General features: G+C 38.8%; 1 protein-coding gene and 1 non-coding gene across 2 annotated transcripts; both read right to left on the reverse strand.

The window, feature by feature from the left end:
- Positions 1–18348: 18348 nt before the first annotated feature.
- Positions 18349–22362, reverse strand: LOC145030861 (polyadenylation and cleavage factor homolog 4-like). Its single transcript, XM_078979296.1, has 6 exons — positions 21557–22362; positions 20805–20906; positions 20201–20485; positions 19947–20042; positions 18642–19868; positions 18349–18554 (listed from the first exon to the last, which is right to left on the reverse strand). Exons 1-6 carry the CDS (start codon positions 21980–21982, stop codon positions 18543–18545), a joined length of 2148 nt encoding a protein of 715 aa, XP_078835422.1. The 5' UTR covers positions 21983–22362; the 3' UTR covers positions 18349–18542.
- Positions 22363–27855: 5493 nt separating this feature from the next.
- LOC145033103 (U6 spliceosomal RNA) lies at positions 27856–27958 on the reverse strand. Its single transcript, XR_013677345.1, has one exon. It is a non-coding gene; the product is annotated as a U6 spliceosomal RNA (small nuclear RNA).
- Positions 27959–72089: the final 44131 nt, after the last annotated feature.

Consider the following 72089-nt stretch of genomic DNA (forward strand, 5'->3'; position numbering starts at 1 on the left):
AGTTTACCCTAATTGTAACACTATATATAGATATTATTCTTGACCAAAATCGGCCACTAGAGAGAATAAGAAAGGGCTAGCCGATTTCATGAAGTGTAGAATTCTCTCTAAGTTATTCTAAGTGTTTTGATGATTGTGAACCATTTGAGGTGTCACACTTGGGGCATTAGGCACTCAAGCTTCATGAAGACAAGCACCATCAAAGAGGTATGTATTCTATCTTGTTATATTGATAGTTTTGTATGCTAGATTAGGATAATACCTTGGATGTTCATATTTGCATGTATAATAGAGAAAACATAGATCCAAGGTATTTAGGGTTGCATGTACACTTAGGAGTGTTAGAATGCTCATAACCCAACATATATAACTTGTACCCACTTAGTACGCATAGAAAGGCTTGTAGTGTCATTTTACTTAACTTCCATTAAAGTAGGAAATATAGGATTTTTTAGAGGAACAGGCAAACTTTTCAAAACAGAACTTACAGCTTACATCACTTGTGCATATACATTTTCAACCACATTTTACAGCTTACTCACATCACTAAAATCTTATGAACTCACCAGCTTAATTGCTGATCAACTCTTTCAAATAACTTGTATTCTCAGGAGACTATTAGATAGGTGCTCGTGCTGGGACTTCAGAAGATGGAGCATTACAGCTTCAAGTCTTGTTTTGTTATTTGTTTATGACTTCTATGTTTTGTGAACACACACATTGTAAACACTTTCTTTCTAATTGAAATGGTTGTTCATTACTTGCTTACCATATACATATCTCGTGATACTTGACATGACGTCCTCCACCCCTGAACGTTTCCACCGTTCCGGTTTTGGGGTGTGACAATCTTTACATGAGAACAGAATTTCATAGCTAAAAAGGCTAGTTGTGAAAAACTTATCTCTTTTTTTCGTTTAAAATTATTTTAAGACATTTTTTATCAAAAAAAAAAAAACAAATTTGTTCATGATTTTTCATCATCTTTCCATAAAAATTCATGTTAATATATAAGAAAACAAAACTTTTTTTTCGAAAAAAAAAATCACTTCGTTTTTTTTTTTCAATATTTAGGTTTATTTTTATCCAAAAGAAAACTAATTATACCAAAAATCTCAATTTTTTGTCCATTATTATTAAACATCATCATGGATTAAAAAAACGATCAATTCAGATTTACATTGTGAATATATAAACTGTAAATATTTCAATTTTAACATTTACATTGTGAATCTGACTTACTATTACAACTCTTTGATCAATCACAAATTAAGTAAAATTTAAATATGAATTGAGATATATCTCTGTGTAGTTTATAATACTTTTAATTATTCATCAATTGGTTTTGTAAAATCAACAAATGGATTTATTCACATTGTGAATATGAACTGTATATAATTTACTTTTCAGAATTCACAATATAATTTTGACTTACTATTATTCATAATGTGAATCTGAACAGATTCACAATGTGAATCTTAACTGAAATTTCAAATTTTTTTTAGTATCAATATGAATCTTTTTTTAAAGAATACAAAAGTATATATATGAATTTTGATATATTTGTTAATTTTTTTGATAAAAATAGATCTTAACTTTTCAAAAAAAAACAAAGAAAATGAAGTGCGTTTTTTTGAAAAAAAAAATCATTCTAATATATCAATATTGATCTTTATCGAAAGAAGACGAATTAAGCTAAAAAAACGTAAAAGAAAAAAAAAATGTTTTATTATAATCTGGTGCATATGTGTTCATAGTAAATGTCTACAACCATTTATTTTGCCGTTGATCGCTTTAAATTTCGACGTTTTGGATTGGTTCATTGGTTTTATGATTAATAATGGTTTTTTATTGAACTTTTCTATATATATATATATATATATATATATATATATATATATATATATATATATATATATATTATCTAATAAAAATAATTTACACCACATGTCATTTTTCTAGAACGTTCAAAAATTTATCATTTATTCTGATGATACATTGTCATGGCAATCTCACATATTTTTTTCTATTAATTTAGTTTTTAAAATTCAAATGAATTATGTACTAGATTTGACTTAAATTTAAAATAAGTTATTTGAATTCCCTACATATACACTTTCATGTCATTCAATAAGGAAGCTAAAATTTAGGGATTTTTAACCGATTTAAATATGTTAGAAATTTTAATTTAAAAGGATATGTTAGGATTAAATCTCTTCGTTAAAGAAAAAATACCTACAGATCATGATAATTGATTTGAAATAGATTATATATTTTTCTATTAATTTTGTTTTTTTTAATCTAAATAAATCAAGATACATATTAAATTTAAAATTTGAAATAAATTATTTGAAACTTAAAATTTCCTTAATGAACACTTTCATTGTGTGTAATCTCCATTAAATAAGGAAACAAAATATTTGGATTTTGTAACCAATTTAAATTTGTTATGAGTTTAAGTTTAAAATGAGTTTTTAGAATTAAATCTCATTCATTACGAAAATTAACTATAAATCATGTTAATAGATTTGAAATAAATTATTTTTCTCTGTTGATTTGGTTTTGGAATTTAAATAAATTTGTATTAAACTTGGAATTTGAAATAAGTTATTTGAAACATCAAGTTGTTATTTGTTTTTTTGAAGCAAAAATACATGAAGTCTGCGGATCATCTGCAACCCTCTGCAGTAGAAAATGTGGACCAAATGGCCGTTGATATCTGCACGGAATTTTTTTATTCTTCCACTACCATTGATATTTATTGACACTTTTACCCTCTCTTCTAGTTATTTAAGAAAGAAAAAACTCCATTTTTTTTGTTTTAACTACGTCTACTCCTATCTCTCACACACACACACATATCTCTTCTCCATAATTCAGCGTAAAAATAATTCTATCATTCTCGTGTTCGTTCAAACAGCAACTAGAAAGACTCTTAAATCAATCAACTCTCCCTTTCATAATTTACCTCTCCCTTCACGATTTGAATATGTTCTGTTTTTTTCCTTTAACCCACAGAAAACCCAAATTAATTTTTCTACAAACTCCATCTTTGATCAAACCACCACCACCATGGAGCATCGGCTCCATCTATAATTTTGATATTGATCGGAAAAAGCAAACAAGGTCAAAAGCATCTTTAACTAAAATCTTCACATGAGGGAACCAGATAACAATATGAGAAGACTCTTTATTGATTAGAGCATCAACAATTTGCAGAAAAGATTGTCAGTGAACAAACCAGAACAAATATTTCCATCTCCCAATAACCACTTGATGTTGAATGATTTGAGGTTTGCAATTAGGATAAAGAAACAATCCACAACCATTATTATAGAGAAGACATGCTAACTCTTAAATAGCTCAAGAAAAATGAGCACTCCACCACTCAGCATCTAATTATTCCTACTTTTTGGTGAAACCAGATGATTTAGTGAAACTTAAGAAATGATACTTATAAATGGTTGGCTATAGATAAGTTGGGTTCTTAAAATGAAATTATAGATTTTGTTCGCTATGTGCGTGTGTGAATATGTGTGTATATGAGAGAGCGGTCGAGGCGGACGCATGTTTGGTAATAAAAAAAGACATAATTAAAATAGACTATAAGGGTATTGTGACATCCCCAAAATCACGGCCAGAAAAGACCGGTTTCATTTATGCTTTTAGAATAATTTCAAAGTAAATCATTTTGATTTAAAAGAGTTGCGGAATTTGTTTCCAAAAACAAAACGTGATAAAATAATATTTACCAAAGCATTTCATAAAGAAATGTATTTTCATTATTTAATCAAAACTCGGGATGTCATATTCCGATACAGACCATAAAGCATAGACGATAACATTACAAGTCATTCAACAAATATATACATATACAAACTTGTAAACAAAACAACTTGATGATTCATCCATCTTATGCCCTTGCGCCACTTCCTGTAATACAAATAAACTGAGTGGGTCAGGCTTGGGAGCCTGGTGAGCATATAGGGTTTTCAACCCACAATAAATAATTAAATTAATTTTCATCAACTAACAATAACCCAATTACTCATTCCCGTTATTCTCACTTTATGTCCCTAAAATAACTAACACAAGGGACCTAGTCTAAGAATATTTCATCGGGGCGACAACACATGCTTCGGGGGTTTCCCAACAATATATATCAAATAAGGCAACCATGAGGGGGATGGAGTACAGCGAATGAACACCCAAGTTCATTAACACCTACAGGTGGCGAGCCTGATAGCGTTCCACGGGACTGTCTAGAAAAGTTTGTGGTCGTCATCTAAACTCCGCTAAATGACTGAATAAAAAACAACATTGAGGCCTCTCATCTGTTTATCACACATCAACTATCTACCCATGTTCTATCCAACATATTAGTAGATAAAAATATATATTTTTATACATAGTTTAAAACATGTATAGCATTCTCATTTAATACATATTTCAAACAACAGATGAGACACATACACATAACACGTATTTCATAGAGAATAAATCATATCTATGAGATTGAAGAAAGTGAATATACATTCACACATATAACAACAAATTATACACATAACACGTATTTCGTATAAAATACTTCATAATTATGTGTTAGAAGAAAGTAACTACACACTCACTTGATCAGAAGATGATCGGACAGCACTAGGACTTGTAGAAGTAGTATTCTTCGGTAGATATGGAAGATCTTTAAACAAACCGGGCTCCTCGTGGGCAGAGCTTCGGCTCGGAAACTCTTTTCTTCTCGGGATCTTCGGGCTTTGGGACTCGCTTCGGGTCGCGGGATGATACTGGGGCTTCGGGATATGTCTTGCACGTAAATCGAGGTAAAATATGAGAGAGAGAGAGAGAGGAGAGAAAATAGCAACCCTAAATGGCTGGCCCTTCAAATCTATTTATAGGGAAAATTTTGCCCTTGCCAAGTCGTGGCACCTTTGTCCACGTCGTGGGCTTGGTCGTCACTGCATGCGTCATCGCAAGTTGTGTCTGGGGGACTCCAGGAGGTGTCAGAAGACTTGCCACGTCGTGGCACTGCTTGCCACATCGTGGTCTCTGACACAGCTTTGGGGTTCGCGCCCCGAACTTCAGAAATTCATAAATTTCGCATACGAACTCCGTTTTCGACATTCTTTATATCGACGTGTAGGTGAGATTATGATCTACAACTCTTGTTTAGACTCCGTTGGTTAATTTTGACTTTATTTTTAATATATTATAAATATATTACTTATATATTATTTTTAGTATGCCGGGACAGGAAAACTCCGTTATAAATTCATAACTTCTTCATCCGACGTCCGTTTTCGCCTATCTTTTTATCGTTTCACTACTATTAACGAGATCTTTGATTCTCGTTTAGATTGTTTCGGCTAAAAACCGGTCGATCTCAAATCGAGTATTCGGGTTGCATACTGCTAAGTCGAAACTTCAGAAAATCATAACTTTCTAGAAAATCATAACTTTCTCATACGAAGTCAGATTTGGGCGTTCTTTTTATGCACACTCTCGGTTTAACAAACTCTTCAACTTTCGTTTAGATTACTAAGGCTAGATATCTCTCTATCTTAAATTTGTATTTTACGTCATTCGGCGTCGTGTCGGTTCTATCGCGAAATTTAGACAGATCATAACTTCTTCGTTATAACTCGGATTTCGACATTCTTTATATATTCGGAAACCTCGTTTCAACTACTACAACATTATCCAAATATATCGGCTTTATCTACTATTTTATTTGTACGCTTTTTATTATTAATTCATTTAAGCCACACAACTAAGCACAAAACATATAATACTCAAACAATACATTCTTATTATTTCAAAATAGTTTACAAAGGTTAACATAGACTAATATATTGCTATTAATGACAAGCCCATAAAAACATGCGTTACAGGTATAATTGTCACAAAATTTAGATATCAGTGGATGGATAAATAAATCACTGTGGAAGAATCACGACCCGGACCAAATGGCTGCAGACTGTAATAAGAAGCGTTTTTGTTTTTTTAAATCTGCATGTTACTGCAGATATTAAAAAAATAATAATAAACTGGTTTTATAATCTAAAATAGTTTTTTATTACCGAAAAATTAATAATGTATTGTAACGTCTGTGTTTTGAGGCTAAGCATTGATGCGATGATTTAATAGTTAGGATCGACAAATGTAACTCATTTTGAAGTAATAAAAATGAATTATTTGAGTATTATATGAATTATGTGAATTTATGTGTTTTATACATGTTTATAATGATATAATAAATTAAGAATGAAAATAAGCATCAAAAATAAAATGTTAGATAAACCTGATATCTATGAAGAAAACTGTAGTGATTGTTACAAGGATTCCGGAGATATAAAAAACGCTGAAATCCGAGTTAAAACGAAGAAGTTATGACATGTCGACGTTTCGTAACAAAACTAGCACAACGCTATGTGACGTAGGAAGTGAGTTTACGATAAAGTGTTTTTTAGCCTTAGTAATCTAAACGAAAGTCGTAGTATACGTTAAACTGAGAGTGTGCATAAAAAGAGCATCCAAATCTGACTTTGTATGATGAAGTTATTAATTTTCTAAGATTTAGCATAGCAGTGCACAGTCCGGAATTTGAATTTTAGATCGATCGATTTTTAGCCGACACAACCTAAAGGAGAATTGAAGATCTCATTAATACAACTCAACGATAAAAATGTGACAACCCGGAATTTATATTCTTTACAACCCTTTAATTCAATAGAAGTCAGAACAGTTGCTGTTAATTTTCAGACTTTTTAGAATAAGGGTGAGTATTTCAGGATTTACACTTTAAGAGTTATCAGGAGAGAGGATGCCCTAGAGTATTTTGTGCATCTTAAAAGGTTCAAAACTCCACGAGTTTGTAGTTTAAGGCTCGAATAATATTTTTGACCAAAAACTCCATGGACTATATATATATGAGACATTAGCCATTTTTAGTCATATGTTCCATTTTCAACTAAAGAAAAACCCGATTCTCTCCCAAGGATCTTCCATCTTTCATCCCGGATTGTAAGTACTCCTACCCTAGAGTGTTTTAAAGCTTACAACATGTTTAGATATGATAGAAATCACTCATGAATCATAAGAAAAAGGAGTTTACGGCCGAAAATCTTCTTGGATCGTAAACCCTATTTTGGGTGCCAAAGTGCTCCTAACTTTTTCCTTATGCTTAGAAACGAGTATGGAACTTTCCCTTGATGTTTTTAGCACATGAAAATCACCATGTTAACCCATTTATAGGTGTTTACGGTTTAGGGATCTCCCAAAACCGTAAACACCCCAAAGTGTGTCATAATGCACCATATTCCTTCTTATGCCTAAGTAACTAACATAGATCCATTCTTTGATGAGCTAAGGACTTGAAAATCCCCAAAATACCATAAACCTTATGATTTTAAGGTAGTAAACTCAAAGGAAAATGGTTTAGGAACTGTAAACTCCAAATAGGAGTGAAATTGTGCCCTAGTTCCTTGCTTAGTCACATACTTCAAGTAGAAAAGCTTCTAGGGACTTTTAAGGCTTCAAACAACAAATGGTCAAAAGTGTGTGAGCTTACGACCGTAAACTCTTTTGGTTGTGACCACAAAATCGTAAACTCCCTAATGTAGTTTTCCTTGAACCCCAAACACATTAGCCTTTCCCTACAACACTTAGATGTAATCCTTGGGACTTATAACACTTGTATAAGGTGTTTAGCATGTCCTAGGGTGTCTTAACTTTGTTTATTAGTTGTTTAAAGACTAATTGGATACATATATGTGATATTATATGTAATCTAGGATCATAGAGTGTGTTCAAGACTTCACTTGACACCTAGCAATCCTACGTCTTCAGTTCATTCGTACCACTCACTACAGGTGAGTTCATACCCCTTAATCTATCTTTTAAATGTTTTTAAATGCTTTTACGGGGGGGGGGGGGGGGGGATACAAGTTGAATCACGCTAGTTATTATAACAATCACATGTGATTGATAACTAGCATACAAATAGAATTACTACACTTTTAGCAGTTTTACCAAACAGATTACTTCAAATGGCTTTCCAAAACATTTTTACTAGTTTATAACTCTTTATCAAACTGTCTTACATATTGAATGTTTCTTTTCAAAACTTTGTTACAATTGTGTTTCCAAAACAAAGGTTTCATTATACTTTAAACTGTTCTTATCAAATAAATTGTTTTCAAATCGTTTTACAAACTGACATCAAGTCATCTTTTCCTAGTTATAAAACTTTTAAAAGGTTTTACAAAACTTCTTTTATACTTTTATATTGTCAATTGCATGCCTAGATATGTATAGTTATATAAGTAATGTTTGAAGGACTTAGGATGGCTAACCTGCTTTATTTCCTTTTCCCCGTTGGGATGTGGTCTGGTAGGATATCGGGTATTCGTCTGAAGGTCGTTTAACTATTAGTTATATATCATGTGTACATATATAGTCATAAAGGTTCTTCCATTCAATTCAATACCCTTGGGTAGCAAGGGTATACTCCCATGTTCATACGTACAAGTCATAATTAGTAGTAAGATACAATAGGTGTAGTTTCGGGTTTTACTAATACTAATACTAGAACAATGAATCTTACAAAGAGTCAGTTCATGCATGAGTCAATACTTGCTACATAGAGAGAACACACAATACAACTAGTACACACAGAACATTAAAATACTTGCTAGATAGAGAGAACACACAATACAGCTAGTACACACAATACATTACAATACTATACAGAGAGAACATACAGGCTAAACAGAGGGAGAACATACAATACAGCTAGCATACATTACATATACATTACATTCAGTTATGTGAGCCATTAAATGGGACATGGCACTACCTGCCATGACCATTTTTGTATCCAAAATTTCGTTAATTGGGGAGCGTATGAGTTTGCGTATAGATCTATACTGGATTGACTATCCTACACCTTGTTGCTCGCTACAGTGGGACTTGCAAGTCTACGGGTGCCAAATGTCATTTTTTACGGCGTCTTACATCGTCGTTTTACTATTGAGTCGGTAGCAGGATACAAGCCGATCACATGTTACTTTAAATTTCATTTGGTTTAAGGTAGTTAGTACAACAGTAGTCACTTATTATAAAACTACAGTACATTATTATTTCCCCATTACATTCACTTTGTGAACATTCACACGATGCACGGTAATGTAAATACTATATTTTTGGTTAATGATAGTTAGATTTGGGAAAAATACACACTCTTACAAGAGACACAGTCAGATACTAGATGCCTTGGTAGAAGGCTACTTTCAGTAGGAAGCATAGGGTTTTCTAGGTTATTCAAAACTTTTACATACTCATACTTACAAATACAGTCTTACAAATACTCTATTACAAATACAGACACTAAAATACTTATGATCTCACCAGCTTTAAAGCTGATACTCTCTTTCAAAATAACTTGTATCCTCAGGTCAACAGTAGACAGGTACCGATGCAAGGTTTAGAGAAGATGGAGCTCATTCAAGACTCATCTTTCATTTTGATTTATACTTTAGTGTCTATTAAAACATGTCAGAACACTTGTATTAAAATTATATTATTAATGCAATGTATGATGTTGTTGCTTGTTTACTACTTTTCATTGTTGTGATACTGTACATGACGTCCTCCACCCCAAAACGTTTCCGTCGTTCCTGGTTTTGGGGTGTGACAAAAAAGACAGTCGAAAACGGAGTCTGTATGTAGAAGATATGAATTTTATATGGTCTTTTAATAGTGTAATCTTCTCATACTATTAAATTTAAAATTGGTCAAGAGTTATCCAATGGAGTCAAAAGGAAAGTTGTAGATCTTGTCAATACATACGCATGGATATAAAGAACGTCAAAAGCGGAGCTCGTATGCGAAAGTTGTGATTTTTTTTAAAATTGGTTGTTTTGTCTGCATCCAGCACCACGTGTCAGCACCAGGCGAAGCCTTGGTGCCCACGCAAGTCCACGACGTGAATTTAAGTCTCACGGCATGAATCGGCTCTAGACAACCTATAAATAGAGGCGTAGATCACCCCCAAAACTCACATCAAAACCATTCTTTCTTTCCCATTACCCCCAAAAGCTCTCTTACATTCCCTAGTACTTCCTAAGTGCTAGAGGCGAGTCCCAAAACGCCTGAAGGCTCAAAGAAAAAGAGTTTTCGACTCGAAACTCTGCCTCCGTAAAGCCCAGTTTTCAAGCAAACCTCTCGGTTTTGTCGAAGCGAAGCGTTGTCCAAGTTAGAATCACCATCTTATCAAGTGAGTGTATAGTTACTTTCATCTTACACATAGATATGAAGTATTTTATATAAATTACGTTTTATGTGTATATATTATATGTTTACATGAGATCTATGTTGGACAAAAGATCTAAACTTCTTTCTTTTCAAATCTAAACTTTTTCTTTCATATTTGAACTTTTTCTTTCAGATCTGAACTTTTTCCTTTAGATCTAAACTTTTTCTTTTTAGATCTAAATTTTTCTTTTCAGATCTAAAGTATATATATATATATATATATATATATATATATATATATATATATGTGTGTGTGTGTGTGTGTGTGTGTGCGTGTGTGTGTGTGTTATACTTTGAGATCTATACTAAATGAAAGATTTAAACTTTGTTTTTTTCATATCTGAACTGTATATGTATTTTATATCTACAAATATGTTTGGTAAAATATGGGTAGATGAAATAGTTGGTGTGTGATAACATGATGAGAGGTCTCGGTGTTAACAATGATCCAGTCATCTAGCGGAGTATGGATAACGGCCACGAACTTTTCTAGGAAGTCCAGTGGAACACTAGCAGGCTCGCAACCTGTAGGTGTTTATGAACGATGTGTTCACCAGTGTCTTTTCGGACCTACTAGTGTCCATCCTGATGAAATTCCTTAGGATAGGTCCCTTATAATAGATGATTTAGGGGCGTAAAGTGAGGATAACGGGAATGAGTAATCGGGTTGAATGATTGTTGAAAATAATAAACTTATTTATTGTGGGTTGAAAACTCTATGTGCTCACCAGGTTCCCCAGTCTTACCCACTCAGTTTTTTTGTTTCACAGGTAGTGGCACAAGAGCATAGTTGGATAATTTGATGAAAGATTATGGATTATAGGCCAGTAGATATAAATAAATGTTGTAAAGTCTGCCTATGTTGTACTATTTATGTTTTTGATCTCTATTAACAATGACATTCCGAGGTTTTAATACAATGAGATACATTTCTTCATAAATGTTTTGATAAATCTTTATCATATTTTTTTTGGGAACAAATTCCGCAACATTTTTCTTTAAAATGTTACTCTGATTTGAAAATAAAACATAAAAAAATCGGCATTTTCTGGCCGTGAAAAATGGGGATGTCACATGTAAGACATTTCAGTAAGAATTTATGATATTTCAGCAAAACATAATGATATTTCAACAAAAAAAAATAAAGATATTTTAGCAAAAAATAATGATATTTCATCGAGAAATTATCATTGTTCACTATAAAAAATCAAAAGAAAAAAAGAATTCAACAAGAATAAACAAAAAAAAGGAAAAAAATATAAAATAAGATTTCAGCAACATATAATCAAGATTTCAGCAATTAAAAAAATATTGGAAGAGGCAATACATGTGTTGCACCAAAAACATGTGCAGATGATTTTTACTCTGAAGACTTCTAAAAAACAAACAACTGCAAGATTAAAAGTGTTGAGCGGCGCAACAATAAAAGACTTAAAGAGGTTTTTTTACAAAAAAAACACACAACATCAAAATTTCCCTAATATACAATTTCTTTTGTTTAAACGTCTTTAAATAAGGAAATTAAAATTATAGGATTTGTAACCGATTTAAATTTGTTAGGAATTTAAAATTAAATTGATTTATTATGATTAAATCTCATTCATTAAATAAAATAGCCGACGTGGTAACCGATTTGAAATAAGATATTTTTCTCTATTAATTCGCATCAAGATATGTATTAAATTTGAAATTTGAAATAAGTAATATAAAACTCCAAAAAATTCTAATATGAACTTTCTTTCTATTTAAATGCCATTAAATAAGGGAACTAAAATTCTTAGATTTATAAACGATTTAAATTTAAATTTAAATTGATTTCAGATTAAGTCTCATTCATAAGGAAAATACCCAACAAATTATAATAACCGATTTGAATCCCTAATCCTAATAAAAGACTCCTAAATTGCCAAATGGCATCTTCCTAAACCCTCTATTTGCCACCTGTCATCATTCTAAGCCTTCATTTTCTTTCTTCCCGACTAAACAATTGATAAGCCGATTTTATTGCTTTCCAATTTCAATTTCATTTGATTTCCTAATTTTACTCTGAAATTATCTATATGTTCAACCCAATCCCAAAAAACTAGGAATCAAATCTTATTTAAAACTAAATCAGGCCATATGATATCCTCTTGATTCCATATATCAGTCAAAATCTTCCATCAATCCCATAAAATCAGGACTCAGTAATCCATTTGGCTTCAAATCCTTGACTTACTCTCAATAAATCATGATTATAAACCTCATCTCCACCATTATGTTCTTCAACCTTAGGGTTTCTGAATGTGAAGACTTAACGAGGTAAACAATCTTTTCTTTTATTGTGATCACGATGTTTTTTCGCTTTAAGAAACTAGAGATGGGATACCTCTTAATCGATATTTCATCTTTGCAACTGTATTGGTAAGGTTGTCGCAGTTCTTTCCATTTCCTTTCATGTATGTCTCTTCTTTCCCCCTTTCCCATTTCTTTATTTTTGTGATTTGTATCAGTTGTAATTAGTTTTAGTGATGTAAGCTGAATTTTTTTGATTTTTTAGGGGTTTACCCACCAACTATTTGTATATATGTCTACAACCATTGCTTCCTTCAATTGCAGAGTTCTAGGCTTTAAAGAGCTTCATGAAGACAATCACGAAGGTGACATAGGATAATCATCAGTTGTCTGTGAATTTATTTCATTTGTGCTCATTTTTATCTATAAGCTTGAAAAGAAGAATTTTACCCCATCTCAGATTTGTGTTGATGAAGATGATGACACAGGATAATCATCAATAATTAAGTGCAAATGTATGAGAAGATTTAAATTTTAACAAAACTAGACAAATTTAATGTTTTTTGCAATTAAATCTACCATACACTATGGTTCAGGTTGATCAATTGAAATGGTACTCTATCTAAAAATCAGAATAATCAACATTCTTATTGTTTTTTTATTAAAAATTTCACTTTTAGATTTTTATTAAAGATCACACAAAGCTCCACAGATCGCAGGTAAACCTCTTTTTGATTTTAAATTTCACATTAGGCCATTTCAGTTTCTTAATAAATGTGCTTAATTTTTATAAGAGATTGAAAACAATAAAGCTATGAAGAACCCATTAGCCATCAGTTTCGCCCACCAGGTGTTTGTGTTAATTCCTCAAAGATATCGCCTACTTTCATTATTGGTTTATGAGTTTTTTTGTGGCTTTTCTCCCCCACCCCTTTCTCACAATCCATCTGTTATGGGTATGTGTTCATTTTTGAAGTGATCTGATTCCACAATGACTAACATTGCTTAATTTACAGAAATCGACGGACTGGAACATGGCTAGCAGCAATGTCACATCTAATTGCACCAGGTTTAACTTACACACTAATTGCACATGTTGGAGTTTCGGTTGAACATCCACATCTCCATCTTCATGGCCATGGCCATGGCCAAGTTGATGTCATCGCCACCCTTAAACCTGAATATCATGGATCAGAAACAAAGTATATGCAAATCATAAGGTAAATGCATATTTCAGTCACTTGTGGGACACTGTATATATGATTTAAATTTCAGGAGTTGTTAGAAGAGTAACCTTTTTTATTTTAGGACTTCTATTTCCAAAGAGAGGTGGGAGAAGTTAGAGGGTACATTTGTGTTGCCCGAGAAGCCTGACCGAGTTGTGTTATATTTAGAAGGGCCTGCCCCAGGAGTCAACATTCTCATAGAATCGTTGGTGGTCACTTGTGCTACTTCTCATGTAAATTCACCCTTCTTTTAAATCACTTTGAATTTAATAATCGTATATATTTTCAACAAATTAAAGATAAATAAGTCATTTTTACAGGGTATAATTGAAAGATATGTTGTTAAAGATGAAAACATCATATTGAACCTTAACTTTGAACCAGTGGTTGATTTGATGTAGGGTTTTTACCTGGTTTATTTTCATTTCTCCTTTTTGTAGATTTTTTATAGTTAAACAATGAGCCTTTTTTTTTATATTTCTAGGTAAATAGCATCGAGCAATTATGCATTCATTATTCAAATGAGAGATTAAAACAACACCATAATCGTCATTTGTTCAAGATAGAATAAGGGGCAGCTAATCTAATTAATCTTTTCTGGTATAATCTAACTATTATATTCGGTGTCTAAATCATGGTGTTCGTCTATAATGAAACCATTTGGGAAGAATGTTGGACTTTGATATTGGTTGCATCCTAGGCTACTCAACGTCTAGATACTAAAATGAAAATGATTCTTTTGGCCAAGTCCAACCGGTTTCTGTACCTGGAGGTTTTGTCTAAGTCTTTCTTGCAACATTTTTTTAAATATAATGTTGTTTCTTGAAGATGTAATGATAACTTTTTGTTTAAACAGTTGGGTTAAGAAGTTACAAGCCGGATGGTGTCTTTATCTATTATTACTATTAAGAGTTAAGACCTCATTTTTTTTTACATTGCTACCCTTTAACCAATTTATATTGTATTATTTGTTTCTTTTATAAATATTACCTATGCTTCATAAGATCATTTAATATTATAGTTTGGATTTTTTATTGTCTTTATTAAGAAAAATAAAACCATGGATTTTTTTAACTTTTTAATTATGGCCTATCAAACATTTTAAGAAACTTTATATAGTTATTACATTTAGTGAATTCAACTTCGAACGAAAATTCACACTTTAAGAAACTTTCTATAGTTCCCTAATTGTTATATTTAGGAATAAGATTTTTTTTTACATAGAGCAACTTTTTTATAGTTCTCTAAAACAACAAGCTTTATGATTTGAAATATTAATTATCTTCTCTAATTGCTTTTACCCTTATTGTGTGAATTTGCAATTTTTGTAGGATTCAACAAAATGCGTTTTGTAGTTCTAAGATGTGATCCAAGATTTAATCGGGTAACTATTGAGTGAAAGACCGAGGTTTGGAAACCCAAGTTTCTTTCAATTTACTTTTGTGCTCTTTTAATGCATTTAGTTGATTTGTATACCAAAAGATAGAGTAGTTTATTTCCTGTTGGAATATTTTTCTAATTTTACTGTACTATATTTTATGAGAAGAGATAGTGTATTGTTTACAAAGAAGTTGTTAACTATAATGGTAGAAATAGCATGATGCTTTCATTGTTTATATAAAAAAGAGCATGGTTTCATTTCTAAGTTAAAAATAACACATTATTTTTATTTTTTAGGCAAAAATAACATTCCATTTTTATTTTTAAACCAAAAATAGCATGTTATTTTCATTTGTGGAGCAAAAATAGGATGTTACTCTCAATGATGGCTCTTGGTTATGCTTCAATGTTCCTAGATGACTTTAAATTTTATTAACAATATTCCTTTTGTCTATATAATAATTATAAACATACCACCCGTGGTTTCCACGGGTTATAACCTAGTATTCTATTATATATACATATATCTGTCCCATAAAATCAAGGACGAAAAATATTCATCCAAATTTGAAACGATTCCTACATCTTCTATATGAATATATATTCATCTAATTTACTTTTTATATGTTATAAACACGTCCAAGAGGTTTGGTAAATTAGCAATTTATTTCTTATTCTTTGTGGGTTTATTTTTAAAGTCATTTGGATAATCTAAGACCTTGAACTTATTTTCGTGCATTTGTATATGATAACATCATACTTCCATTTTTTGCTAACCATGAGAATTGATTTTTTTTTAAGGTTTCGTTTTGCTAGTTTTTTGTTACAAATAATCAACTAGACAATAAGAACACTACCAGACTAATTGTTATTTGGGGATATATATATATATATATATATATATATATATATATATATATATATATATATATATATATATATATATATATATATATAGAGAGAGAGAGAGAGAGAGTTAGGTTCATTTGAGACCACCTATATTTTGTGAGACCATGAAACACATTTTTTTATTTTTTTTATTTTTTTAGTTAATTCAAGTTCCGAAAATAATATTTAAAAAAAGAATTTTTTGATTTTTCCATTTATTTTGCATTTTAAAATTATTTTTATAATATGTACAGTGTAATATTCTATTTAGAATATTTCATGTGTTTTTCAAAAAAAATAGAATTTTTTTTTTATTTTTTTATATTTTTTTTAGTTAATTCAAGTTCCGAAAATAATATTTAAAAAAAAAATTAGATTTTTCCATTTATTCTGCATTTTAAAATTATTTTTTAGAATATGTCAGTGTAATATTCTATTTAGAATATTTCACGTATTTTTCAAAAAAAAAAACGGAATTTTTTTTATTTTTTTTTAGTTAATTCAAGTTCCGAAAATAATATTTAAAAAAAGATTTTTTGATTTTTTCATTTATTTTACATTTTAAAATTATTTTTAGATTTGGTCTCACAAAATTAGAATGGTCTCAAATGAACCTGAACCTATATATATATATATATATATATATATATATATATATATATATATATATATATATATATATATATATATATATATATATATATATATATATAACTTTCTAGATTATACTACAGATCTACTATGGATAAGCTGTTAAGGAACTTTGTTTGTATATTGACCAAATCCTTACTTTCATAGATTTTACTTGGTTAAAATTTTACCTAAATGATTATCGTTGTATTTTTATTAACTCTTTATTCATACAGTAATATTTTGTTAATTGTTTTTTGTGAAAAATGCACCTTTAATTTATATGTTCGAAGTTATGTATCACTTTGTGTAAGAAACAGATATTTAATGAATATTCTTATATTATTTATTTTATTAATTTCAATATATAAAACAAAATTTAATATTATATTAGTTTATATTCTATATTATTTTGTTTATATTTTATTAAATTAAACTTATATTCATGAAACTATATCTATTGATAAGTATTGACTAATATATCTACTTTTGATGTGTTTACTTCATTTGGATTTTTTTAGATTATATTATAAAACATTGGTCATATGAAAATATCATGTTATCATTGTTTAGTCTTTATTATTAACTATTAAATGTTTATAATACATGGCTTATAGTCCAACGGTATCATATGGTGTCTTTCTTTTTTAAGGTTGAGGGTTCAAATCTTGTTGTGTAGATAAACGAAATTAAATGTTAGTTTAAGAGTATATTATATTTATCACTTCAAAAAAAAATTTATAATACATTACTCTACTTGCAAAAAAAAATAATAATAAATAAAAATAAATAAAAAACTTATTTCAACATTCTACTTCCGAACTTTTCCTTCAACATTTTATTTTTATAGTCATCCTATTTCTACTTGTTTATGTGGCTTTTTGCACGTTACATTTAATTAAAATACAATACTTTGAAAGTAAAAAATTTCAATACAAGCAAACGAAAATTATAAAAGTAATGTCATATATTTTCATCATTGTCCTACCATAATCTTTCATCTTTCTATTTATCATATTTTAGCATTATATTATTATACTTTTTTATATTTTACCTTTGATTTTCTAAGTTTTCAACCCGTGCAATACACGGATCTATTACCTAGTTTCTATAATAACTAAACTTAATTAATCTCTTAATTTTTTATGCATTTCACTAAATACAAAATAACAGTCACTAGTCACCTATATTATTTGCTATCGACAACTATCGTATAATGCCACAGCTGGACACATTTTTAAGAAAAGAAACCAGAGTTTCAATGCTATGATAAATAATTTAAAAAAAAAAAAAAAAAAAAAAAAAAAAAAAAACCTAAAATGCTACAAGAAGAAATCCATAAGATGAAACACTCCATAATTAACCAAAAGCTCACTAATAACATTTGTCCCATCATTCTGTTTTTATTAAAAAGTAACACAAGAAGAAATCCATAAGTAGAAACACAAACCACTAAATTACAACTCTGCCATCTTACGCTACAAGATGCTTTGCTATTTTCACTCGGATTTTGCTTTATAAAGTCGAATTATATTTTAAAAATTAACAAAAAAAAAAAAAAAAAAAAAAAAAAAAAGACAATATAAAGAGAAACAAGCAATAAGCCGATGATACTGGAAAAGAGTAAAAAAAAAAATTCTGGATTCTATTAATTTTCTTTCTATCAATATTTAACCAATAAGAAAGAAAATTTAGAAAACACCAGTTTGAAGGTAAAATATAATTTCACAAAACAAGCTCCCCATAAGGGCATATTTGTAATTAAACACACCAAACCTGGTTTTCCTCTTTTTAGGCTTCATAATTGTAAGCATTTACTCAAACCTCTTCCTGAAAATATGACAACCCAAAAAAGTAAGACAAAAGTTCAAGAGCTTTTCGGGATTTTATTTAAATGACCATTTTACCCTTACTTACACTTTTGACATCATTAGACAGGCCGAGGTCAAAATGGGAATTTTCCGAAATACAATCTTCATGCACAATCGAACCAATATCTTTAACACCAAGGTAAATAGCTCTTCTAAACATCCATTTCTCCATTTCTTCACTATAAAAATCCTCAAACACTTCACCACACAAAACACACACACATTGACTTTCATCAGCCACCACCATCCTCTCACCACCAATCTCCACCACCACCATCCTCTCACCGCCCTTCTCCTTAACCCACTCATCAGAGTTTATAAACCACCTCCTGGATGGAGGGTATTTACGATTATGCCACTCGATATGTTTTTCAAAACGCTCTTCAAGTTTAAATCTTATCCCACATATATGACATTGATATGGAAGATGAAGATCATCAATTAGGTCACTAATCACAGCTGGATTTGATCTCCGGATAATTTCCGGTTTGAAATCAAAACCGATTATACTTTTTATATCCGAGACAGATGGCGGCTCGTTATTTGTGGATAATAATACCGGTGACTGGACAACCGCCGGAGCTGGCGGTGATGGTGGAGCCACCACCGGAGGAGGATCCGGATTTGAAGCTGAAATTATCCCCTTGGCGATAAGTGTACTCAAAAGACTCGAGACAAGTGGTGGCGGCTGTTTTCCGGTGGCAGCGGTGGTGGTGGTGGTGGTATCTGTAACCGGAGATTTTGACGGGGTGGTGACTGGCGGAGGGAGGATCGGGTGGCGGGAAGCGGTGTTTTTTTGCGGTTGAGTTGCTGCCCGACTTTGCACGGGTGATGGGAGTGAAGGTGGTGGAGGACGGTGGTGTGCTGGCGGTTGTACTGGCGGTGATTTGGAGGAAACCGCTAATTGTGAGCGAGGGTCTCTCTTTGAGCCACCACCGCCGCCGCCTCCGCCAGATTTGCCGGGAACCGCCAGTTGTGAGTTTATGCCATCCCACATGTATTCCTCTTCCTCTGAGTTTTTCCAGCTTTTATTTACCAAAACGCCCTTTTTCCTTCCAATGTTGTTTGAAGGCTGTAAATTTGGGGGTGAAACTTTGGGGAATCCATGACCGTTTCTTTGACCGGAAAGAGTGTTGTCGCCACCATTGCCGCCACTACTGCCGCCAGGTGGATACCAAGAGCTGTCGAATCCTGGCTCTGACTCATAATCAAAATCATTGTCGTTCTCACGAATAGAGACTGTATCCACATCTCTTTGTGCTTGTTGAATGTTCTGAAAACATAAGGGCATTTTAGTCATTTTGCACCATAAAGATTAAAAAAGTAACTATTTGCTAGATTTCGTTTTTACCTTAAGCCTAGGATCAGCACGTGGCCTCATGGCTGCTGTTTTCTCTTGTCTCTCAGGTGAGTCAACTCGGTTTGTGTCATTAGCTGGACTTTTTACCTTCATCACATGTTTAATTATAAAATTAAATTCAATTAGGAAATTATAATTAGAAAATCACTTCATATTTTGATATCTTGCTATAAAGGGTACTATATAAATTAGGAAACTATTATAAACCTTATGAATTTATACAAAAATAGGTTGCTATTTCTTACCGAATTCGATTGTTGAAGTCTTTGTCTCTCCAAATACTTTGGATTTACATGAATACTACGTGCAGGGCGTTGACTTTGAGGCTCAGGTCTAGAAGAAGTCAACCCTAAAGAAGGAGAAGAAGAAGAAGAAGAAGTTCCATTTGCATTTGAAGGTTGTTGAAAACCGAGTTCTCTTTCTATAATTTGAAGACATTGAAGAGGGAATACGCCTTTCCATGTTCCAAAAAGATGTCTCATACCCGAATGAACTGTAGAATCAACCTGTCTATATGCCTTGCAGAAGACCTAAAATATGCACCCAAATGGAGCAACTAATTTGTGATAATTAATATCCATATTGAAGAATGAAGAGTGAAGACACTATACATTGTTGAAAACTTGAAATGGGTAATTCAGAAATGGAAGAGAAATGCTACCATTTAATCATAAGTTTGATTTATATTTATATAAGATTATAACCACAAGGCATAAGGATACATCAGAGTTACAAAGTTAAAAGAAAAAGTTCCTAATCTTTATGTATTATTTTTCATGTAGAAGACATAAGTAAATGGAATTGTATAGTTAAAAGGCACATGGGGTGACTAAAGTCTAAAGATCTAACCTCAGGTAGTCTGGAAGCAAAGTATTTGATGTAGTCTCTTCCAATATTCTTCACAATACTATCAAGAAGGTATAATGATGGCAATTTTTGATCACTTGGAACCTAAAAACAAGTTCCCATATCACTATATCAGCAACAGTTTTTAACTTACAGAAGGCTCTTCATGAACCTGATATATTATATATGCATTTTTCTTGATGATAAATATAATCAATGGATGATAAGAAAAACTTGAGATAGTGAAACCATTCAGAACTTCCATTTCCACAAACTATAACTCACCACATCTCTTTTTCTCTATATGTAAACCCCTTTCAGCTTTAGAGGTGTTTTATATAGTATATTATGAGTACTGAGCATCTCAAATGAAAGAATCTAAATGTACAAAAGACACTACATAGGGAAATGAAGATCAAGCATGATGTTGAATGTTCATTTAGAAGTCGAAGAATGGTTAAAGATTCAACAAAAGATTAGCACATCCCATAAAGCTTGTAATAGTGGAGTGTTGTTTTGCAGCAGTAAGTAAAGAATCACATCACATCAACACCAAGAAGAAAACTTGTTCATTCACACTCTGGAATTGATGAGACAAAGCGGTTTGAAATGCGTATAAATCCATTAATCACGATTTCCAAATACAAGTTAACACTTTTGGAGTTAAGGGACGAAATTTAATCAACTGATAGCACTAACAATGATTCTATCGACTATTTCTTTACTCATTCTATTATAGAAACCGAAATCATCACCTCAATAATATTAGTGCAGATAGTGGCGGCTATGGCTTTTGCAGCGTGCAAGTTCTCTCCGGCAATGATAGTCAGGTTAGTAATGATAGGTTTCGAATTGAAAGTCAGCTCAGCCAGTGCTGTTCTATACTGACTCACGAGCTCAAGATGCTGTTGTTGCAGCTGCGATTGCGTTAGCGATTGGGGATGATAACCTCCTCCGCCTCTTGTCAAATCGCTGCTTTCTGAGTCTCTATCTCTTTCTGCTGTCTGCCGGAACCCTAACACCGGTTGCCGTTGAACAACTGGCCTGCTACCACCGTTAGGAGTATTACTACTGCGAAGAAACGTCGTCTCTTCAGTTAGCAACCGAGGTTTTTTCAGGGTAGAAAGATCTCTCGATGATCTATCGAATGGTCTACCTCGAGAAGTGTTGTCCATCTCCATAGTTATAACCCGCCAAATCAAAATTAAATCAAAACAAAAAAAATTAAACAATACAGAACAGGTTCCATGTTTACAATTAGATTATTACACAGCTTAGCTACAGATATAAACTCTATACAAGTCTTCACAAAAAGAAAAAACAAGTCGGAAAACCCTAACCCTAGCTATCGGCGATTACAAATACATACAAGAAAAAAAAAATTAAGAACTACGAAGAATCTTGAAATTCAAATAATTCGGGAAGAGATCGATTGATGAAGAATTTAGATGAACAGAGATCCTTAGCTCATCAACACCATCATCGTGTTCCTGTTTTGAATCTAGTTTTCGCGTGTGCGCTTGTTCTTGTCGGGACAATATGTGGATAAAAAGGTTTGGGGTTTCATAAATAGAAGATGAACAAATGGGTTCTAGTTCTATGCTAAGCCCAATTTCGATGGGTTTTATCCAAAGCCCAATATTAAAATTTTATTGCTAAAAAATAAAATAGACAATAGGTATTGTTGATATGTTTTTTAATACTTTATCTATTTACATGTTCAGAAATGTACATTAAATATTTAAAAATTATTAATATGAAAATGATTTATTGGTCAACAAAAAGTCTGTTTAACTTATTGTATTTGTTAATATCGAATTTTGTTATATATATATATATATATATATATATATATATATATATATATATATATATATATATATATATATACACTTTAATATTTTATTGCATGTGCTAACAATGAATGCTCTCTAGAATGTAAATACCATGTGTATAAGACACTTTCCTAACAAGTCAAAAAAGTAACTAACACATAACAGAAACCTAAAAATGGGTATAAACGTGATTAATAGACATATAAAGTGAAAGTGACTATATTTCACATCATTATGACACATGATGACAAACATGCCTAATGTGTACCAACAATACGATCAAATGTCTTTCACCATCGATATCCATTGCTTTCAAAACCTTCCACCATAAATATCGACTTCAAACCACATAACATGAGTCAGCATGTATTTTGAGTCATCTTAAACCTAAACTTTCTTATCATACATGCCATTTTTGTTTCAAATTCAATAAGACAATGTGTTTCACACATCTAAATTTATAGCATTCCAACTAATACACATGTCAAAAAGATGGAAAATAAGTTTATTATGTACATGAGGCTCATTTGTTACATACGAGAGGAAAAAAAGAGGTCATTACAAACTTTTTATTGTGTTTAGCATGAACTAGATTGGAAGCAATGTCAATAACACAACCGAAAATTTTGTAACACTCAAAAAGGTGGAACAAGATGAGATCGGGACTTGTTCTTGATATGTTAATATACCAAAAATCTTGTTATCCACGTCGTTGAAATTAGGGCTAGAAAAAGTGTCTAATCTTGTTCGATCATGTTGTAATAGGTCTCGCAGTTGAGATGAGTTCGGGTTGGCCGGTTAGAAGACATTGACCCAACCCAACATATATAATATATGGGTTGGTGGATTGGTAAGTTTGAAACATCAACCCAACCCAATCTACATAATTGTTTAAGTATATGCGTTCACGTGTGTACTGGTTGGTGGGTCAATTTCGGATCAAAAAGCCAACACGTCATTTTCGGGTGACTTTTTATATGTTCAATTTATACAAATTACACGCATCTCTCAACTAATTAGTAATTAGCATTTTACATTGACCATAATGAAAACAGCAACCAAATATAAATCTAACACGATAAGTTAATGAGTAAACATTTGAAAATAAAATAAAAGCTTTCAACACATCGTATATCGACTATATTCTATTAATTCATAAATAAAATTTAGATTTATATATATATATATAACATCCCAACAATCATGACAGAATTATCATCATTAAAAACCATATCAAAATCCATAAATCATACAAATCATAGTTTCCAAAAGTAATAATCATAAATCAGAGTATCTTAAAATCATAGATCAAATAAATATGGAGGATGATGTACAATTACGTCTTCGCCTAACCCCTATCCTTATATGTACCTAAAACCATAAAGTCAAACTGTAAGTCAGAGTTTAGTGAATTTTCCCCAAAATACCCCGCAAAGAATAACATATATATATATATATATATATATATATATATATATATATATATATATATATACATGCATGATGGACCCATAGTCATCGGATCGGATTACCCCTAAGCCCACATCATCAGTCTAGATTGCCCTCCCGACCCGCAGCTTATGTCTGGATTATTCCTGAGCCTACAACATAAGTCTATATTGCCCTCTCGACCCTTAGCTTATGTCTAGATTGCTCCCAAATTTGTTGGCGTCCACACAAAGCAGAATCGCCTTAACTCAACCACACCATGTTGATATATGCAATAGATAACCAACAATTGTAGGTAATCATACATATTTACCAATCTAACAATCATTACAGCATAGAAATATCCTATATACCAAGATACATAACACAACATAGTGGGACAACATTGGTGCTTTCGAACCATGAGTACAGTAAGGAAAACTCACCTCACAGATTAAAAGATAGTTGAATTGATCGTTGTTATCACCTATACAATAAACAGGGACCCAACCTCAATTTACTATTTAAAATACCCCATATGACCTAAAGTCAAATTTTGTCAAAGTCAGCAGTCAATAGTCAAAAGTCAACATTCACACCTAGTACGCTTGGCATACCAGCTCTACATCTTGTGTAAAGCCTTAGATGGCAAACACGGGGAAATTTGGCTCTAAGTCTTGTGTAAGGGAAGTTACTCCCTGCGAACTCCTAGGATCTTATCATTAAGTGCTTAATACAGGAAGATACCACGTCCAACTCTTAAAACTAGACTTAATAAATGTCTTAAGTGATAAAGTTCCAAACTTTATGCCTTTGCATGGCTTATCAAGGCTCAATAACAAACCCTAATCTTATAACATCTTTCAAGGATCTAAAACACATGCATGGGTGGTTGGATATGGCCAATATATAATTTTTATGATTTAATACACTCAAATACATATGTAAATGCACTTTATAATGGGTGTTCTGCAAAACATATAAATTTTATGTGTACATGCAACCCTAAAAAATTGATCTATGTTTTCTCTAATTAAACATACAACTTGAAGAACAAAAAAAAACCTAGTGTAACATCCCAGAAATACGAGCCAAAATTTTCATTTTTGAAAACATATACTTAGCAAAACATTAGTAGTAAAACATACACCAACTACATCATTTCATAAAAGTGTGCGTGTCTGGAAAACAGTTTATAAAAAAAACATAACAACGTTAGAGTACAATCCCCAAGAAGATCTCATGGTGCGGAATACAAGCGTGTGTGTGATGGGCCAATACGCGCCAGCTCTTTCCCTTTTGAAGAAGAGGTACCTGAAACCAAAACTGAAAACTGTAAGCACGAAGCTTAGTGAGTTCCCCCATCATACCGCATACCATACAATAGCATATCATACATATTATCAGGCATTTTTTGGGTGCCCGACCTACCCGGTACGGCCATTCTGGGGTGCTGGCCTACCCGTGTCGAGCCATTCTGGGGTGTTGACTACCCATGTCAAGCCATTATGGGGTGTTGACTACCCATGTCAAGCCATTATGGGGTGCTGACTACCTTTCGGTCTTGACGACCGAACCTCGGGGACTATTTCACCCCCTACTGCTACTATCACATATATCGTAACATAACATATTATCAGACATACCTGGGGTGCCTAAGCTACCCTTCGGTCCTAACAACCGAACTCGGGGACTGGTCCCCTCCTACTACCTCTATCCCATATAACATAACTAGCCAGCATGCAAACATATCATCACATACTGTCAGACGTACCTGGGGTGTCTGACTACCCTTCGGTCCTAGCAACCGAACTCTACTACTATCACATACAACATATCATGCTAGCATATAACATATCAGGTAGTAGAAAACCTAAATGATATCACAAAGACAATCATCTATCATACATCTCCTTCTGGTAGGCGGGTATTGTGGCCTTAGACCCACCGCTACTGGAAGGTAACTCACCTCGTAGCAGCTGTTGATCTGTGTGGGAATGGTCTATCTGCTGCTGCTGCTCTGGAAATCCTCCGACTGCAATTCCCACCAAACACTTAGTCAAATACTACTAACCGACCTCAGGGTAAACTGACCATTTACCCTTAACCAAACCATGAGTTAAAGTCAAAGTCATTTTCCAATTGACCCGACTCGCCGAGTTGGCCTGTCAACTCGCCGAGTCCCTATCCTTTTGTCTGACCACTATCCCGTCTCTACTCATCAAGTTTGGCATTGACTCGATGAGTTTTCCTTCTAAGATAAAGGCCAATAGTCCTTCATCCTACTCGCCGAGTTGTATGAACAACTCGCCGAGTTCTTCTTCATCCGATGAACACTCAATGTTGAGACTCGTCGAGCTATATGAACAACTCGCCAAGTCTGTTCTTGAGGAAAGAAGATTGCCCTGAACTCGTCGAGTCAAGGCATTGACTCGCCGAGTTACTACATGAGTGAGTCTGGCTTCCAACCCACTGAGTCACACCCTACGACTCACTACTCCAACCCGCAAACACGAAAAGGGAGAAAACTCGGGGACTCGCGACTCGACTCGTCGAGTCCGAGGGACGACTCACCGAGTCGGCCACATGCAATTACTATACACTTGATTTTTCTTGAATCCAGCTCATGCCATTCACAGATTTGGGTTTCTAGGGCATGAATTACACGTAAAGTTTCCAACTTTACGTGTAAATAATCACCAATGAAAGTTTTGGGGCTCAAAATGCACCAAAAGAGTAGATCTAGGGCTTTCATGCAATATGACTCCATAAAGGCAGTAGATCCAAGCTCGAGGGACTCAATCATGCCTAGATCTAGAGGCTAACAACTTATTACAACCCACAATGCACAAACAAGCTTGGGGAATGGCTCAAGAAGGACTTTCATGTAGCTAATAGAGACTACAAGCATGAAAACAGAGGGGAAACGAGTTATACCTCAAAGAAAACGCTAAGATGACACAAAGATGCCTGGCCTCCTTCTCCTCTTCTTGATCTACTCTTCTTTCTCCTCAAAATCTTCAAGAACACACCAAAACACTTCGATCTCACAAGGAATAGGGGTATAAACGATGTTGGGAGCTCTGAGGGTGAAGGGGGCGAGCTTAGGGGCGGATAAGAGGGTTTAAATAGGGTGCAAACCCTTGAAATTTAGGGTTTCATCAAACAGCAGGGACTCGCCGAGTCCAGAGTATGGACTCGCCGAGTCGCCAACTTAAACGTGTTCCGGATCGCGTCTCTACTCTGCGAGTCGGACCTATGACTCGCCGAGTCCAAGGCTAAAAATGAAAAAAACTAAGATGAATTTTTTCTTACCAGGAACCAGGTGCTACAAGTCTCCCCCACTTATTCTAGAATTCGTCCTCGAAGTCTGCCGCTTGAACCTGAAACAGCTCGGGGTAACGCTCCATCATTTCTTCCACCGGCCCCCAAGTCCATTCCGAACCCTTGCGGTGCTGCCATTGCACCTTCACTAATTCCACCCTCTTGTTCTGTAACATCCCCCTCTGGCACGTATCACAATATTGTCCGCTTTGGGCCACTCGGCACAAGGACTTCCCAGGGGGTCACCCATCCTGGTACTACTCCCCGCCCGAGCACGCTTAACTGCAGAGTTCTTATGGGATCTGCTGCCCTCACGACTTTAAAACGCGTTGTGATAGGGAAGGTATCCACACCCCTTATAAGGAATGCTTAGTTCTCCTTCCCAGCCGATGTGGGATCAGATCTAACCCACTTTCACCCCCCATTATAGGGTTCGACGTCCCCGTCGAACACATCAACCCGTGCCCTGGCTCTGATACCATTTCTCGATTTTTGCGTGTCATCCTTGCGCAGGGGCCATGCTAATCTTCTATGTATCGTTCCAATTTTATCGGATGTCCCCGAAGGGAAGGAGAACTAAGCATTCCTTATAAGGGGTGTGGATACCTTCCCTATCACAACGCGTTTTAAAGTTGTGAGGGCAGCAGATCCCATAAGAACTCTGCAGTTAAGCGTGCTCGGGAGGGAGTAGTACCAGGATGGGTGACCCCCTGGGAAGTCCTCGTGCCGAGTGGCCCAAAGCGGACAATATTGTAATACGTGCCAGAGGGAGATGTTACAAATGGTATCAGAGCCAGGGCACGGGTCGATGTGTTCGACGGGGACGTCGAACCCTATAATGGGGGGTGAAAGTGGGTTAGATCTGATCCCACATCGGCTGGGAAGGAGAACTAAGCATTCCTTATAAGGGGTGTGGATACCTTCGCTATCACAACGCGTTTTAAAGCCGTGAGGGCAACAGATCCCATAAGAACTCTGCAGTTAAGTGTGCTCGGGTGGGAGTAGTACCAGGATGGGTGACCCCCTGGGAAGTCCTCGTGTCGAGTGGCCCAAAGTGGACAATATTGTGATACGTGCCAGAGGGGTGGGTTAGATTTGATCTCACATCGGTTGGGAAGGAGAACTAAGCATTCCTTATAAGGGGTGTGGATACCTTCCCTAACACAACGCGTTTTAAAGCCGTGAGGGCAGCAGATCCCATAAGAACTCTGCAGTTAAGCGTGCTCGGGCGGGAGTAGTACCAGGATGGGTGGCCCCCTGGGAAGTCCTCGTGCCGAGTGGCCCAAAGCGAACAATATTGTGATACGTGCCAGAGGGGGATGTTACAAATGGTATCAAAGCTAGGGCACGGGTCGATGTGTTCGACGGGGACGTCGACCCCTATAATGGGGGGTGAAAGTGGGTTAGATCTGATCCCACATCGGCTGGGAAGGAGAACTAAGCATTCCTTATAAGACAGCGCGTTTTAAAGCCGTGAGGGCAGCAGATCCCATAAGAACTCTGCAGTTAAGCGTGCTCGGGCGGGAGTAGTACCAGGATGGGTGGCCCCCTGGGAAGTCCTCGTGCCGAGTGGCCCAAAGCGAACAATATTGTGATACGTGCCAGAGGGGGATGTTACAAATGGTATCAAAGCTAGGGCACGGGTCGATGTGTTCGATGGGGACGTCGACCCCTATAATGGGGGGTGAAAGTGGGTTAGATCTGATCCCACATCGGCTGGGAAGGAGAACTAAGCATTCCTTATAAGGGGTGTGGATACCTTTCCTAACGTGTTTTAAAGTCGTGAGGGCAGCAGATCCCATAAGAACTCTGCAGTTAAGCGTGCTCGGGTGGGAGTAGTACTAGGATGGGTGACCCCCTGGGAAGTCCTCGTGCCGAGTGGCCTAAAGCGGACAATATTGTGATACGTGCCAGCGGGGGATGTTACATGTTCCTTAGATCCTTCGACTTCCGGTCGAGGATTGTGACTGGGCGATGCCTTTCCAAGGCGACACCTTCAGGAGAACCATATCCCCGACCTGGAACTCCAGGTCTGATCGACTCTTGTCGGCGTAACTTTTCTGCCAACTCTGCGTGGTCTGAAGCCTGCTTCGAACCTGCTGGATCCTCTCGGTCGTCTTGAGCACCACCTCAGTGCTCCCCATGACCCTCTGACCAACTTCACCCCAACATATCGGGGTCCTACACCTCCGTCCGTACAACATCTCGAATGGGGGACGGTCAATACTCGCGTGGTAGTTGTTGTTGTACGAGAACTCAGCCAAGGGAAGATAGGTATCCCAACTACCACCGAAATCTAACACGCATGCCCGCAACATATCCTCCAAAGTCTGGATGATCCGCTCACTCTGACCATCCGTCTGTGGGTGAAAGGTGGTGCTAAAATGCAGACAAGTGCCCAACTCGTCATGAAACCTCTTCCAAAACTTGGAAGTGAACCGCACATGTCGATCTGATATCACTGACACTGTCACCCCGTGCCACGCCACTATCTCCCTGATATAGATATCGGCCAACTTTTCAGCCGAGATACCCTCCTGAATCGGAATAAAATGGGGGCTCTTGGTCAACCAATCCACGATAACCCAAATCGAATCTACTCCTCGCACCGTTCGTGGAAGCTTTGTGATAAAATCCATCATAATATCCTCTTATTTCCACAACGGGATATCCAACGGCTGCATCTTGCCGTGTGGTCTCTGATGCTCGGCCTTGACCTTCATGCAGGTCAAACACCGCTCGACGTACCACGCCACATCCCGCTTCATGCAGGGCCACCAATAGTCTAGGCGAAGATCCTGATACATCTTCGTCGCCCCTGGATGAATAGAGAATCGGGATTTGTGCACCTCCTCCATCAAGATCTGGCGCACGCCTCCGTGATACGGCACCCACACCCTACGGTGTAGTGTCAATAACCCTCGGCTATCATAATCGAAGGAGGTGAGTTGACCCACTATACGCTCACTCTTCCGATGTTCCTCCTTCAGAGTCTCCTGCTGAGCTTCCCGAATCTGTTCTAACAGGGGAGTCACTACAATCATCCTCATGCAAATATCCCTGATCGGCGCCGCCTTGCGGCTAAGCACATCGGCCACCACATTGGCCTTCTCCGGGTGATAAAGGATCTCGCAATCATAATCCTTCACCACGTCCAGCCACCGGCGCTGCCTCATGTTCAGATTCGGATGATCCGTGAGGTACCTCAAACTCTTGTGGTCTGTGAAAATGGTACATCAAACCCCGTAGAGGTAATGCCGCCATATCTTGAGGGCGAAGACCACCGCCCCCAACTCTAAATCATGCATCGGGTAGTTCGCCTCGTGAGGCTTTAGCTGCCTCGAGGCATAAGCAATGACATGACCCATCTGCATCAATACCGCACCTAAACCTGAGATGGACGCATCACAATATACCACAAAATCCTCTACGCCCTCGGGTAGGGCTAAGATTGGCGCCTCGCACAATCTCTGTCTCAGAATCTCGAACGCTGCCTGCTGCTAAGGTCCCCATCGAAAGACCACGGCCTTCTTAGTCAACCGTGTTAGGGGTACGACTATCTTATAGAAATCCTGAATGAATCTCCGATAGTATCCTACTAATCCTAGGAAACTCTGAATCTCGGATGGAGACTTCGGAACCTCCCATCTCATCACGGCCTCCACCTTGGCCGGGTCTACTGAAATCTCGTTCTGGTTGATGAGGTGCCCAAGAAACTGCACCTCGCGCAACCAAAACTCACATTTGGAGAACTTGGCGTATAAGCTCTCCCTCCTTAAGGTTTTCAAAACCTTTCTCAGATGCTCCTCGTGCTCCTCCTGTGTCTTGGAATAAACCAAGATGTCATCAATGAAAACTATCACAAACCGATCCAGCATCGGTCTACACACGCAGTTCATGAGGTCCATGAACGCTGCAGAAGCATTGGTGAGCCCAAACGGCATCACCACGAACTCATAATGGCCATAACGCGTCCGAAACGCGGTCTTCTGTATATCCTCATCTTTAACCCTCATCTAATGATAGCCTGAACGCAAATCGATCTTGGAGAACCAAGATGCTCCCTGCAACTGATCAAAGAGGTCATCAATCCTCGGGAGTGGGTAACGGTTCTTCACCGTCACCTTATTCAGCTCCCGGTAATCTATGCACATCCGATGCGACCCGTCCTTCTTCTTCACAAACAGGATCGGGGATCCCCAAGGTGAACTGCTTGGTCCAATAAATCCCTTGTCTAGCAGCTCCTGAAGCTGCGTAGACAACTCCTGCATCTCGGGAGGAGCCAACCAATACGGTGCCTTGGCTATCGGAGCCACACCAGGAACTAGGTCGATCTTGAACTCTACCTGACGCTCCGGAGATATCCCAGGAAGCTCCTCTGGGAACACATCAGTGTAGTCTCGCACCACTGGAATCTTGCTCACCGTCGCCTTACCCGACTCCTGGGTATCCAAAACATATGCGACATATCCCGTGCAACCCTGCTGAAGGTAGCGCCTAGCTCTCGCTGCTGAACATAATGTAGGTCCACGCTGCGGCCCCTCGCCGTGGATCACCAACTCTCCCCCACTTGGGGTCCTGATCCGTACTAACTGCTGTGCGCAATCTATCACCACCCCATTAGGGCTCAACCAGTCCATGCCTATAATCACCTTGTTCCCCCACAAAGGGATAGGAACTAAATCCACCAAATAGCGCTCCTCAAATAACCTTAGGACACAATCCCTGAATATTGCGGACGCTCGCACCGATCGATCATCGGCAATCTCTACCTCAAAAGGGCAATCCAACATGCCCGAACAACTCAGTAAACCTCTTGCTAAGCGCAAGGGAAACAAATGATCGGGTGGCACCCGAGTCAAACAACACCTGAACAGGAATACCGTTCACATGGAATGATCCTACACAGAGCACATATAAATATTATAACATCACAAAAAAATAAAGTAGAGGGAATGAATCATATCCGTCACCACATCGGGTGCGGCGCGTGCCTCCTCGGTAGTCAGCTGAAATGCTTGGCTCCTCACCATTGGAGCCTCTGCCTTGCCCTGCCGGCCATCAGTGATCCGCACGGTCGATGGATCTGGCGCCTTCACTGGCGCGGGTGCTGCCAACTGAGGGCAATTGGTCTTCTTGTGTCCCCTCTGGTTGCAGTGGAAACATAGCAACTCAGACGTCTGTATCACAGGTGCAGGGGTGGTACAATCCCTGCTGAAATGCCCCGACTTGCCGCACTTATAGCAGCCTGAAGATCCCAATCTACATGCCCCCTCATGAGGCCTGTCGCATTTCCTGCAGCGGCTCAGTCCTGACTGGCCTTTCGGCCTACCATCTGATCCCTTGGGCTTCTTCCCCGAAGCCCCTCCTGTCTGTCCCTCCTTTGTCTTCCTCTTCCAGACGTGCTCCAGATCTATCTCTCTCTCCCTCGCCCTGGCAATCATAGAGTCCAAGGTAGGGCAAGCTGAAAAACTGGCATGCTCTCGAATATCAGCTCGGAGCATGTCATGGTAGCGGGTCATCCTCGTGTCCTCATCACCCGCATACTGGGGCACTAATAATGTCCTCTCCCGGAACTTGGCGGTGATCACCGCCACAGTCTCCGTCATCTGCCTCATATCCAAGAACTCCCTGGCCAGCTGCTGAAGCTCGACAGTCGGCGCAAACTCTGTCCTGAACCTGGTCGCAAAGTCCGACCAGGTCATAGCCTCGACAACCGAGGCTCCCAATGAGTCGCTAACGGGCTCCCACCAATCCCTAGCTCGATCTCGCAAACACCCTGCTGCAAACCTCACCTTCGACCCCTCAGGGCAGAATCTAATCGTCTGTCCAGACTCAATGTCTGCAATCCATCTCCTGGCAGCTATGGGGTCCTTCACCCCGTGAAGATCCAGCGCACCACTGCCCCTGAAGTCCTTGAAGGATAGTGTGCGGGATCCTGACTGGCCAGATGCCATGTCGCTCCTAAATGCCCTGAGGCGATCCTCCATCATCTCCAATATCCCTTCCTTGATCGACCCGAAGATAATGGGGGTCGACTCAAGGATGCCTCTGGTGATCTCTGACACGATGAACTCGCGTATCCCGTCATCTACTGGCTTGGAACCTGATCGCAAACCCGATCCCTCTCCTGTACTGCCAACTGCTGGCCTCGGGCGTAGTACCACCATTCTGAAATACAAAAGAAATAACAACTGTTAGCGATACTGATACTTCTGGATGGATCACACCTACTACAAGTTCCCTGGTCTTATCTTGGCCTTCCTCGGTTTGGGTACGGATCCTCTGCTTTCAGTAGTACGGGCCCATACTACCTTCCACATCTATCTGTACCTTCTCCAAAGACTGCCTTGACTCTAGCAGGTCCCTTCCACTACCGTTGATCACTTCTACTCTTATCCTAGGCTTTCCCTAGGAAACCTCTGACTCCACCCAAGCCAGTCCTCAGCTATTAAAGGTCTCTTTATGATGCCAATTAGCTATTACCTTAATACAATCACATGCGGTGAGGCTCGGATAATCCTTCGAGTAAGGGACTCATCCCTACAACGGTTAGGACTCAAACAAGAGCTACGCAATAGGGTCAAATCCAACACTCTGAGATTATTCAACCCTGATCACATGTGACTTGAACGTATTCACCTAACAGCTAACTCCCATCACTCAAAGCCCACATAGCACAAAGCAAACAACATTTGGACAAAAGGAAACAATCTTAAGCAACTCTATCCTCGTAGAGAAAAACTGAACTAGCATACAATGATAAACTCGTACTATCAAGCATAACCTAAACAGGCTACCCTACTATTGTCTACTCAATTCTAGCTTGCAAATTTTTCATATACTGAAGCACATAAAGCAGGCACATAAGGCATCACTCCTAGATCCTAAGTCCTATTCTAGCATGCTGTTTTACAGGAACTGATATACATATATAAACTTGTATGGGTACATTGGGGAATACTTACTTGAGCTCAGCCGGTCGCGCACATCACACACTTCGTTCCTTCTTAAAACTCTTTACTTAGCTTTTCAGAAAATATTTTCTTCTTTAAAATCTTTTAATCCCTTGATTTGAATTCAGACACCCCGAAGGCGTGTCCGAATCCCTCAAACCAGGGCTCTGATACCAACGTGTAACATCCCAAAAATACGAGCAAAAAATTTCATTTTTGAAAACATATACTTAGCAAAACATTTATAGTAAAACATACACCAACCACATCATTTCATAAAAGTGTGTGTGTCTGGAAAACAGTTTATAAAAAAAACATAACAATGTCAGAGTACAATCCCCAGGAAGATCTCATGGTGCTGAATACAAGCGTGTGTGTGATGGGCCGCTACCGCGCCAGCTCTTTCCCCTTTGAAGAAGAGGTATGATATGTGCATATTTAGTGTGTATTAAGTATAGTTTTTTATTCATATATTAGCTAAATTATTGCATATTATGGACAAAAGGTACTTAAAAGTGTTAAATTATGTTTTTCAGTCCAAAGATGAAGCTCGGAAGCGAGAGGAAGCAAGAGAAGCGGTTAGGAGCTCGAGAGTGGAATGAAGAAGAAAAACAACTAAAAAAGGCTTCTACTCGTCGAGTCGAGCCTGGACTCGACGATTCCGGTCGAGGAATCAGAAGGATAATGATTCGGAAGTCAAGATAGTTATCGCAATACGAAGAATGTGAGAGGGACTCGTCGAGTCACCACCTGACTCGACGAGTCGGAACGCATATTTAAAGATAACTCCACAGATCGAGAGAGGAGAATTCTGGGAAGTTTCAGAAGTGCTTTGCTGCGAATAAGAAGCCAGAAGAACCCTAGAAGTCGACCAAGGAAGCTAGAATTCAATTCCAGGAGTAATTAAGGCACAATTTCATCATTCTACTTATTCTTTTGTTTTGTCAAACATGATTAAGCAACTTGAACTTGTTTGTTTGTTGTTATTTACCTTAGTTATGAACTAAATTCTTTAGACTTCTGTTTGGGGATACAAAGTTGACAATATGGTTTGATTGATTGGTAGGATTAATTCCAAGTTGGTGAATTGTTGTTATTTTAGCTTGCTAAAGTACCTTGTGTATGAATGATAATTGATTTTCTGTTAATAGGAAGATAATTGATTAGCATGAACATCTATTGATTATCAACCTCATATGATATGTGACCACTATACCATATGTCTAGGATTAATGAATATGAAACTAGGATTAATAAGGAAATTAAGTAAATTCATGTGCAAGCTTGTAAGATGACCATCAAACAAGAGGTTAATTAAGAATAATAAATTAATTAGCTATTGCAAGTCTAACTTAACCCGAATAATTAATCTAGTAAATATAATTAAATTAAGCAATTGGCCACTGTTTGAGTTAGTTTATTTGCTAAGGATTAGGGTAGTGAACATGAACCTAATCACTTGAATCGGTAACCAATGAAAGAATTAATCCATTGCACTAATACCTTGAAATCAACCATAAAGTTAATCGAGCTGAACTAAACAGAAGTTCCTTTCCCATTATTGAATCTAGTTAAATTGTCATTTTCTAGTCTTAAATTAGTTATAGTTAGTAAGTTTCTAGTCTTGTAAAACTAGAGAAAAACCCCTATTTCCTTAATCAACTTAGATAGAATTAGTTTTTAATTTAATTTGCCGTTCCCTGTGTTCGATACCCTTCTTATTTAGCTATACCACAATTGATAGGTTCACTGCCTTTTGTGTGTTATTTGATAATTAAGGTAGGATTAAAACTAAGTGAGTTTTACACACATCAAGGTACCTGAAACCAAAACTGAAAACTGTACGCACGAAACTTAGTGAGTTCCCCCATCATACTGCATACCATACAATCGCATATCATACATATTGTCAGGCATTTCTAGGGTGCCCGACCTACCCGGTACGACCATTCTGGGGTGTCGGCCTACCCGTGTCGCGCCATTCTGGGGTGCTGACTACCCTTCGGTCCTGACGACCGAACCTCGGGGACTATTTCACCCTCTACTGCTACTATCACATATATCGTAACATAACATATTATCAGACATACCTGGGGTGCCTAAGCTACCCTTCAGTCCTAACAACCGAACTCGGGGACTGGTCCTCTCCTACTACCTCTATCCCATATAACATAACTAGCCAGCATGCAAACATATCATCACATACTGTCAGACGTACCTGGGGTGTCTGACTACCTTCGGTCCTAGCAACCGAACTCTACTACTATCACATACAACATATCATGCTAGCATATAACATATCAGGTAGTAGAAAACCTAAATGATATCACAAAGACAATCATCTATCATACATCTCCTTCTGGTAGGCGGGTATTGTGGCCTTAGACCCACCGCTACTGGAAGGTAACTCACCTCGTAGCAGCTGTTGATCTGTGTGGGAATGGTCTATCTGCTGCTGTTGCTCTGGAAATCCTCTGACTGCAATTCCCACCAAACACTTAGTCAAATACTACTAACCGACCTCAGGGTAAACTGACCATTTAACCTTAACCAAACCATGAGTTAAAGTCAAAGTCATTTTCCAATTGACCCTACTCGCCGAGTTGGCCTGTCAACTCGCCGAGTCCCTATCCTTTTGTCTGACCACTATCCCGTCTCTACTCATCGAGTTTGGCATTGACTCGACGAGTTTTCCTTCTAAGCTAAAGGCCAATAGTCCTTCATCCCACTCGCCGAGTTGTATGAACAACTCGCCGAGTTCTTCTTCATCTGATGAACACTCAATGTTGAGACTCGTCGAGCTGTATGAACAACTCGCCGAGTCTGTTCTTGAGGAAAGAAGATTGCCCTCAACTCGTCGAGTCATGGCATTGACTCGCCGAGTTACTACATGAGTGAGTCTGGCTTCCAACCCACTGAGTCACACCCTACGACTCACTACTCCAACCCGCAAACACGAAAAGGGAGAAAACTCGGGGACTCGCGACTCGACTCGTCGAGTCCGAGGGACGACTCACCGAGTCGGCCACATGCAATTACTATACACTTGATTTTTCTTGAATCCAGCTCATGCCATTCACAGATTTGGGTTTCTAGGGCATGAATTACACGTAAAGTTTCCAACTTTACGTGTAAATAATCACCAATGAAAGTTTTGGGGCTCAAAATGCACCAAAAGAGTAGATCTAGGGCTTTCATGCAATATGACTCCATAAAGGCAGTAGATCCAAGCTCGAGGGACTCAATCATGCCTAGATCTAGAGGCTAACAACTTATTACAACCCACAATGCACAAACAAGCTTGGGGAATGGCTCAAGAAGGACTTTCATGTAGCTAATAGAGACTACAAGCATGAAAACAAAGGGGAAACGAGTTATACCTCAAAGAAAATGCTGAGATGACACAAAGATGCCTGGCCTCCTTCTCCTCTTTTTGATTTACTCTTCTTTCTCCTCAAAATCTTCAAGAACACACCAAAACACTTCGATCTCACAAGGAATAGGGGTATAAACGATGTTGGGAGCTCTGAGGGTGAAGGGGGTGAGCTTAGGGGTGGATAAGAGGGTTTAAATAGGGTGCAAACTCTTGAAATTTAGGGTTTCATCAAACACCGGGGACTCGCCGAGTCGCCAACTTAAACGTGTTCCGGATCGCGTCTCTACTCGGCGAATCGGACCTACTCGCCGAGTCCAAGGCTAAAAATGAAAAAAACTAAGATGAATTTTTTTGTACCAGGAACCAGGTGCTACACCTAGCATACTAGTATAATTTCGAGATACACAATTAGGGTTATAAGAATCATACATTGATTCTTATATGGTAATAATAATGCAAATCATTGTGTTGATGAAGCCTTGAGAGCAAGCGTCACAAATGTCATGCCTCTAGTGGTTCACACCCAACACTAGCAACGAAAGATGATTGAAAATGAGGAGATAGGCTCAAATTTTCAGCTAAGTCTTCCAAGGAGGGTTTAGGTTGTTTATATAGTGCACACAGGAAACCCTGGATAAACCCTAATCCAAGATTATCTTAAACCGGTAATTATCCACTTTCTTGTTTATCCACCAAATACTATTCTAGAAACCCTAAGGGATATCAAAACTATCCAAGCCTATGAATCGTTCTAAATTGCCACTTGCTCAACTATTGAACAATTACACTTTAGTACCTGCACTTTTAATTAATTCATTTAATCCTAAAATTAATTCCAATTAATATTTGATTAAATATTAATTAAATATTACTATTTCTAATTAACATATTATTTTCATAATATTTAATAAATTATTTATTTCAATTTATTAATCAAATAATAAATCAACCTCTTTCTCCAAAACCATCATGTCTAGTTGCTAGTCTTAAGGGCAACCCAAAATGATTGTGCTACTATCAACTTAAGCATATATCAATTATAGTTATGAGATTAGACACTTAATCCAACAGTCTCCCACTTGGATAAGTATAATAACTATAGTTGCTAGTATAACTTCAAAACCAGTTAGCAAAATGTAGCTCTCAAAAGTTGTTGATGAACTCTGACCTAGTCAGTAACGTGTCCTAAGATAAGTGATCGTATAATCCTCTGTTTTGCAAGATATCATACGAACATGAGACATGGAACAAAATCAATCTCACTATCCAATACTTTGTTTCCCGACTTCTGATTTGTAATGACAAAGAACTACTAATCGAACACATTAATTTAGTCATGGCTAGGCCCGACACTACAAGGCAACACCAAATCATCGAGGGGCCTAAAGATATCACTTTTTACCATTTAGGGAAAAAGGAACAAATAAAGTTTGACTTATATGTTTGTGTTGTTTACTCTTCAAATTTTGCACAATGATACATTTTATAACATCAAGTTACTGATGTGTTTACATATTATTAATGCACAATTGAATTGTAAACAACGACTCGTATATCTTCGTTTAAAGATTATAAGATATTATTGTCTCAAATTTACTCGTGATAAATTCAATGAAGTAATTATTTGAGTATGGGTTAATCCAATACTCAAATTCTATATTTCAAAGTACTCACGAATATTCTAGCAATACCATTGCTATGTCTAAAACCCTTTAGATAATCTACAACTCAATTCATTACAGTCTTGATTCATTACTTACTTCCAAAAGTATGATCGACTGTGGATGTTCGAACAATCAAATTATTCGAGGAGTAAAGCATGCAAAATGAAACACAAATTAAATAATAGAAAAAAGGTAGTAATGTAACTCATAAATAAATATCTATTACTCAATCACCAAAAGTTAATTACATTTATTTCATTACAAGTTTTGAAACTAACATCATCATTCACACCAATGCTTCTAGCATGCCTGAGCCTACTCATACCCTTTGTGAGGGGATCTATAGGATTCTCTTATGACGATACCCACTTCACGACGAGGTGATGTGACATCTCCATTTTCACAGCCAGAAAAGACCGATTTTGTTTATGCTTTATAAAAAGCAGAGTACTTCTTTTCATAAAAATGTTGTGGAATTTGTTCCCAAAAAAACACGATAAATACGTTATCAAAATATTTTCGAAGAAACGTATTTTATTCATTTTAAAACGTTTGGGATGTCATTGTCAATACAGAAACATAAGCATATTCAGAACTTACATTTATTTACACTAGTGATCTACATCTCCTTTATCTCTCAGTGTAATGTGACTTCATAACAACACCTGTGACATAAATAAACTGAGTGGGTCAGGTTGGGAAACCTGATGAGTACATAGGGTTTTCAACCCATAATAATATAATTATTATGTTCAAACGATCAAACAATCAACCCAATTACCTATCCCTGATATCTTTTTTAAGCTTAAGGATCTACCATAAGAATCAGTTATTCCTCGTTCATTCATTCCTAACGATCATCCTAAGGAATAGGCACAAAGTCCATCGTTGCCACGTTTTACACAACGGGCACTAAGTTTGCATAGTCGCCAGGGTTTAGGCATCAAGTCTGCATGATCACCAAGGTTTAGGTATCAAGTCTGCATGATCACCAGGGTTTAGGCATCAAGTCTGCATGATCACCTAGGTTTAGAGTACACCGAGTGAACACATCGTTCACAACACCTACAGGTTGCGAGCCTGCTAGTGTTCCACTGGACTGTTTAGAATAGTTCGTGGTTGTCATCCATACTCCGCTGAATGACGGGGCCATCGTTTGGGAAAAGGCTTCTCACATCGTCCACCTCTCACCCTCACCTCATGGTCTATAACACCTATCAACTCATCATCCAACTCATATTCCATCTATTACATCTACCTATGTTTTACCCCAACATTATCATAGATATAAAATACATATACAGTTTAAATCATTTAAAACGTGTATAAAATTGTTCATCCAGCATAGACAACAAGTATTCAGATAATATGTACACATAGCACGTAATTTATATAAAATACTTCATATCTATGTGTAAGATGAAAGTAACTATGCACTCACTTGGTAAGGTGGTGAGTCGGCACTCGGACAACACTTCGTTACTCTTAAAACAAATTTCCTCGACAAAACCTAGTATCAATACCACTAGGGTTTAGTCCGCGACAAATTAATAGTCTGACTATTATTACTATTATATAAGCGTTAAATAACATTCAATATAACTCATAATAATAGCCCAAATAATTATTTTAAGGACCTAATAACATTACTATAATTATTTGAAAGTTATACTAAAAATTACGTAAGCGTAGCTCACTTACAGCGGATTTTAAAGAAAACCGGGGTTTGCTCGGAGCAGCGTTTTGAAACCGCCCCTTTTTTTCTTGGGACTTCGGGAGCCTCAGGGCTTCCTTATGGTGCGAGGGGTTTTATCTTGGGTTTACAGGGATTTAGGAGCCTTAGAGAGAGAAATTAATGAGAGAAAGAAGAGGTTTTGGAGTGAAGAAGAATGGTAGCCTCGGCCTTCTATTTATAGCCCAGACTTCGGACTTATGTTGGGTGTACCGAAGCCTTACGCTAGGCGTAAGTTCGAATAAGGCGCACAGATGGCGAGCTTCGGATGGAGCGACGTGGCTCAAGTTGGACCGAGTGCTAGGCGTACGCTACGTGTACGAGACCGGACACTGGGCATAGCGAGGGAGCTACGTTTCATGATCCGAGGCGACTTCAACGATTATCATCAGACGGCTGGGAAAGCGCCACGTCTGTGACTTGGTATCAGATCTCGCAAAATCAAGTACAAACTTTAAAAATTCGTAACTTTCACGTACGAGCTCTATTTTCAACGTTCTTCATATCCACGCGAAGGTGGGAACATACTCTACAACTTTCGTTTAGACTCCGTCGGCTAATTTTGACTTTATTTTAAAAGTTATGTTACTAACAGGTCGGGACACGATTGGTCCGTTAAAAATTCATAACTTCTTCATCCGACATCCGTTTTTTCCCATATTTTTCTCGTTACGCTATTCTTAACGAGATCTTTGATTCTCGTTTAGGTTGTTTCGGCTAAAAACTGCTCGATCTAATATTCGAATTTCGGGATGTACACTGCTAATCTGAAACTTCGAAAAATCATAACTTCCTTATACGAAGTCAGATTTGGGTGTTCTTTTTATGGATGCTCTTGGTTTAACGTTTTCTACGACTTTAGTTTAGATTGCTAAGTCTAACTCTCGCTCTATCATAAATTCACTATTTACGTCTCCCGGTATCGTGTCGGTTTCGTCGCGAAACTTCGACGGGTCATAACTTCTTTGTTATAACTCGGATTTTGGCGGTCTTTATATGTACGGAAACCTTGTAACATATAATACAACTTGGTTAAGATTATTTATTCTAAATAATCTTTTGTCAAAAATTTGTTTTCGACACTTGTTGCCTCTAATTTGACTAGCCCGGATCTACGGGCATTACAGGTGACCTTCTTCTACTCTATATCTAATGAAATTGTATTTTCTATTGATATACCTTGATCTACTATGATCTCTTAGTTACTTTGTTAAGGCAACCGCCCCTTCATTATCACATAAAATCTCCATTGGTTCTTTGATGGCTGGAACAACTTCAATGTCTCCAATGAAGTTCTTTAACCAAAGAGCCTCCTTTGATGCTTTGCTTTCCGCTATGTACTATGATTCACAAGTATAATGAACCACTATCTCTTGTTTTGAAATTTTCCGGGTTATCGTTCCTCCATTAAGGATAAACACCCAACCAGATTGAGAACGGAAGTTGTCTCTGTCTGTCTGAAAGTGGGCGTCACTATACCTAGTTACTCTTAGGTTATCACTGACACCACGCACAAGGAGTTGATCCTTATTTCATCGCAAATACTTAAGTGTAACACCCTAATTCTGGTATGATATTTTTTATTGTTATTTATTGTTACATTTCTTCAAGTGTTAAGGGTAACTCGACGAGTCAGTAGCCGGACTCGTCGAGTTGGGTCGCGATTTCGAGCACGTTTAAGTTGGTGACTCGGCGAGTCCATATTCCGGACTTGGCGAGTCCGCCAGTCTGGATGAAACCCTAATTTCAAGGGTTTGCACCCTATATAAACAACTTTTGGGGGCCTCAAGTCAGCCCCATCAGCCCTCAGAGCTTCATTCTCGAAACCTTAGAGCCCTTTTTTCATTTTGTGTGATTTTGGTGTATTCTTTGAAGATTTTGAGAGATAAAGAAAGGTAGATCAAGAGGAGAAGAAGGAGATCCTAGATCTTTGAGGAATTTCAGAAGAAAGTAAGGTATATCTTGGCCCTTTTCTGTTTCTATGCTTAAATCTCCTTTGTGAAGCCATTCTTAAACCATTTCTTAGCTTAGTAGTAGCATAGAGGAGTCATGGAGTTGATTAACCTTCATATATAGCTAGATTTGATTCCCAGGAGCTTAGATCTAGCACCTTTATGGATCCATTTTGCATGAAAGCTCTAGATCTACTATTATAGTGTGCTTTTAACCTTAAAACCTCCATTTGATGTTATTTACACGTAAAGTTGGAAATTTCACGTGTAAATCAAGTCCTAGGAACCCAGATCTATTAATGGCACGGATTAGTTTCAAGCAGAATCGAGTGTATAGTATTTACATGCATACGACTCGGCGAGTCGAGTCGCGAGTCCCCTGTGTTTCCTTTTTCGAGTTATGCCGAGTGGAACCAGTGAGTGAGAAGTGGACTCGGTGAGATAGAGGGTTAGACTCATTCGTGGAAGAACTCGGCGAGTCAATTCCCTGACTCGGCGAGTCCAAGGCCATCTTCATACTTCAAGAACAGACTCGACGAGTTGTTCATACAACTCGGCGAGTCACAGCTAGAATGTTCATCTAAGGAAGGAGAACTCGACGAGTTGTTCATACAACTCAGCGAGTCGGATGCAGATTGTTGGAGTGTTAGTAGCGAAGATGAACTCGCCGAGTTTGCGCCAAAACTCGATGAGTAGCAGCGAGTGGAATCAAGGAAGTAAGAGTAAGGACTCGACGAGTTGGCGGCCCAACTCGACGAGTCAGGTCAACTAAATGTTGACTTTGATAGTTAGGTTGACTTGGACCAGGGGTAGGAGAGTCATTTTACCCTCAGTATTATTATTATTATCAGTATTTGATTGATGGTGCTCATGGATATTGTAGCTGGGGTGAAACCGAAGACACATCAGACAGATTCTGGAGCACTCTTTTCAGCAGCTAGGCTACGAGGTGAGTTTCCTTCCAGTAGAAAAGGGTCTAAGTCCACAATGCCGGCCCGTCTAATTAGTAGTAGTTTCCGGACTTCAGTCCGATGCAGTTGGTAGTGTGTTTGATGCCTTCGTGGCTCAGACAAGATTTATGTGTTATGTGTTATGGGCTACGGCCTGACGTAGTATGTAGTATATGAGTTTATGATCATGTGTGTTATGCTAGTTGATATGTGTTTATGCCATGCTACAATCAGTTAGTTCCGGACTTCGGTTCGATGCAGTCAGTTCCGGACTTCGGTCCGATGCTGTGACAACCCGAAATTTCTATTCTGAACAAACCATATCAAGCCAATAGATGTAGAACAGTTACAGTGAAAACTCAAATTTCGAGTATAAGTTTGGCAGTTTTCAGGATTTTACACTTAAGGAGATATTAGGAGAATGGATGCACTAGGGTTTTGTGCAACACTGTTATTCTAATACTCTAGGACATTAGAGTTCGTTCCAGGAATAAAAATATTTTCTGCCAAAAATATCTCAAGACTATAAATAGAATTCTGAACCAAATTGGTTCATTTGTTGAATTCCATTTAGAGAAAAGTCAAAATTCTCTCTCACGGATCTTCGGGTTTTTATCCCAAATTGTGAGTACTTCGATCTAGTTATGTTATATAGCTTATATTGTGTTTAGAAACACCAATTTCATATCAAATCTGTGAGATTCAGGAGTTTACCGCCCAAGAACGTTCTTCGAGAGTAAACTCCAATAAGTGGCTTAAATGCTACCTAGTCCTTTCCCCGTGAATTGTAACTACCTTAGACTTGTATGCTAGTGTGTATATGACTAGAAAACATCAAAATCGGATTAAAACACCAAGATTTGGGAGTTTACCGCCCAAGAACACTTGGGGAGTAAACTCCATTTTAAGGTCCTAAAGGGTTCCAATGACCCTCAAAGCTTTAGAACTCGAACTAGAAGCCTTCATTTCATATTTAGGACACCAAAAGCTATTAAAATCTATGATGAAAGTGAGTTCACAGCCAAGGAGCTTCTTGGGCCGTGAACTCCATGTTAAGTGCCCAAAGTGCCCTAAATGCCTTCATTGAACCAATAGACTAGCATAGCACATTACCTTGATGTGTCTAAGACCCAAAGCAATCAAAATATCAACACCTAGGGGTGTTCACGGCCATAAACACATGGACAATTGGTTCATGGGCCGAAAACTCTAAATAGGGGTGTTTTGATGCCACAAACACTTCCTAAGGCTTAGGCTTAATTGAGGACAAGTACCCTAAAGTGTTTAAAGCTTAGAAAACACAAGGAATCACATGAGTTAAGGAGTTTACGGCCAAGACATGCTCTTGGGCCGTAAACACCTATAAAGGGGTCAAATGACACCCTAACTCCTTCCTTATGCCTAGAACCCAACATAGATCATTACCTAGAAATGTTTGAGACTTGAAAACACCATAATCACCCTCCCAAGGGAGTTTAGGGCCGTAAAATCCAAGGGAATATGGTCCGAAGGCCGTAAACTCCTTAAAGGAGTTAATATGGCACCCAAACACTTGATTTAGCCTTGAAACAATTCACCACATGAGTTGTTTAATTGTTAGACTTCATTTAGAGGCCTTGTTTAGAGTTTACGGCCAGGAGCTTACTCCCCTGGACCATAAACTCCAAGACATATGGTCTTTAGACCATAAACTCCCATTTGGGGCATTGCACTCCTTTGTTGCAACCCATTAGCCTCATAGCACTCAACCAAAAGTGTTTTCCTCGCGTTTAAATGTTTATTCTTGCATAATTAGTGTTTTAATCAATAATTATTTATATACATATGTCTTCATATAATTAGGATCATTGTGTGTGTCTAAAGACTTCACTTGTGTAACACCCAAAGTTTGGAAAACCAAGAAAAGAAAGAAAACCCCAATTTTAAGGGGAAACTCGATGAGTCCAAGGAGGGACTCGGCAAGTCCGAGTGGGATCCGGGTCGAGGTGTAAGCGACCGACTCGGCGAGTCGGCCAAGGTGACTCGGCGAGTCTGGTCTGAACGAGGAAAACCCTAAAATTGGGACTTGGAGCCTATTTAAATGCCTCATTCTCTTCCCTAAGGTTCCTTTAGTGTCTCTTTCACCCAAAACAATAAACCCTAGCCGCTATAACCGTTTTGGAGCAAGATCTAACCCTTGGTGAAGCTTTTTGGAGCTTGAGAGAGAGGATAGTCATTGTGGAGCAAGAAGGGGGCCTTGGATCCAGAGTTGGTGGAGCATTTCTGAGCATTTAAGGTAATAAATCGTTACCTTCCCTCTTTTGTTTAATAGATCAACCTTGGCTATGAGATTTGGAGCTTTTATGCCATGCTTAAGAACTATTTTGAGTTAGAAGCCCAGATCTGAAGTTGCTACTTCAGATCTGAGTGTATCTTGACCTAGAAAGTCATAAAGCATCTGTTTTTGGGTTGATAGTGAAGCCTCTTTGTCTTAAACCCTAGTTTGGATTGTTTTAAGCCTAGATCTCTTGATCTACACGTAAAGTTTGCCACTTTACGTGAGGGATAGGCCTTAGAAGTATGGATCTATGAGTTGGAAGCCCTGTTTGGCTCGAAAAGCCACTGCATGGATTAAGGACTGAATAGACTCGGCGAGTCCTTTGAGTGGACTCGGCGAGTAGTATGCAGATGGAGATGAACTCAACGAGTTGGATGAACAACTCGGCGAGTCTGTTAAAGATTGCCTTGGACTCAGCAAGTTTGTTCCTGGACTCGGCGAGTCAAGTCGCGAAACCCTAAACCCTTCGAGTCAAGGCTCAGTTTAGTGAGTTGAGTGGGGACTCAGTGAGTTGGACAGGTCAGAACTCGGAAATCAGTGAACTCGACGAGTCAGTAGGCTGACTCGGCGAGTACGGTCAACATGGAGGGTTGACTTTGGCCAGGACTTTAACTGTGATCAGAGTTGAGTTAGTTGACTTTTAGATTCTGTCAGGCTAAGTGTCTCTTTGTTATTGGTAGCTCGGAGAGTTAGAGGAGCAGCGTTTCAGACGGTGGTTGGTTAGCAGTCCGAGGGTTACCAGCAGAATTCAGCAGTTCAGATGAGTTTCCTTCCAGTAGGAACGGGTCTAAGGCCACAATGTTGGCCCGTTCAGTTAGCAGTAGTTTCCGGACTTCAGTCCGATGCAGTAAGTTAGTATGTTTGATGCCTTCGTGCCTCAGACAGGATTTATGTGCTATGTGTTATGTGTTATGTGTTATGTGTTATGTGTTCCGGGAAACGTCCCGATGCAGTATGCAGTATATGTGTTTATGCTAGTTGATATGTTATGCTATGCTATGTTCAGTCAGTTTCCAGACTTCGGTCCGATGCAGGGGGCAAGGCCTCAGTTAGTCTGGACTTCGGTCCGATGCAGGGGACAAGGTCCCAGTCAGTTTCCGGACTTTGGTCCGATGCATGGGGCAAGGCCCCAGTTAGTCCGGACTTCGGTCTGATGCAGGGGAAGAGGTCCCAGTCAGTTTCCGAACTTCGGTCCGATGCAGGGGGCAAGGCCCCAGTTAGTCCGGACTTCGGTCCGATGCAGGGGATTTGGATACACTTCGAGTGTGTCTGAACTCAAACTAAGGAAACGGTATAAGGTTTTCAAAAGAAAGACATTTTCAAAAGAAATTTTTTTGAGAAAAGAAAGAGTTTTTGAAAAAGCGAGAAGAAATTTTAGAAAGAAAAGAACTTTGAAAAGAGAAAAGGGTGTGGTGCATGCAATCAGCCGAGCTCAAGTAAGTACTCCCAAATTACCCATGCAAGTTTATATGATGATTACCAGTTTCAGTTTTAGTTCCAGTTTCAGTTTCAATTTCAGTAGAACAGCATGCTAGATTAGGACTGGGGATCTAGGGATGATGCTTTATGTGTCTATTATACATGCTTTTGATCTGCATGATAGTGCTGAAGAGATAGTAGTAAGATAGCCTGTTTAGGTTATGCCTGAGTTTATGAGTTGTGTTGCATGCTAGTTCAGATTCTTGCTATGTGGATATGATTGCTTGAGTATGTTATGGTTAGATTTTCCCTTTGTCTGAATGTTGCTTGCTTTGTGCATTGTGAGATTCTGAGTGATGGGAGTTAGCCATTAGGTGGATACGTCACGTCACATGTGATCAGGGTTGAATAATCTCAGAGTGCTGGATTTGGCCCTATTGCGCAGCTCTCGTTTGAGTCTAACCGTTGTAGGGACGAGTCTGTTTCTCGAAGGATTATCTGAGCCTCGTCACATGTGATGGTATCCAGGTGATGGCTAATTGGCATCACAAGGAGACCTTCAGCAGCTGAGGGCTGGTTTGAGATGAGTCAGAGGTTTCCCTAGGGTAAGCCTAGGATGAGGTAGTGCTGGGAGCGGTAGTAGTGGAAAAGGGACCTGGTGGAGTCAAAGCAGTTCTTGAGGAAAGTACGGATAGATGTGGAAGGTAGTATGGGCCTGTACTACTGAAAGCAGAGGATCTGTACTCAATTCGGGAAAGGCAGAGACAAGACCGGGAACCTGGTAGTGAGTATGTTTGGTCTCGCAGCAGTAAGGAGTATTCTAATTATGGTTATGATTCAGTATGGGTCATTGTGAGAGAGACCAGCAGGCGGATCAGGCGCCGGAGAGGGATCAGGTTCGGGTTCAGGGGCCGGCAGCTCGAAGAGCGGATGAGAGAATTGATATCAGCCGGGGTTACGCGCAGTATTCTAGCTCAGACTACTGTGATCTTTGGCACAGTCAAGGAGGGTATATTAGAGATTTTGAATGAGAGACTGGGAGCCTTTCGTACTGAGATGATGGCTTTGTTGGGAGCGCGTACCTTGACATTTCGGGAGTTAGGGCTTGCAGGGCACCAGATTATCATGGGACTAGGGACCCCATCGCTAGCAGCAGATGGTTGGCTGATGTTGCCAACACATTCCGTACGAGCCAATGTCCTGAGGAGGACAAGGTCAGACTCGCTTCCTGTCTTCTGAAGGATAGAGCGAGGGATTGGTGGGAAGAGATTGGTCATGCTTTGGGGATATGGTACCGCGTTGGACGCGATGACTTGGAGCGACTTCTCAGCTAGGTGGAGTGAGGTTTTCGCCGATTATTGAGGTGCAACTGTTGGCCCGGGAGTTTCAGGATTTAGCACAGACCACTGAGACTGTGGCGGAGATCACCGCCAAGTTCAGGGAGAGGGCCCTTCTTGTTCCACAGTATGCTACGGATGAGGAGATGTAGAAGGCCCGATGTCATGAAATGCTGAGGGATGACATCAGGGAGTTCGTGAGCAAGTCTGGCTGTAAGACGCTGGAAGATATGATTTCTCGGGCCAGGGAAAGGGGAATTAATTTAGAGCAGATCCGGAAGAGGAAGCCGGATGAGGTTCAGGTAGCCACGAGTTCGGGCAAAAGGCCCAAGGGATCGGATTCGAGATCGAGGGATTATCAGGACCGCAGTCGATGCGGAAAGTGTGGCAGGGCGCGCAGAGGCACGTGCAGGAGTGGTAGTGGTAGTGAGTCGGGCTGCTTCAGGTGCGGTCGGACTGGTCATTTTAGCAGGGATTGTACTGTTACCACCACTCAGGGATTAGACTTGATATGTTTTCACTGCAATCAGCGGGGCCACAAGAAGGCTCAGTGCCCCAGTTGTTTTCAGCAGGACGAGTGATGGCACCTGCCCCTGCAACCTTGAGGATCACAGACGGTCGTCAGGGCTGTGCGGAGGCGCCTGCGGTTGGAGGCAGGGCTTTTCAGATGGTTACCTTGGAGACACGAGCAGAGTCGGAAGTTACAGGTATGCGATTTCCGTTTTTAGTTCTTCTGTTTGTGCATGATGTTATATTGTATGGTTCTGCATCAATATCTGTATGAGTATTTTATTTTGAGCTTGTTGATTGTGATCGAGTTATATGCCATCTGCATACCTTGGATATTGGATAATGGCTAAGGGATGAGTTCTATTGGAGAAGGTTACTTAGGGTGCAGTAACTGTATCATGCCTTGGAGGGACTCGGTATGTCTCGCTAGTTTGGAGCCGTATAAGTCTTAGAATGGACAGGTTAGATCCCTAGCTATGGTAAGCTTGGGATTCCTCAGTGAATTGATTATGGAATGGTAGCAAGGATTGGGATTTCTCTTTATTGAGCATCGAGGTGTAAGCAGGATCGAAGTGGGGGAGAATCCTCCGAGTATACAAGGATAAGAGCACGCAAATCCAGAGCGAGTACGTGATTTCTGAGAAGGAAAAGAAGTAGTTCAGCGTTTGACGGATTGAGTAGTTCAGGGTTTGGAGTTTGAGAAACTCCCCATCGGTCCGTGCGTATAAATGGTAATGGTAAGAATGTGGTTCGAATTCCAGTGAAGGGTTGCCTGTAGGACTCGGGTGAGTCGGAAAGGAGGATCTTGAGAAAGGTTAGCAAGAGATGTTTCCGTGTTAGTAGTCAGTGGTAGAGACAGCATGTAGAGTTGTGTGGATTCAGGAGTTGGAAGTTTGGAAACTTCCCAATGTTAGTTTCATGTTTCTGAATTAGTAGACGGTTGGTTTGGGAACCAAGTTGAAGAATTCCTCGACGGAACGCTAATTTCTTCAGGGATATAAGATGTCGAGGTTGATGTAGCATATGATGATTGAGGACTGATGTTGAGAAGCCGGGATGAGGAATTGCTAGCAGTAAGATAATAGTAGTAGTGTTGTAAGTCTGCGGGGGTAGCCGTAGCATTCACTAGTAGCCAGATAGTAGTAGTAGTGTTGTAAGTCTGCGGGGGGTAGCCGTAGCATTCACTAGTAGCCAGATAGTAGTAGTAGTGTTGTAAGTCTGTCGGGGGTAGCCGTAGCGTTCTCTAGCAGCCAGACAGTATTAGGGTGTTGTAAGTCTGCGGGTGTAGCCGTAGCATTCCCTAGGTTAGTATACAGCATAAGCGCGTTGTTTTAGACGCAAGGGGGGGGGGGGACAGTAGTACCCACCAGTTCAGTGTTTCAGGCAGTTCAGTGTTTCAGGCAGATCAATGTTTCAGGCAGTTCAGTGTTGCAGGCAATTCAGTGTTTCAGGCAGTTTAGTGTTTCAGGCAGATCAGTGTTTCAGGCAGTTCAGTGTTGCAGGTAGTTCAGTGTTTCAGGCAGTTCAGTGTTTCAGGCAGATCAGTGTTTCAGGCAGTTCGGTGTTGCAGGCAGATCAGTGTTTCAGGCAGTTTGGTGTTGCAGGCAGTTCAGTGTTTCAGGTAGTTCAGTGTTGCAGGCAGTCCAGTGTTTCAGGCAGTTCAGTGTTTCAGGCAGTTCAGTGTTCCAGACATTTTAGTGTCTCAGATATTTGCAGTATTTTTGGGCAGTATTAATTTTGTGTCGGACTGCAAGTTCAGCCTTATTAGTTGGACCTGGGTGGTCTCAGTTCATCCGGAAGCCAGATTTTGAATAGCAGAATTTTCAGTCAGTAGCAGTGCGAGTATGCAGCGTATGGTAGGATTCAGTCAGTTGTTCGTGGGGTGCGCGACACCAAATGGTAGTAGAAAGAATGCCCATTGGATACTGGCGACGGTGACCCGTACTAGGAGTAGCGAGAGTAATAGATTTGGTGGAGACACAGTCTTCACAGTAACGGAAGAGGTAGGTAGTTATGGAGCACCGCCTTGGGAAGGCAAGGAAATCGTGCAAGGAAAGAAGGGGTCAGTGCAATATTTGGAGAGTATCAGAAAGATTGTCGGTTGACTGATTTGCGTTTCCAGAATGTTTAGGGTCAGGATGAACCCGAGAGTATTATCGGTAAGGATTGCCATTGGTCTGAATGACTGAGTGGAAGGCTAGCGAAGGTAGGCAGCTGGTGTTAGAATGAGCGGTGGGGTATTGGAGGCAGATCGCAGTCGATGGATTGTAGCGAACTTCGAGGACGAAGTTTAGTTTAAGTGGGGAAGAGTTGTAACACCCAAAGTTTGGAAAGCCAAGAAAAGAAAGAAAACCCCAATTTTAAGGGGAAACTCGACGAGTCCAAGGAGGGACTCGGCGAGTCCGAGCGGGATCCGGGTCGAGGTGTAATTCGACCGACTCGACGAGTTGGCCAAGGTGACTCAGCGAGTCTGGTCTGAACGAGGAAAACCCTAAAATCGGGACTTGGAGCCTATTTAAATGTCTCATTCTCTTCCCTAAGGTTCCTTTAGTGCCTCTTTCACCCAAAACAATAAACCCTAGCCACTATAATCATTTTGGAGCAAGATCTAACCCTTAGTGAAGCTTTTTGGAGCTTGAGAGAGAGGATAGTCATTGTGGAGCAAGAAGGGGGCCTTGGATCCAGAGTTGGTGGAGCATTTCTGAGCATTTAAGGTAATAAATCGTTACCTTCCCTCTTTTGTTTAATAGATCAACCTTGGCTATGAGATTTGGAGCTTTTATGCCATGCTTAAGAACTATTTTGAGTTAGAAGCCCAAATCTGAAGTTGCTACTTCAGATCTGAGTGTATCTTGACCTAGAAAGTCATAAAGCATCTGTTTTTGGGTTGATAGTGAAGCCTCTTTGTCTTAAACCCTAGTTTGGATTGTTTTAAGCCTAGATCTCTTGATCTACACGTAAAGCTTGCCACTTTACGTGAGGGATAGGCCTTAGAAGTATGGATCTATGAGTTGGAAGCCCTGTTTGGCTCGAAAAGCCACTGCATGGATTAAGGACTGAATAGACTCTGCGAGTCCTTTGAGTGGACTCGGTGAGTAGTATGAAGATGGAGATGAACTCGACGAGTTGGATGAACAACTCGGCGAGTCTGTTGAAGATTGCCTTGGAATCGGCGAGTCAAGTCGCGAAACCCTAAACCCTTCGAGTCAAGGCTCAGTTTAGTGAGTTGAGTGGGGACTCAGTGAGTTGGACAGGTCAGAACTCGGAAATCAGTGAACTCGACGAGTCAGTAGGCTGACTCGGCGAGTACGGTCAACATGGAGGGTTGACTTTGGCCAGGACTTTGACTATGATCAGAGTTGAGTTAGTTGACTTTTAGAAGTTTGTCCGGCTAAGTGTCTCTTTGTTATTGGTAGCTCGAAGAGTTAGAGGAGCAGCGTTTCAGACAGTGGTTGGTTAGTAGTCCGAGGGTTACCAGCAGAATTCAGCAGTTCAGGTGAGTTTCCTTCCAGTAGGAATGGGTCTAAGGCCACAATGTCGGCCCGTTCAGTTAGCAGTAGTTTCCGGACTTCAGTCTGATGCAGTAGTTAGTATGTCTGATGCCTTCGTACCTCAGACAGGATTTATGTGCTATGTGTTATGTGTTATGTGTTATGTATTCCGGGCAACGTCCCGATGCAGTATGCAGTATATGTGTTTATGCTAGTTGATATGTTATGCTATGCTATGTTCAGTCAGTTTCCGGACTTCGGTCCGATGCAGGGGGAAAGGCCTCAGTTAGTCCGGATTTCGGTCCGATGCAGCGGACAAGGTACCAGTCAGTTTCCGGACTTTGGTCCGATGCAGGGGGAAAGGCCCCAGTTAGTCCGGACTTCGGTTCGATGCAGGGGACAAGGTCCCAGTCAATTTCCGGACTTCTGTCCGATGCAGGGGCAAGGCCCCAGTTAGTCCGGACTTCGGTCCGATGCAGGGGACAAGGTCCCAGTCAGTTTCCGGACTTCGGTCCGATGCAGGGGGCAAGGCCCCAATTAGTCCGGACCTCGGTCCGATGCAGTGGGCAAGGCCTAGTATGTGCTTTATATGTTATTGTGTGGTATGTGGTATGTTGGGGGAGCTCACTAAGCTTCGTGCTTAAAGTTTCAGTTTTTGGTTTCAGGTACTCAGTTTTCAAAGGAGGAGCTCGGGAAGATTGCAATGCACACACCATAGTCAGCTAGCCTGGGATGTTTTACTCTAATAATAAGTTTGTACTTCGAATTAATGCTACGAAATTATGTTATGATTTATGATACAGTTTTTATGAATATGGTTTTAGTAATGTTTTAAAAGAAAATTTTACTCATGATTTTTGGGATGTTACAACTTGACACCAAGCACTTGTCCGATCCTTCCTTACGATAACAGTCCGTTCAATTCCAGTCACTTACTACAGGTGAGTTCAAACCCCTTAACTAATGTTTTAAACTATTTTTAAATGTTTTATGGGGTGTGGGGGATACAAGTAGAATCATGCTAGTTATTATATCAATCACATGTGATTAATAAATAGAATTATGCTAGTTAATACATCAATCACATGTGATTAATATACAGCATTCAAATGATTTGGCTACTCATTAGCCGTTTTACCAAACTGTTACTTCAAATGATTTTTATAAACATTTTATATGTTTTAAACTCCTTATTATACTGTTTAGTTTACTCTGTATATTACATTTCAAACTTATTTACGATTGTGTTCAAACAAATGTTTCTTTATACTAAACTATTTTATCAAACCCATGCCTTCAAATTGTTTTATAGATTGACATCAAGTCGATCTTTTCTTAAGATAATAATTATGTTTCAAATGTTTTTACAAAACTTTTTTTATGATTTTATATTATAAAATTGCATGCCTCTATATGTATATTTGTATAAGAAATGTTTAAAAGATTTAGGAAGGCTATCCACCCTATTTCCTTTTCGCGCTTGAGATGTGGTCTGGTGGGATATCGGGTATTCGTCCGAAAGTCATTTAAATATTAGTTATATATATCATGTGTACATATATAGTCATAAAAGGTCCTTCCAGTTCATCCCATGCCCTTGGGTAGCAAGGGTATACATCCATGTTCATACTTACCAGTTAGATTACTAGTAAACTACCATATAGGTAATTTAGGAAGATAGTAGAACTATTATTAGAACGCGATATCATACTATGAGTCAGTTCATTCATGAGTCAATACTTACTACTAGAAGAACATATACAACTATACTAGGAAGAGAACATATACAACTATACTAGAACGATTACATTACTATACTTGCTAGGTAGAGAGCACGTACATTACAGCTAGAACAGTTCATTACATTACACTTACACGAATACGTCAATAATTGTGATCCACTGTATCGGAGCATGCCTTAAATGTCATGGCCTGAGTTGTAGCAAGAATTCTCTTGGAGGGAGAGCGTGAGTTTGCGTACAGATCTATACTGGATTGACTATCCTACACCTTGCTGCTAGCTACAGCCGGACCTGCAGGTTTGCGGGTGCCAAACGTCATTCCGTTATTACGACCATTCGTATGTCATTGTTACCAGTCGATAGTATGGTACAATTAATCACATGATACCTTAATATAAATCCGGTTTAAGGTAGTTAGTACAGCAGTAGTTCCTATAATGCCACACTACAGTACTACATTAATTTCCCCTTTACACATATTTAGTGATCATTTCACTTAAACATTAAATGTAAAAACTATATTCTGTTAATAATAGTTACACTTGGGAAAGTTACACACTTTTACAAGAAACAAACGTTTAGAACAGTTAAGTCTTGGTAGAAGGCTACATTGAGAACAGTTAGGTCTTGGTAGAAGACACCCTTATATAATAATAGGAATCATAGGGATTTCTAGGGTTTTTCAAACGTTTACAGTTGTTTTACAAACATCTTCATACTAACAGTTCATATACAAATTCTTACATACAAATACTTACGTACAAATTAAGACACTAAATACTTATGATCTCACCAGCTTTAAAGCTGATACTAGCTTTCAAAATTACTTGTATCCTCAGGTCATCATAGACAGGTACCGATGCAAGGAGAAAGGAAGATGGAGCTTGTTCAAGACTTATCTTTCATTTTGATTTATGCTTTAGTGTTTATCAAAATTTGACAGAACACATTTGTATAATAATTATATTATTAATGAAATGGATGATGTTGTTGCTTTTTTACTACTTTACATTGTTGTGATATTATACATGACATCCTCCGCCCCAGAATGTTTCCGCCGTTCTTGGTTTTGGGGTGTGACAGATTGGTATCAGAGCATTGTTTATAGTGAATTAAGTATATGAACCCATAGAAGATATACTAACTATAAATACATAAGGGATTAAAAATACTCTGACCAAGAGTTTATACTTTAAATAATAAAATATTTAAGTAACTATACGTGCTGCATTCATACTAAAATCAGTGTCACTAGGACTGTACAAAAGAATTACGATTGTTGGGTAACACAAGTGGGCTTAGAGACATATGGTCAAAACTGGGAAGATATAGCCTGATCACCTATATTATCCGAGGGTTAACTAGCATGTGCGTAAGTTTAACTGTGTGGTTGCAAGAATGCTAAAATCTTACCAACCCTACCACAATGAGAACAATAGAACATAACATTAAAATTTAAATACTATAGGAGTATTTGGTGTTACTATAAGTACGTTATACTTGAGAACTAAAACGGGATCTTCATTTCTAAGTTGATAGTTGCTAAGTGGATACACTAAGGCTACATGTAATTAGGATGTTATAGACTTAGACTCTGTGAAAATTTTGCCTTACCCCTATTCTGTGTGAATACGGAGTTAAGGTCACTTATTCGAAGGTCTATCCTGTTTAGATTACACATAGCTGGTATGCACTTCACAAATAGCGATGTAACTGATGAAGGTTTTCTAAATAATTATCTAGATAGTTCGTCTAATAATTATTCTCCTACCCTAAATTCTCGCATAGAAAACATAGTTGGACTCCATCCCCTCGGCAACCAGTATCTTCCGAACGAAGTCATAGCTGGTGGGTTTGGAGAAGAACCAGAGAATGATCATCCTATTCCCCTTGAATGATCACCATGATGAAGACTTTTTGTATGATGCTAACTCCGAACCAGAGGTTGAGAACCTACCCCGAGCAGCTCCCTTTCCAATTCCTAACCCTCGTCCGACTTTTCATGGCCCGACCCCTGAGTGGGTGGAATGCTTGGAAACAAGGAGCCAAGGACAAGATCAGCCCATGCCATTTAATGGCGACCGAAGCTTTGACGACCTGAACAATGGGGGCTCAACATACAGAATCTTGTCAATCTTGGTCCGCAGAGTGGCCTGAAATGAGATACAAGGCAGGACAGCCCTACATCAGATTACCGAAGTTATCGCCGATGCGAGAACGCATACCCTCCGCACCATTTGTCTAGAAGATGCTCACGAGAGATTAGAGAGAAACCATGAAACCCTGCTGCAAGTACTGACTGAATCACGAGCCGAAGTTATGGAGCTCCGAGTATGCCAGAGAGTGTGCGAAAGACACCTACTTGACGTGGAACGTCAACTGGCTGAACTGAGAGTTCACCATAGGGATAACCGTCGCCGGTAGCAAACGCTTTACTTTATTTTCCTTATAAAAAAAGGAATCGTGTTTTTTCTGTCTATGCCCGATGTGGCATTTTCTATGAAATTATCTTGTACCGTAAGTACTTTAGTTAGGTCTTTATGCTATCAAGAACTATCTTCTCTGTGGATATGATGTAAGACCTTTACAAGGCCATTTTCCCGAATCTTTACGTCGTGAATATCAAGATATTGGCATCCGGCTAACTTCTGTGTCATTCTTCATTCAAGTACTCTTATCATACTTTCGATGGGGTCTATCTGAAACATGCTTTAGTCAAGTCATTGGACTATAGTAATTTTTCTCTGGAGACATTTCCAAGTCTCTTTTAGTGGTTGGATCCTGTTATTCACCAACCCACGATACCTCAGCTCGAACGTCAAACGTCTTGAGACCATTCTACAAACTGATTTCCATTCCGTACTAGGACTGCATCATAGGGATGTAGGTCAAACCTTCGTAATCATACCTTCAATCTGTACTAGGACTGCATCATAGGGATGTAGGTCAAACCTTCGTAATCATACCTTCAATCTGTACTAGGACTGCATCATAGGGATGTAGGTCAAACTCACGAGAACATACTTCTATTCTTTTCATGAACAGTCGAATTAAGTCTAGGTTCAACCATGCTCGCTCACAAATTCATTTTCTTTCCGTGAAACAGAATCATGTCGACAAAGAAAAACGATCAACCCATCAACCAAGCACCAACCCTTCAGATTGATGCGACTACCTTTCAAGCTGCAGTCTCGGCTGCCGTGTCAGCTATTCTGACCCACCTTCACGCTAACGAAGCGAATGTTAGCGGAGATGTTAACAACAATGCCAATCCAGGTGACAATCCAGTACCTCGACGAGCAACAAACTACCACGATACCCCAAGTGCCAGGACCAAGAGTAACAAACGGAAGTTTTGGGCCAAAAAGAAGGACAAATCGCTTCAAGGGGCGAATAAGAAACAACCACCGGTAACGACCTTCACAGCTACTACTTTTGCACCTCCTACTACCATTCCTTCTGGTGTCCCAATTGTCCCTACACCAGCCAGCCAATATGCCGGAAACCTACCAAAATGCTATGAGTGTAGCTTTCATCATCTGGGTAGTTGTCGTCCGTTACACTGTTTTAAGTGCAACAGGAATGGACATACTACCAACTATTGTAGGATCCAGATTCAACACATTACATCAACCACCAATGTCCAAATCTCTCAGATATGCCATCTATGTGGCATCATGGGACACTTCAAGAGGGACTGTCCAGCAGAGAAGGACAACAACGAACCCGAAGGAGTTTGATCGCAGAATGGAAAGAGACGGTTAAGGAACCTAATATAGTATAGGTTCCCTCCAAATCGTCAGTATTTGTATGATCAAAAACATGTTTAAAACTAGTGCAACTAGAGTCTTATCTTTTGTAGGATCCTGTCGGTATAAGGATGCTTGTGTTGCGTATACTTGTCTTTTGTAGTATATCTTATTCGCAGCAATAGTCTGGTAGTAAATCTAAAGTACTGTAACTCTGTTCATGGTTGCACAGTTGTTTTTGTCTGTAAACGTTTTATGTTCAAATCTAATGTCTTTAAGTTTCTGTATGATTTCGACATTATCATACGACTCGATTCAATTTGATCCTCACAAAAACAGCTTCATACGTACGTCTCCTTATCAGTAAACATCTTTTTAGAGAAACCTTCATATAAGAACACTGAAGTGCTCATGCCAGGAGTACCTCATAGTTCCTTTCTTTCTGAAGAAATCCCCGAAGTACCACTCGTGCAGTACGTCAAGTTTAATCCAGGGATTCATGCGGTTGATCTATCACTGAGGAATGTATGCATAAGAGTGATATATAATCAAGGTTCTACAGGTTTAGAATTGATGATTCCACTTTAAATTCTTTTTCCCCGATGGAATGTGAGCTTAAAGAAGAATCAGTTATTCGACTACCTTTTCAACCTGAATTATATATGACACGTATACACGAAATGGTGGTTGTGAACCAAGTATGAATTCTAATATGAACTTCAGGACGGAGAACTGTTTAAGCCTACGAGTAATTGCATCGTCATGCGAACAAACTTAGAACCCAGTACGACTCCCGTAAACAGATCGCCCTATAGTTTAAACACCTACGGAGATACAAGAATAGTACATACGACTCAACGAACTACACATAAATCGAATTAGAAGACTAGGCTTCTCACCCTGGAGAACCCCGGTCATATTCTCCCAGAGATCGACGGATTGCATCGTATGTGCCTCGGATATCGAGGACTCCGTCAAGATTTTCATAGAAATCATTATCTCTGCCTCGCATAAACGGTTTGGTTGAGAAAATGCAAGGAAAGAATTACTTTCAGGAATGGATCTGAGATCCGAATATCACCAGTTCGAGTGTTAGGGAAAGATGCCCGTAAGACTATCTCCTGAACTCGATGCGGACACTTCGAGTCCGTAGTGATACCCTTCGAATAGGACCAATACGCCCATAGTTTTCATGAGATAAATGAATAGGGTACGTCTTTCTTACTTGGATCAATTTGTCATTTCTCCATGTAATCACTTACTTATCTACCCTCGTAGTAAGAAGAAAACCCATGGAAACATTACCTTTAGAGGAACTTTTAGCGAAGTTCTCTAGGCACGATTTTTGAAATTGAAAAGTCAAATTTCTATGACACACTGTTAGTAACGTGGGAAATTATGAGTACTCTTTCAATTTGTCAAAATCGTTGAGCATTTATCGACACCAGAGACGCCGACAACCTTTCGCTAAATTCCAGGTCTTACCGACCTACTATCATAGTTCATTAAGAACTTCTCGCAACTATAGAAACCCGTACGACTTTGACCCAGCAAGGGGTGGCCTTTGTCTGGGAAGTTAAACAAGAAAAAGAAACCTTGGAGATTCCAACTGAGTGACCAAATTCGTTAGGAAGTCTCACTCGGGAACGGCTTAATATGCCTCGTAAAGCGTGGAAAGATAAATCCAAGATAGACAGGACCTACGAGCTTCTTATCAGAATCGGTCCTGTGCCTCGCACAAACTAGACCTACTCCGCGAACTCAGTAACGTACATCCTACTCTTCGCGTCTCGATCATGAAACCATACCTTTCCGTTAGGACTCTTGTAAGTCCACTCATCGAGATCCTCGCCTTCGTATTAGAACCGTAGTGACCCTCGACCGAGAGGTCAAGTGGACGAAGCAGCGCCATCGCCCGATAGTGAAGGGTCGTTGGGATTCCAACCGAGAACCCGATTTCACTTAAGTGCGCTAGAACCAATCGATTAGGAAGTTTCCTCCTCACGACTCGATCATTCGTACATACTTCCTTGCCTAAATTCTAATTTCAGGACGAAATTCCCTTCAACAGGGGGATGCTGTGACAACCCGAAATTTCTATTCTGAACAAACCATATCAAGCCAATAGATGTAGAACAAGTATAGTGAAAACTCAGATTTCGAGTATAAGTTTGGTAGTTTTCAGGATTTTACACTTAAGGAGATATTAGGAGAATGGATGCACTAGGGTTTTGTGCAACACTGTTATTCTAATACTCTAGGACATTAGAGTTCGTTCCAGGAATAAAAATATTTTCTGCCAAAAATATCTCAGGACTATAAATAGAATTCTGAACCAAATTGGTTCATTTGTTGAATTCCATTTAGAGAAAAGTCAAAATTCTCTCTCACGGATCTTCGGGTTTTTATCCCAAATTGTGAGTACTTCGATCTAGTTATGTTATATAGCTTAGATTGTGTTTAGAAACACCAATTTCATATCAAATCTGTGAGATTCGGGAGTTTACCGCCCAAGAACGTTCTTCGAGAGTAAACTCCAATAAGTGGCTTAAATGCTACCTAGTCCTTTCCCCGTGAATTGTAACTACCTTAGACTTGTATGCTAGTGTGTATATGACTAGAAAACATCAAAATCGGATTAAAACACCAAGATTTGGGAGTTTACCGCCCAAGAACACTTGGGGAGTAAACTCCATTTTAAGGTCCTAAAGGGTTCCAATGACCCTCAAAGCTTTAGAACTCGAACTAGAAGCCTTCATTTCATATTTAGGACACCAAAATCTATTAAAATCTATGATGAAAGTGAGTTCACAGCCAAGGAGCTTCTTGGGCCGTGAACTCCATGTTAAGTGCCCAAAGTGCCCTAAATGCCTTCATTGAACCAATAGACTAGCATAGCACATTACCTTGATGTGTCTAAGACCCAAAGCAATCAAAATATCAACACCTAGGGGTGTTCACGGCCATAAACACATGGACAATTGGTTCATGGGCCGAAAACTCTAAATAGGGGTGTTTTGATGCCACAAACACTTCCTAAGGCTTAGGCTTAATTGAGGACAAGTACCCTAAAGTGTTTAAAGCTTAGAAAACACAAGGAATCACATGAGTTAAGGAGTTTACGGCCAAGACATGCTCTTGGGCCGTAAACACCTATAAAGGGGTCAAATGACACCCTAACTCCTTCCTTATGCCTAGAACCCAACATAGATCATTACCTAGAAATGTTTGAGACTTGAAAACACCATAATCACCCTCCCAAGGGAGTTTAGGGCCGTAAACTCCAAGGGAATATGGTCCGAAGGCCGTAAATCCTTAAAGGAGTTAATATGGCACCCAAACACTTGATTTAGCCTTGAAACAATTCACCACATGAGTTGTTTAATTGTTAGACTTCATTTAGAGGACTTGTTTAGAGTTTACGGCCAGGAGTTTACTCCCCTGGACCGTAAACTCCAAGACATATGGTCTTTAGACCATAAACTCCCATTAGGGGCATTGTACTCCTTTGTTGCAACCCATTAGCCTCATAGCACTTCACCAAAAGTGTTTTCCTCGCGTTTAAATGTTTATTCTTGCATAATTAGTGTTTTAATCACTAATTATTTATATACATATATCTTCATATGTAATTAGGATCATTGTGTGTGTCTAAAGACTTCACTTGACACCAAGCACTTGTCCGATCCTTCCTTACGATAACAGTACGTTCAATTCCAGTCACTTACTACAGGTGAGTTCATACCCCTTAACTAATGTTTTATACTATTTTTAAATGATTTATGGGGGGGGGGGTACAAGTAGAATCATGCTAGTTATTATATCAATCACATGTGATTAATAAGTTGAATTATGCTAGTTAATACATCAATCACATGTGATTAATATACAACATTCAAATGATTTGGCTACTCATTAGCCGTTTTATAAAACCGTTACTTCAAATGATTTTTATAAACATTTTATATGTTTTAAACTCCTTATTACACTATACAGTTACTCTGTATATTACATTTCAAACTTATTTACAATTGTGTTCAAACAAATGTTTCTTTATACTAAACTGTTTTATCAAACCCATGCCTTCAAATTGTTTTGTAGATTGACATCAAGTCGATCTTTTCTTAAGATAATAATTATGTTTCAAATGTTTTTACAAAACTTGTTTATGCTTTTATATTATAAAATTGGATGCCTCTATATGTATATTTATATAAGAAATGTTTAAAAGACTTAGGAAGGCTATCCACCCTATTTCCTTTTCGCGCTTGAGATGTGGTCTGGTGGGATATCGGGTATTCGTCCGAAAGTTGTTTAAATATTAGTTATATATCATGTGTACATATATAGTCATAAAAGGTCCTTCCAGTTCATCCCATGCCCTTGGGTAACAAGGGTATACATCCATGTTCATACTTACCAGTTAGATTACTAGTAAACTACCATATAGGTAATTTAGGAAGATAGTATAACTATTATTAGAACGCGATATCATACTATGAGTCAGTTCATTCATGAGTAAATACTTACTACTAGAAGAACATATACAACTATACTAGGAAGAGAACATATACAACTATACTAGAACGATTACATTACTATACTTGCTAGGTTGAGAGCACGTACATTATAGCTAGAACAGTTCATTACATTACACTTACACGAATACGTCAATAACTGTGATCCACTGTATCGGAGCATGCCTTAAATGTCATGGCCCGAGTTGTAGCCGGAATTCTCTTGGAGGGAGAGCGTGAGTTTGCGTATAGATCTATACTCGATTGACTATCCTACACCTTGCTGCTAGCTACAGCCGGACCTACAGGTCTGCGGGTGCCAAACGTCATTCCATTATTACGACCATTCGTATGTCATTGTTACCAGTCGATAGTATGGTACAATTAATCACATGATACCTTAATATAAATCCGGTGTAAGGTAGTTAGTACAACAGTAGTTCCTATAATACCACACTATAGTACTACATTAATTTCCCCTTTACACATATTTAGTGATCATTTCACTTAAACATTAAATGTACAAACTATATTCTGTTAATAATAGTTACACTTGGGAAAGTTACACACTTTTACAAGAAACAAACGTTTAGAACAGTTAAGTCTTGGTAGAAGGCTACATTGAGAACAGTTAGGTCTTGGTAGAAGACACCCTTATATAATAATAGGAATCATAGGGATTTATAGGGTTTTTCAAATGTTTACAGTTGTTTTACAAACATCTTCATACTTACAGTTCATATACGAATTCTTACATACAAATACTTACGTACAAATTAAGACACTAAATACTTATGATCTCACCAGCTTTAAAGCTGATACTCGCTTTCAAAATTACTTGTATCCTCAGGTCATCATAGACAGGTACCGATGCAAGGAGAAAGGAAGATGGAGCTTGTTCAAGACTTATCTTTCATTTTGATTTATGCTTTAGTGTTTATCAAAATTTGACAGAACACATTTGTATAATAATTATATTATTAATACAATGGATGATGTTGTTGCTTGTTTACTACTTTACATTGTTGTGATATTATACATGACGTCCTCCGCCCCAGAATGTTTCCACCGTTCTTGGTTTTGGGGTGTGACAGATTGGTATCAGAGCATTGTTTATAGTGAATTAAGTATATGAACCCATAAAAGATATACTAACTATAAATACATAAGGGATTAACAATACTCTGACCAAGAGTTTATACTTTAAATAATAAAATATTTAAGTAACTATACGTGCTGCATTCATACTAAAATCAGTGTCACTAGGACTGTACAAAAGAATTACGATTGTTGGGCAACACAAGTGGGCTTAGAGACATATGGTCAAAACTGGGAAGATATAGCCTGATCACCTATATTATCCGAGGGTTAACTAGCATGTGCGTAAGTTTAACTGTGTGGTTGCAACAACGCTAAAATCTTACCAACCCTACCACAATGTGAACAATAGAACATAACATTAAAATTTAAATACTATAGGAGTATTTGGTGTTACTATAAGTACGTTATACTTGAGAACTAAATCGGGATCTTCATTTCTAAGTTGATAGTTGCTAAGTGGATACACTAAGGATACATGTAATTAGGATGTTATAGACTTAAAATCTGTGAAAATTTTGCCTTACCCCTATTATGTGTGAATACGGAGTTAAGGTCACTTATTCGAAGGTCTATCCTGTTTAGATTACACATAGCTGGTATGCACTACACAAATAGCGATGTAACTGATGAAGGTTTTCTAAATAATTATCTAAATAGTTCGTATAATAATTATTCTCCTACCCTAAATTCTCGCATAGAAAACATAGTTGGACTCCATCCCCTCGGCAACCAGTATCTTCCGAACGAAGTCATAGCTGGTGGGTTTGGAGAAGAACCAGAGAATGATCATCCTATTCCCCTTGAATGATCACCATGATGAAGACTTTTCGTATGATGCTAACTCCGAACCAGAGGTTGAGAACCTACCCCGAGCAGCTCCCTTTCCAATTCCTAACCCTCGTCCGGCTTTTCATGGCCCGACCCCTGAGAGGGTGGAATGCTTAGAAACAAGGAGCCAAGGACAAGATCAGCCCATGCCATTTAATGGCGACCGAAGCTTTGACGACCTGAACAATGGGGGCTCAGCATACAGAATCTTGCCAATCTTGGTCCGCAGAGTGGCTCGAAATGAGATACAAGGCAGGACAGCCCTACATCAGATTACCGAAGTTGTCACCGATGCGAGAATGCGTACCCTCCGCACCATTTGTCTAGAAGATGCTCACGAGAGATCAGAGAGAAACCATGAAACCCTGCTGCAAGTACTAACTGAATCACGAGCCAAAGTTATGGAGCTCCGAGTATGCCAGAGAGTGTACGAAAGACACCTACTTGACGTGGAACGTCAACTGGCTGAATTGAGAGTTCACCATAGGAATAACCGTCGCCAGTAGCATACGCTTTACTTTATTTTCCTTATAAAAAAAGGAATCGTGTTTTTTCTGTCTATGCCCGATGTGGCATTTTCTATGAAATTATCTTGTACTGTAAGTACTTTAGTTGGTATCAGAGCCTTGGTTTGAGGGATTCAGGCATACTTTCGGGTGCGTCTGAACTCAAATTAAGGAAATGGTAACATATTTTTCGAAAGAAAAGAGTTTTAGAAAAGTAAAAAGAAATTTTAAGAAAAATAAAAACCTTGAAAAGAAAAAAAAGGAGAGAGAGAAAGGGGTGTGGTGCATGCGATCAGCCGAGCTCAAGTAAGTACTCCCAAATTACCCATACAAGTTATATTATGAATATCAGCTTCAGTTTCAGTATCAGTCGAACATCATGCTAGTATAGAACTAAGGATCCAGGAGGATGCCTTATATGTTTGCTTTATGTGTTTCAGTCTTATAAGAATTTCATGCTAGCATAGAGTAGTCAGCAGTAGGATAGCCTGTTTAGTTTACGCCTGATAATGTGAACTTAGCATTGTATGCTAGTATAGTTTCCCTCTTATGAGGATAGAATTGCTTGAGTGGTCTCCTATGTCTGAATGATGCTTGCTTTGTGCTTTGTGGGACTCTAAGTGATGGGGGTTAGCCATCAGGTGAATGCATCACATCACATGTGAATAGGGTTGAATAATCTAAGAGTGCTAGATTTAGCCCTATTGCGTAGCTCTTGCCTGAGTATAACTGCTGTAGGGATGAGTCTTTACTTGAAGGATTATCTGAGCCTCGCCGCATGTGGTGGTATTCAGGTGATGGCTACTTGGCATCACAGGGAGGCTTTCAGCAGTTGAGGACTGGATCGGGTATAGTCAGAGAATTCCCTAGGGCAAGCCTAGGATGAGAGTAGTAGAGATTATTAGCGATAATAGCGACTTGGTGGCGTCAAGGCAATACTTGAGGAAAGTACGGATAGATGTGGAAGGTAGTATGGGCCCGTACTACTGGAAGCAGAGGATCCGTACTCGAATCAAGGAAAGATGAGATGAGATCGGGAAACTTGTGGTAGTAGTGATTCCTCGAGATATATCAGTGTTCCTGACATTTATTATGTTGTGTTTCAGAATGGTGGTATTACGCCCTAGACCAGCAGTCGGCAGTTCAGGTGCCGGAGGGGGATCAGGATCAGGCTCGGAGGCCGGACTGTTGGATGAGCAGACTAGGGAGTTTCTCTCTTCAGAGATTACTCGCACCATACTTGAGCAGACTCCTGTGATCTTTGGTTCGATCAAGGAGGGTATCTTGGAGTTGATGGATGAGAGACTGAGTACTTTCCATGCTGAGGTAGCGGCCATGATGGGGTCGCCCACACTTACCTTCAGAGAGTTCCGTGCATGTGGAGCTCCAGAGTGATATCCGCTACTTCAGGGAGAGGGAACTTCTCGTTCCTCAGTGCGTGGCTGATGAGGAAATGAAGAAGGCTCGTTATCATGAGATGCTGCAGAGTGATATCCGCCAGTTCGTGAGCCGGTCCAGCTGTAAAACGCTGGATGACATGATTGCTAGGGCGAGAGAGAGAGAGAGAGAGAGAGAGAGAGATTGACCTTGAGATGGAGAGGAATAGGAAGCCGGAGGCGGCTCCAGGTACAGGGAATGCGAGCAAAAACCAAGGGTTCAGATCATAGAGCTAGGAGTCAGCAGAGCCACGCTCGGTGTGGCAAGTGTGGGAGATTGCACGACGGGGCGTGCAAGGCAGAGAGTGCCGGTTGCTACAAGTGTGGCCGGACTGGGCATATGAGCAGAGATTGTACAGCCACTACCACATCCGTTTCAACATCAGATCTGATTTTCTTCCATTGCAATCAGAGGGGACAAAAAAAGTCCCAATATCCGAGTTCAGCTGTTGCAGGGAAGGTGTCAGCACCAGCTCCTGCTACTTTGAGGATTTCAAATGGCCATCAGGGCCGAGGCGAGACGCCGGTGGCGAAGAGTAGGGATTTTCAGCTGACAGTAGAGGAGGCGCGAGCGACTCCTGATGTGGTGGCGGGTATGTATTTTTCCCTTATCTCAGTATTTATTTCTTCATTGTTTCTTATGGTTATATGTTTTGTATAGGGTCGTTCTCGGTGAACGACATCTTAGCTACAATATTGTTTGATTCGGGAGCTACCCGATCATTCGTCTCTCTTGCACTTAGCAAGAGGTTTAGCAGAGCTCCAGGGGAGCTAGATTGTCCATTTGAGGTTGAGATTGCATTTGATAGGACCGTTAGGGTGGCAAGGGTGCACAGAGGGTGTTCTCTGCAGTTGTTCGATGAGCAGTTTCCGGTGGACTTGGTCCCTATTCCCCTGCGAGGGAATAAAGTCATAGTAGGCATGGATTGGTTGAGCCCCAATGGGGCGGTGATAGATTGCGAGCTACAGTTAGTGAGGTTACGCACTCCCAATGGGGGAGAATTAGTGATTCAGGGAGAGAAGCCACAACGTGGGCCATTTCTGTGTTCAGCAGCGAGGGCAAGACGCTACTTTCAGCAGGGTTGTGTCGGCTATGTTGCCTATGTTTTAGATGCCCGGGAGAAGGGCAAGATGACAGTTGATGATGTTCCGGTGGTGCGAGATTACTCGGATGTATTTCCGGAGGAATTGCCGGGGGTACCTCCTGAGAGACAGGTTGAGTTCGGGATTGATCTAGTCCCTGGTGCGGCTCTGATAGCCAGGGCACCGTATCGGTTGACTCCCCCAGAGATGCATGAGTTATCTACGCAGCTGCAAGAGCTGCTGGACAAGGGATTTATCAGGCCGAGCATTTCGCCCTGGGGTGCACCGATTTTATTTGTGAAGAAAAAGGACAGGTCGCACCGTATGTGTATTGACTACTGGGAGCTGAATAAGGTAACAGTGAAGAACCGTTACCCACTTTCCGAGGATAGATGATTTGTTTGATCAGCTTCAGGGAGCGTCCTGGTTCTCCAAGATTGATTACGCTCCGGATATCACCAGATGCGGGTCAGAGATGAGGATGTGCAGAAGACCACCTTTAGGACCAGGTGTCACACCCCAAAACCAAGAACGGCGGAAACGTTCTGGGGCGGAGGACGTCATGTAAAGTATCACAACACAGTAAATGTAAATAAGCAAACAACATCATCCATTGCATTAAATATATAATTTTAATACAAGCATGTTCTGTATAGTATAGACACCAAAAATAACGTATATCAAAATAATAAGATGAGTCTTGAATGCGCTCCATCTTCTCAAAAGCTGGCCTCGGTACCTGTCTACTGATGACCTGAGAATACAAGTTATTTTGAAAGAGTTTATCAGCATTAAGCTGGTGAGTTCATAAGTATTTTAGTGTCGGTATTTGTCATCCAAAAATGTTTGAACATGTATCAAGTATAAGTTTGTAAAATGTATGTAAAGGTTTGTAATTGTTTGTAAAAGTTAGAATCTCTCAGAAAAACCTATATTTTCTATTAAAGTAGCCTTCTAACAAGGCTTAACTGTTTTGTATGCTCGTTTGATGTAAATGTGTGTAATTTCCCAAGTGTAACTATTTTTTAACAAAATATAGTTTGTACATTAACGTTCAAGTGAGGTTATCACTAAAATATGTAATGGGTAAATCATTGTAGTACTGTAGTCTTGTATTATAAGAACTATTGTTGTACTAACTACCTTAAACCGGATTTATATTAAGGTATAATGTGATAAATTGCACCATGCTATCGACTGGTAACAACGACATAATGAATGGTCGTAATAACGGAATGACGTTTGGCACCCGCAGACCTGCAGGTCCGGCTGTAGCTAGCAGCAAGGTGTAGGATAGTCAATCCAGTATAGATCTATACGTAAACTCACGCTCTCCCTCCAAGAGAATTCTGGCTACAACTTGAGCCATGACATTTAAGTCATGCTCCAATTTAAATCACAATAATTAACGTATTCATGTATATGTAATGTTTCTCGTTCTAGTATAGTTGTATATGTATTGTTTCTAGTATAGTTGTATATGTATTGTTTCTAGTATAGTTGTATATGTATTGTTTCTAGTCTAGTTGTATATGTATCGTTTCTAGTATAGTTGTATATGTATCGTTTCTAGTATAGTTGTATATGTATTGTTTCTAGTATAGTTGTATTTGTATTGTATTACCCCGATGGTAACTAGCTATTGATGTACTGATAAATATGAATATGGAAGTACTTTTATGTCTATACATATATATATATATGATATATAACTAATATGGAAACGACCCTCGGATGGTCACCCGAAATCCCACCAGACCACATCTCAGTGCGCGAAAAGGAAATAGGGCGGATGGCCTTCCTAAGCCCTTTAAACCTTACTTATATATCTATACATATATGGGCATGCAATTTATAAGAAGTAAAACAAATTTTAATAAAAGCATTTGATAAGTAAAAGAGTTTGTAAAACATTTTGAAGTAAAGCAGTTTGATGAACAGTTTGAACAGTGATAAAATCATTGGTTTTCTAGTTATTAATCACATGTGATTAATGTAATCACATGTGATTGATGCAATAACTATAAGTATTTAACTTGTATCCCCCCATAAAGTATTTAAAACATTTAAAAGTATTTCAAAGGTTGATTAAAGGGGTATGAACGCACTTGTGGTGAGTAGATTGGATTGATGTATCGGGTACCGTGCTAGGTGGCAAACGGAGACTTGTTCACACGTTCGAGCCTAGTTATCATATAATGAGCATATATATAACTAATTAGCCAAATAATAACTTAACAAAGTAAGTTGAGACACTTAGGAACATGTAAACACTTTATATAAGTGTTATAGGTCCTAAAGGTTGCATCTAAGTTGAGACGGGACAAGGCAAAAGGGGTTTAATGCACTAATGACCTTGTATATGAGTTCACCACCCAACAAACCCCACCCTTTGGAGTTTACGGCCATGAACCCATGAGTTTACGGCCGTGAACTCCTCACTTGGTGGTTTTGGGTGTTTTAAAGTGTTATATTGATCCTAGAATAAGCCTAGCCTTGCTGGAATAATCCTTGAAGTAGTTTAAGGCCTTGGAATGCTCCTTTGGGGAGTTTACGGACAAAGGACCATATCCCCTAGAGTTTACGGCCGTAAACTCCTATGGGGTGTTGGTTTTAATTCATTTAAGGCACTTGCACATGTAGGATAGCTTCTATGTTTTTATCTAAGGCTAAAAGGGACATTAGTCACACATTTATGCCTTTACTTGGAGTTTACGGCCCAAGATATGTTCCTTGGCCGTAAACTTCCTTTAAGGGGTGATTTTGATGCCATTTGTTCCCCATTCAAGTCCTAAGTATTTAAGGGTAATTGTCTTGAGGCTTTAAGGGTGTTTAGGGCATCTTTAACCCTTGAAAAAGGGGTTTACGGCCCAAGATCCTTCCTTGGCCGTAAACTCCTAAAACCCTATGATTTTGAAGTGTTTTGGTGTCCAAATTAACTACAAGCATTAGAGGGTAAAGTCCTTAAGCTTTAGGGGTGATTAGGGCACACTTTGGCCCTTGGAAATGGTGTTTACGGTCCAAGAAACTCTTGGGCCGTAAACTCCAAAAGTCTTATAATTTTGGATGATTTCTAGCCTCAATAGATCATACAATAAGTCCTATACAAGTTGTCTAACAAGGAATCGGGACTAGGAAGCCTTTAGGCTTCGTTTTGGAGTTTACACCCCAAGAACGTTCTTGGGCCGTAAGCTCCCGGATCTTGTATTTTAGACATGTAAACAATGTTATAAAGCATATAACAAGCATTAAAACACATTTAGGAAAGTAGACTCACATTCCGGGATGAAAACCCGAAGATCCGTCAGAGAGAAATGGCTTTTCTCTAGTTGGAATTGTGAATAATGAATTAATTAAATTCAGAAATCTATTTATAGTCCTGAAATATTTTGACAGAAAATATTTTTATTCCGGAAGTTGGACTATAACATTATGAAACTTGGAATGTTCAAGTTTCACAATTACAGGAGCATCCACTCTCCTGATATATCCAGAAACGTAAACCCTAATGTACACAAAATTGTTCGGACAAGTCTGAAAATCACTGAAACTGGACTAGCTTCTATTGAATAGATAATGTTCGTACAAATGGAAATTTTGGGTTGTCACATCATCCCCCCGTTAGAAGGAATTTCGTCCTGAAATTAGAATTTAAGCAAATAAGAAGTTACAAATAACTAAGCGAAAAGATGAGGGTATTTCAGTTTCATCTGATCCTCGCATTCCTAAGTGAATTCTGGTCCTCGCTTGGCGTTCCAGCGAACCTTCACGATAGGGATACAGATTTGTTTCGTCTGTTTGACCTCACGGTCCATGATCTCTACAGGTTCTTCCACGAAGTTGAGGCTCTCGTTGATCTCGATCTCGTCGAGTGGGATTACGAGAGTCTCGTCGGATAGACACTTTTTCAAGTTAGATACGTGGAATGTAGAATGTACGTTACGAAGTGTGTCGGGTAGATCGAGTTTGTAAGCTACGGGCCGACTCTTGCAAGAATCTCGAAAGGCCCTATGTACCTAGGATTAAGCTTCCCAC

Source organism: Lactuca saligna, chromosome 2 (genome assembly GCF_052625555.1).
Source record: "Lactuca saligna cultivar CGN05327 chromosome 2, ASM5262555v1, whole genome shotgun sequence".
NCBI lineage: Eukaryota > Viridiplantae > Streptophyta > Magnoliopsida > Asterales > Asteraceae > Lactuca > Lactuca saligna.

Excerpts from the sequence above, each read along its gene's own strand:
- LOC145030861 (XM_078979296.1), bottom strand. The coding sequence starts at position 21,982 with ATGGAGATGGACAACACTTCTCGAGGTAGACCATTCGATAGATCATCG. Across the intron at positions 20,486-20,804 it reads TTGCTTCCAGACTACCTGAG|GTCTTCTGCAAGGCATATAG; the intron begins GTTAGATCTTTA and ends TGCATATTTTAG. Across the intron at positions 19,869-19,946 it reads GTGCTGATCCTAGGCTTAAG|AACATTCAACAAGCACAAAG; the intron begins GTAAAAACGAAA and ends TTATGTTTTCAG.